Source organism: Oncorhynchus mykiss, chromosome 23 (assembly GCF_057628025.1).
Source record: "Oncorhynchus mykiss isolate SJ-2025 chromosome 23, ASM5762802v1, whole genome shotgun sequence".
NCBI lineage: Eukaryota > Metazoa > Chordata > Actinopteri > Salmoniformes > Salmonidae > Oncorhynchus > Oncorhynchus mykiss.
This window is the reverse complement of record NC_143044.1, coordinates 30,562,486-30,631,144: the sequence shown is the minus strand read 5'-3', so window position 1 is coordinate 30,631,144 and position 68,659 is coordinate 30,562,486. Positions and strand designations below refer to the sequence as shown.

Sequence of the window (68,659 nt, the reverse complement as noted above, 5' to 3'; positions counted from 1 at the left end):
TACAGATGAATGTGGTACCTTCAGGCGTTTGGAAATTGCTCCCAAGGATGAACCAGACAATTCTTGGCTGATGTCTTTTGATTTTCCCATGATGTCAAGCAAAGAGGCACTGAGTTTGAAGGTAGTAGGCCTTGAAATACATCCACAGGTACACCTCCAATTAACAAAAATTATGTCAATTAGCCTATCAGAAGCTTCTAAAGCCATGACATTTTCTGTTTAAAGGCACAGTCTGTTTCTGTTTAAAGGCACAAGCTGTTTAAAGGCACAGTCAACTTAGTGTATGTAAACTTCTGACCCACTGGAAATGTGATACAGTGAATTATAAGTGAAAAAAATCTGTCTGCAAAAATTATTGAAAAAATTACTTGTGTCATGCACAAAGTAGATGTCCTAACCGACTTGCCAAAACTATGGTATGTTAACAAGAAATTTGCGGAGTGGTTGAAAAATGAGTTTTAGCCTCCCGGGTGGTGCAGTGGTTAAGGGCGCTGTACTGCAGCGCCAGCTGTGCCACCAGAGACTCTGGGTTCGCGCCCAGGCTCTGTCGTAACCGGCCGCGACCGGGAGGTCCGTGGGGGGACGCACAATTGGCCTAGCGTCGTCCGGGTTAGAGAGGGTTTGGCCGGTAAGGAAATCCTTGTCTCATCGCGCACCAGCGACTCCTGTGGCGGGCCGGGCGCAGTGTGCGCTAACCAAGGTTGCCAGGTGCACGGTGTTTCCTCCGACACATTGGTGCGGCTGGCTTCCGGGTTGGATGGCACTGTGTTAAGAAGCAGTGCGGCTTGGTTGGGTTGTGTATCGGAGGACGCATGACTTTCAACCTTCGTCTCTCCCGAGCCCATACGGGAGTTGTAGCGATGAGACAAGATAGTAGCTACTAAACAATTGGATACCACAAAATTGGGGAGAAAAAGGGGTAAAATTCAACAACAAAAAAAAGAGAAAAAAAGAAAAACTAGTTTTAATGACTCCACCCTAAGTGTATGTAAACTTCCAACTGTATAGCCATAGTATGATTTGATCAGCAACACACATCTACAATGCACACAGGTAAAACATGCACAGGTAATCACAGACACACACACACGCACACACAGAGGATGGCACCTCTCAGTTGGTGGGGCATTTTATTTCTATAGGAGGACCCGTTTTTTTCACGGGACCTCCTGTGTACACACGCTTGCACATGCACACATTTTGTTAATGGGTATTATAATAAAGACCATAGGCAAATTTGGGGAAGCTTACAATTTATCCTACAATTTCCACCTATCTGTGTGTCTGTTATGATGAACTATTCACCCCCCAAAGCCAATACTTTGGTGGCTACCTTTTGCAGCAATTACAGCTGCAAGTCTGTCTGTGACAAATCTTGTGACACTTAGATTGCACACAGGTGGACTTTATTTAACTAATTATGTGACTTCTGAAAGTAATTGGTTGCACCAGATCTTATTTAGGGGCTTCATAGCAAAGGCGGGTGAATATATATGCACACACAACTTTTACGTTTTAAGAATTTTTTTAAACAAGTTATTTTTTCAATTTTACTTCAGCAATTTGGACTATTTTGTGTATGTCCATTACATGAAATCCGAATAAAAATGAATTTAAATTACAGGTTGTAATGCAACAAAATAGGAAAAATGCCAAGGCGGATTAATACTTTTGCAAGGCCAATGCAGTGTATGCAACTAACTAAGTAAAACACATAGACCTAAAGCCGACAAATAAAAACAGTAGAAAGTATCCTGATGAAAATGCAGGTTCTTTCAATTGCATTAATGTCTCTACTCTGCCTGTCTGCCTCCCATTTGATCTGTCTTGACTTGAGCTCTCTCTAGTGTAGTGCAACATTGTATCAATTCAGCAGGTTGGTGTGTTTGGGCGGCATGCTCCATTAAAGTTATCAGGACAGAAAAACCACACACATGATCACTGCTCACATGGAGCACTCCAAACAAAAGACAATTAAAACATTGACAAAACTCCCAAATGATGATTATGAAATAAACCAAAGTTGTTCCTCACACGTGTAGCAGGTTGTGAACTCAACGTTTTCACTCCGAGAATGACAATGGTAAAGGACTGTAATACAAGAATTAACAGAAATGAATGTAATCAAATGACGGGGATTAACGGTATATTTAGCAGGCCTACTGGTTATTTTTGATATGGGGAATTTATAAAAATGTAACAAACAGTCAAAGGGCAAACAATTCACACAATGAAACAATGAGTGTACAAGGGTTGGCAGGAGACAGCGGAGCACATTCTGGAGATTTGCCACACACCCCTCCCCTTCTTCTTGTCTCAACATTTTAAAATATACTCAAGACACATTATCTTCACACATAGATGCTTTTCACTGACAGCCGCAACTCAGTAACCATCTAGGCCTATTGCCACGCACGCTGCCCAAATAGGCATTTTTATTGTACCTTTATTTAATTAGGCAAGTCAGTTAAGAACAAATTCTTATTTACAATGATGGCCTACCCCGGCCAAACCCTAACCAGGACAAACCTGGGCCAATTTGCGCCGCCCTATGGGACTCCCAATCACGGCCGGTAGTGCCGCCTCTAGCATTGCCTTAGACTGCTGTGCCACTCGTGAACCGTAGGACTATGCACTTGTGATTTGAAACAATCCACTGCTATTTAAAAAAATATTTAAAAGCTAATGATCCTCTGTGGCTAAGTCATGCTCTCTGGTATAGTATTTTACAGTAGTAATTATATAATTTTGGCAAAACATCAATTTACTTTAGGGGAAGACAGCATCTGAACAGTGTATATAATGACGAGATGCTCATGTCTCCGCCCTAACAATGTGTGTCGTTGTCCCAAAGGTGGGAATGCAGGCATAGTATGACCATAGAAACACATTGGGCTTATTCAGGACACATTTTGGCGAGAGTGACTCATCTCGTTTCGCCTCCTCTCTGCTGGAACTAGCGAGCGAAACAGCGCCTCTCTGTCTGACTATATCTAGCCCATGCATCTGATGATGTTTGGCCAGAAAAAGTATGATGTGCCATACTCCTTTTGTACAGACAGCATCAGATACATGGTCTACTCGTAAGGAGACACAGGGGCGCTGTTGCGCTCGCTCTAAATGCTTTATCTGAGATTGATTCATCTTTCTGTTGGTGCGCGTCCCGAGACGCTCAATATTTAAATATTTTATTTAGAGGGGCATGGAGGTACGGGTAGGGTGGGCCAGACTCCCTATGCCCCGCCCATAATGCCGGCCCTGACACACGGACACAAATCCCAACCATCTGCGTGCAACTGCTTTTAGCAGGAGAAAACATTTGACCTTTCTCTCGTTTTAGACAAAGAACAGAAAAACGCAACACATTGTGTCTGGCCTTTTCTATATTTTTTCTTCCTCTTCCTCTCACCTCTCCCTTTTGGCTGTGTTGGTTGGCATGACAACCATATTTGATTCATTTGTGAGAAGTGTTTGGGGTGGATGGATGGTAAGCTAGAGAGAGGGAGGAAGAGAGAGAGGTTGTGTTCACTCCCTGGACCACATACTGCATTTTATAGTAGAAACATCTCTATCTCATTTTTGATAATGAGATACCTAATTGAAACAGGTGACCAGGACCAGGCCAGTGGTAACTGTGCTTTGTTCTTTTGACACAGTTAAAAATGTTCTGTTCAATTTCCCACCAGGGCTCTTTAGATATAGCCTGGCTTACGCGAACCACGTGACCACACAGCGAGGAAGAGCATTTTGCTCAAAATCATAATGAGGAATAGCTTTTTTCTCAAAATGTATTTTTTTTACACTTTTAGTGTGTGTACTAGAGGAGGCTGGTGGGCCGAGCTGTAGGAGGACCGGCTCATTGTAATGGCTGGAATAGAATTAAAGGAATGGTACCAATCACACCTAACAGATGGAAAAAGTGTGTGGGACTCCTTTCCATTGATTCTATTCCAGTCATTACAATGAGCCTGTCCTCCTATAGCTCCTCCCACCAGGCTCCTCTGGTGTGTACTTACCTGTATTTATACTTGGGATTCCGCTTTTCAACAGTAAAAGTAAGAAAAATTGCTGGAGGACTTCTTTAAAGGGACATTTCTGATTGAGACGACATATGCAGCACCGTGAAAGTGTTCTCCGTGAATGTGGAAGCATTGCCGTTTAAAGGTGCATAGCCAACAAAGTATGATCGGATTGAATACCGGCCTGACTCTATGGTTGTGTGTTTTTGCGTGTGTGCGCGTGGTATATACAGTATGTGTGGCTTGGGAAGGAGACAAAGTCACAGACTCTATTCTTCAGACATTATGACTGGTTCTTAGTTGAAGCGTCACTTTGTCCTTGAAAGTAAAATAATTCAGGCTTTTGATTGGCGATAGAAAATACATTTACTTTGAAAATTAGATCGAGGCCTTTCCAAGTAGGTCCTCCATACATAAGTGTGTATGTGTGTGTCTTTCTCTTTCTTTTCTCCCTCTATCTCAAACTACTCATTTTCAGAAGTTGGCACTCTAGAGATGAAACCTAGAGCCTTAGGCCTGTAGGGGCCAAGGAGAGTGCTAGTTGTTTGAGGTCAGGGGCAGTCAAGGTTGGGGTAGAGGAGGGAGGTGGTTGAGACAGGTTGAAGGCGGCCACAGAGGAACTACACTGGATATTTCAGAAATAATTTGAATGGGAAAGGAGAGAAGAAGAACAGAGAGGAGAGAGAGAAGAGGAGGAGAGAAGAGAATATGTGAAAGAAGATTGAGCAAAGGGAAAAGAAAGAGTGAATGATACAAAAAAGAGGAGGGGGGGCAGAAGACAGTACACCAATAAAAAGTGAACCCATTATAAAGGGAGTTGTTGGTGGGAATGCTACTAGGAGATAGCAAGAGAGCGATAAAAGGAAAGAAAGGAAGGAAAGAAGGGTGTTGGGCATACAGACAGAGAGAAGGAGAGAATTGTGAGTGTGTGTGTTCTGGCCTCATATCCTTGATGATGCATGTCAGTGGAGGCTCTTCAGATGAAGAAGGGGAGGACCATCCTCCTCAATGAATTTCATTAAAATGGTTATCCTTTTTAAATAAAACTATACTAAATATAGCCATATCACTAAATAACTGATTAAAACACTATATTGTAAAGAAGGTCTACAGTAACCTCAACAGCAGTCTGTAGGGTAGCACCATGGTGTAGCCAGAGGACAGCTATCTTCCATCCTCCTCTGCGTACATTGACTTCAATACAAAACCTAGGAGGCTCATTGTTTTCACCCCATTCCATAGACTTACACAGTAATTATGACAACTTCCGGAGGACATGCTCCAGCCTATCAGAGCTCTTTCAGCATGAACTGACATTTTGTCCACCCAATCAAAGGATCAGATAATCTAGTACTGAAGGCACAAGCTACAGCAAGCTAGCACTGCATTGTATAAAATGTGGTAAGTAGTTGACTCAAAGAGAGAGAAAGACAATAGTTGAATAGTTTTGAACAAATTAATTTCTTCCAAAATGAAAGAGAAGCAAGACAGAAATAGAGAGAGTTATTACGTAATGTTTTTTCACTTTCAGTTTCTCTTACTTAGCTAGCAAATGCAGCTCGCTACTTTAGCCTACTGAAACACCCTGCTCAAACAGAGGGATGCTAAGTTAGCTAGCTGGCTATGACTTTCCAACACAACACTGGAACTCTTTCAAGTCAAGATAAGCTTTTGGTATTACTAAACAGAGCAAAAGAAGAAACGTCCTCTCACTTTCAACTGCGTTTATTTTCCCCAACTTAACATGTGTAAATATTTGTAGGAACATAACAAGATTCAACAACTGAGACATAAACTGATCGAGTTCCACAGACACGTGACTAAGAGAAATGGAATAATGTGTCCCTGGACAAAGCGGGGGTCAAAATCAAAAGTAACAGTCGGTATCTGGTGGGGCCACCAGATGCATTAAGTACTGCAGTGCATCTCCTCCTCATGGACTGCACCAGTTCTTGCTGTGAGATGTTACCCCACTCTTCCACCAAAGCACCTGCAAGTTCCTGAACATTTCTGGGGGGAATGGCCCTAGCCTTCACCCTCCGATCCAACAGGTCCCAGACGTGCTCAATGGGATTGAGATCCGGGCTCTTCGCTGGCCATGGCAGAACACTGACATTCATGTCTTGCAGGAAATCACGCACAGAACAAGCAGTATGGCTGGTGGCATTGTCATGCTGGAGGGTCATGTCAGGATGAGCCTGCAGGAAGGGTACCACATGAGGGAGGAGGATGGCTTCCCTGTAACGCACAGCCCCAGACCATGACGGACCCTCCACCTTCAAATCAATCCTGCTCCAGAGTACAGGCCTCTGTGTTAATGTTAATGCCTTCTATGATAAACACAAATCCGAACATCACCCCTGGTGAGACAAAACCGTGACTCGTCAGTGAAGAGCACTTTTTGCTTGTCCTGTCTGGTCCAGCGATGGTGGGTTTGTGCCCATAGGTGACGTTGTTGCCTGTCATGTCTGGTGAGGATCTGCCTTACAACAGGCCTACAAGCCCTCAGTCCAGCCTCTCTCAGCCTATTGTGGACAGTCTGAGCACTGATGGAGGGATTGTGCATTCCTGGTGTAACTCGGGCAGTTGTTATTGCTCTCCTTTACCTGTCCCGCAGGTGTGATGTTCGAATGTACCGATCCTGTGCAGGTGTTGTTACATGTGGTCTGCCACTGTGAGAACGATCAGCTGTCCGTCCTGTCTCCCTGAAGCTCTGTCTTAGGCGTTTCACAGTACAGACATTGCAATTTATTGCCCTGGCCACATCTGTGGTCCTCATGCCTCCTTACAGCATGCCTAAGGCACGTTCACGCAGATGAGCAGGGACCCTGGGCATCTTTCTTTTTGTGTTTTTCAGTCAGTAGAAAGGCCTCTTTAGTGTCCTAAGTTTTCATAACATAATTGCCTACAGTCTGTAAGCTGTTAGTGTCTTAACGACCGTTCCACAGGTGCATGTTCATTAATTGTTAATGGTTCTTTGAACAAGCATGGGAAACAGTGTTTAAACCCTTTACAATGAAGATCTGTGAATTTGTTTGGATTTTTACGACAGGGTCCTGAAAAGGGGACGTTTCTTTTTTTGCTTAGTTTAATTTATTGCCACCGGGGCCAGCTGGTGTAACTGCTTATTGTCTGTCCACTAATGTTACTGCATGATTGTGGCAGGTTTACTAACGCGTTGGTTCTATTATCTATGCTGACTATGATGTTACTTTAGCTAATATAATGACAATGATGTAGCCTGTGTGTAGCGGTTTGGCTTGGAAAGGTGTTTTCGCCTGGTCACATACTGCTGATGTGTTATGCATTGATGTCCACAAGCGAAGGGATGAGGTGAGAGGAGAGCGCATAGATGCGAGAAGGAATACAACATGGCTGCTATGAAAGTGAACTGTGTTTAAATGTGATCAGGGGTGTATTCATTCCGATTCTATTGAAATGTTTTCTTAAATTGAAGCAAACGGAACAAAACAGGGATAAACATACCTGGATTTGTCCAATAGAAACACTTGCTAGATGCAGGCAAGAGTGTGCAAGGCGGTATTGAATGTTACTGTCTGTTCATGTGTCACTGTCTGTCACCTCAAATTTGTCTCTCGACCTGTGTGCACCTACATTGTAAACTTTCATTCATAGGCTAGGTTGTAGCAACCTCGTGATGGGTATAGGGAAATTTGAGTATCATGTAGTAGCCTAAACCTATTGCTGTTACATTGAACTGGGTACATTGAATATGAATGAGAGTCATCCAACATGCTGTAATAGAAATAAGGCCATGCTCATGAGATTTTTTTTTGTCCTCACTCATCTTAAACGGCACTGGTACATGTATGATTGTAAGTGCTGTATATAGCCAGTGTGTGTGTGTGTGTGTGTGTGTGTGTGTGTGTGTGTGTGTGTGCAGTACCTATAGTGTGACTTGGATGCCTAGCAGGTCTGAGTGGGGGATTATGATGTGTGTGTGGGTGGATGTGAAACAGGAGGTGTGTTTATGAGTCTGTATGAGTGGAGCAGCAGGCGTGTGTGTGTGTGTGTGTGTGTACGTGTGTGTGTGTGCGCACGCACGCGTCTGCATGTGTGTGTGTCTAATATGTCATCAGCTCTAAGAATATCTCAGCAACTGCTAGAGAGAGAGGGTGCTGGAGAGAGTGTGTGTAAGCAGCACCTTGAAAAATATAGAGGTCAAGTGAACGAATGAGATTGAAGAGGAGAGAGAGAGAGAGGGGAGTGAGAGAAAAAGAGAACGTACTAATTGTAGTCAGTTAGTGTGTGGCAGAGGAGGGGAGAGAGCGCTGGAGTCTGGAAAGCTGAACCTAGAGAGGATGCTTCACTTTTGTGATTCATAAACTTATGCGTGGAGGGGGGGCTGCTTGGAGGGACAGACAGAGACAGAAGAAGAGAGAGGACAGCAAAAAGAGGAGAGACGCTAAGAACATTGGGGCTCTTAGCTTCAACACCTAGTTCAACTCACACAGGCCACACAAACACACACACAGTGCTATGATGGGGACGGTTAGTGAGCTGTGTGCCTCCAGTTTCCAGACTTTTCTTTGTCCAACAGCAAGACCTGCAGCAACTCAAGGTAAGTCATCCCTCATCTCTGATGATCAAGGATAACACAGAAAAGCTGAACAACTTATTTCCTACGGGCCAAAACAAGAGGACCACAATGGAAATAAGTTGATCAACTTTCGTCTGTTATCCGCAATGATTTTAAATACATTGTTTTCAGATGTGTAGTTGAATTGTGCTTTTAAATTGTCAAATAAATTAACACATTTCAAGAGAGAGAGAGAAAGTGTGTCTGAGTGTGCGATGAGTCTTTATCTTTATTTTTGTCTCGCTTTCCCCCCCTCTCTCTCCCACTACCTCTCTCTCTTTCCCGCTCTGTCATTTCTTTCTTCAAAGCCAAACTCTGTAAATAAAGTTCTAATTCAAGCACAAAGCTGCCAAGTCCCTCTCTACTTCCATCCTGTTTATCGGTTTCTCTTCTCAAGTGCAAGTGATTTAAAACACAGACTATATAATTACATATTTACTGTGAGCAATTGCTAACAGTGAATATGTAATTACATTTTTATTACATTTACATTTTGGTCATTTAGCAGACTCTGTTATCCAGAGCGATTTACAGTCAGTATATTAAACTAAGGTAAACAAGAATATAGCAAGTAAAAAGATTGTGTTACTGTTATCGTGAATGTTGTAGTTAAGCAGGCTACTTGCAGGTATATATTTGTATTAGAAAATACCAAAAACATGTATTCTACTGTAATTAAACTGTTAGAAAATAGGCTACATGAATTGTAGTTCAGGTTAGTGAAATACAAATGACAAAATAGGTATTGAAAGTATCGAAATACCTAATGTACTGTACTGTATTGCCTGCCGTTGACACTAGCTACCTGCACTGTAAATCTGCAACAGTTTACTTACCACTGTGCATCCAGTAATGCACTGTAAATTCTAGAAATACAGCATGTTACTGTAATCAGGTGTTCCAGGAATATGCAGGCAATTTGTGTTACAGTAAAGGTCCTGTAAATCTACAGTAATTTACTGGCTTCTGTGCTGCCAGTAATTTACTTTAAATGTACAGTAACCTACTGCCTACTGTGCTGCCAGTAATTTACTGTAAAAATGAAAGGATTTTTTTTTACAGTAAATCTTTCGCTGACTAGGAGCTTACACAAGATATTTTCAGATTTTCAACCGAGTATGGCAGGTAAGCATTACTCTATATAAATATACTTAATGTGATATGTTACTGAAAACAACTGGGAACTATTTTCTCTCTTTCTTTTGTATGTACTGTATCATAGCACGGTAATGAAGGGAGAGAACACACTCGACTCTTACACTCTTGCAAATGAAAGGGTGCCTGGAACCAAAATAATGATCACATCAAAAGTGAAAAAGGCTAGCATTGTTTTAAAGTACTAGTAAAGAGATTAAAGTAATACAAATATGTATTTAACATGTTTGTTCTACATAATGGCCGCGTTCCTGCCCGATAACATTGCAGATGCTTGCCAAGCCTTACAAAGCCTGCATAGGTATTTCAAATATCATCTATAAGCTAACCATATGATATAGAAATCTGGTGCCCGACAGCACCAGACAGCATGTATTAAATGTGTAATATCAGGGTAACAGCAATGTATGCTAACAAGATACTATGTAGGCTAGCAGTGCAATGGAAGCAGTACAAAGACAGGTATGGCATAGGGCCTACATTGTGGATAATGGCATCACAGGTTTCGCAGACTAAACGTAGCACTCAATATAAACAATATAGGCAACAAGTAGCATTAGTAGTGCTGGGCTAACAGTGTTGGCACAGTATACAGTATATCAATTAACAGTTGGCTAGAGTCAAGGCTCTAAATAAACTTTTTTATTTGGTAGCACTGGTGCTTCTAACGTTGAAAAGTAAGGAGCACCAGACAAAATTTAAGAGCACAATAATTTATATATATTTTTTACTGCAAATTACTGTTCTATCATTCTTTCTTAATGTAGAATGTAACATACAAAACTGAACATTAATTGTATTCAAACGTGCAACAGCAAATATATTTATAAAGTTTAGGCGACAAAATCTTTATGCATTTAAAAGTACAGGTAACAGATAATGAAAATAATAATAAAAAACTATGTAACTAATAATGTTAATGTTGTAACAAGGCAACATGCTGACTATTAACTGACACTTGGATAATGTAATAAATGTTTAGTCTCCTCTCACAATAACTAATCAATTTCTTTGATCTAGAATTTAGCTAATACATCAACTTGCTTTTAGGGTTAGGGTTTAGGGTAGGAGTATCCCAAGGATCCCGGATGGCACTAATCCTTTTCCCAGATAGTGTCTTCAATTGTGCCAATAATGTTTGCGAAGGACACCTCATTTCCATATGTCGGGTTGATTTATAATCCATTATTTTCTGGGTGAGTAACTTGGGTCTGAATTTGGTTACAGCCTCTTTGGCAATGCAATAAACAGTGTTAAATTTAATCTCCAGCTCAGTTAGCTCCGCCTGTTGACCGACTTGGGCTGCCACCTGTTGCCTGTCAAATACGGCTACCTGGTAGTAGACATATTGATGTTGCTCCAGCCTTGGCTACTGATCATGACTCTCATTGCTATTATATTACACATAAGAGTCATTGGATGAAGGCGTCTTCTGTGTGATGGAGTTTTGTTGTTGTATATTAACACGTTAAAAGGTTACATTAATACACACCTTTTATAGGGTTAAGGTTAGTGTTACAGCACTTGTTACAGCACTTGTTTACGGGAAACAGACGGAAGTCAGAGGCAACCTTCTGTGCTAATTAGCTATCTAGCTTGCTCCGAACAATTCTGTGTAATTATAAGTGTATCGGAAGTGAAGTTTCATTGGTTGGAGGCACGCATAGCTGAATGAATCTGTGCACAACTGCTACAGCAAGTGTGTCTTTTTTATTTGAATAATTATTTATCCCTGATGAAAGTTAAGGGCCATATGTTTCGAAAGCCGTATTGCAAGCGATGACCTTTCTAAATGTTAAACCACAGTGTCGGGATTGTAGTTCACATGAGCTAGTCGTGGGCGAAACTAACCACTGAAAACTGTAGGGAAAGGCAGAATGCAACCTAGAGTTTTGGAGAGCTACTCCAGCCCCTGCCCCAATGCACTTGTCCCCGCACTTTATGTGCTTTTGACTTGTTATGTTTTTTATTGGACAATTTTTTTAGCCACACGGTGCTCCCAAAACAAAAGTACTGGTCATGGGGGCAAAAATTTGGTCACACTTTAGAGCCATTTGCTAGGGTACCGGGTGGCTAGCATAGGCGACAGTGGTGAGCTAGCACGATAGGCTAGCAGGCCGCAGGCTGTGGATAGTAGCACACAATAGACCAGTATATACAATGGGCTAGCATGCTAAGCTAGGCCATCGGCTAGCAGTAGCGGACAGTATATACAGGGGGCTAGCACGCCATAATAATTATCAATTATCAATCAATTATTGATTCACTACTTTAAGGCCACACCCTGACACCAATGTGTAATTCTAAACTAGTATAACACTTTTATCACTGCTATTTTAATTTTACATCCTGTATTTTTCTTTCTACAGATTACGTCGATATGAGAATGACTGAAGAGGAGACAGGACCACAGTTTAAAGCCTGTGCATGCCTGCTGTGCTTATATCCCGTTGACTCCAGAGTACAACCAGATGAGAATGTTGTTGCTCCAGGAACCAACGGTAGCTTGTTCGTTGCTGGGCTACTATTGGGCTGAAACATACAGTAAATGTCATATGTCCCTGCTACTTGATGTATAGAGAACTAGATTGGACTACAGTATTTTAGCTTTTTTTACTATAGATTTTAGGGTAGGTTTTGCAGTTATATATATATATATCTAAAATCTAAAATTGTTGGTCCCATGTTTCATGAGCTGAAATAAAAGATGCCTGAAAATGTCAATAAGCACAAAAAGCTTATTTGTCACGCCCTGACCATAGTTTACTTTGTATTTTCTATGTTTTGATTGGTCAGGGTGTGATCTGAGTGGGTATTCTATGTTTCATGTCTTGTTTGTCTATTTCTATGTTCAGCCTGATATGGTTCTCAGTCAGAGGCAGGTGTTCGTCATTGTCTCTGATTGGGAACCATATTTAGGTAGCCTGGGTTTCACTGTGTGTTTGTGGGTGATTGTTCCTGTCTATGTGTTTTCGCCAGATAGGGCTGTTTAGGTTTTCGTTACGTTCATCACGTTCTTTATTTTGTAGTGTTTGTACTGATTCGTGTTTTACGTTTGTTCATTAAAACATGGATCGCAATCTACACGCTGCATTTTGGTCCGACTCTCCTTCTCACGAAGAAAACCGTTACATTATTTCTAAATTTTTGTGCACAAATTTGTTTACATCCCTGTTAATGAGCATTTCTCCATTGCCAAGATAATACATTCTCCTGACAGGTGTGATATATCAATAAGATTAATAAACAGCATGATCATTGGCCTTTTATTGTGCTGGGGACAATCAAAGGTCACTCTAAAATGTGCCGTTTTGTCACAGAACACAATGCCACAGATGTCTCAAGTTTTGAGAGAGTGTGCAATTGGCATACTGACTGCAGGAATATCCACCAGAGCTGTTACCAGAGAATTTAATGTTAATTTCTCTACCATAAGCCACCTCCAATGTTGTTTTAGAGAATTTGGCAGTACATCCAACTGGTCTCACAACCGCAGACCACGTGTATGGCGTCATGTGGGCGAGTGGTTTGCTGATGTCAACATTGTGAACAAAGTGCCCCGTAGTGGCGGTGGGGTTATGGTATACAGAGTGCCCCGTAGTGGCGGTGGGGTTATGGTATGGGCAGGCATAAGCTACGGACAACGAACACAATTGTATTTTATCGATGGCAATTTGAATGCACAGAGATACCTTGATGAGATCCTGAGGGCCATTGTGGTGCCATTCACCCTCTGCAATCCCCTCATGTCTTAGCATGATAATGCACGGAGTAAGGTCTCAAGGATCTATACACAATTTCTGGAAGCTGAAAATTCTCAGTTCTTCCATGGCCTGCATTCTCACCAGACATGTCACCCATTGAGCATGTTTGGGATGGTCTGGATCAACATGTACGACTGTGTGTTCCAATTCCGAACAATATCCAGCAACTTCGCACAGCCATTGGAGAGGAGTGGGACAACGTTCCACTGGCCACAACCAACAGCCTGATCAACTCCATGCAATCAACAGCCTGATCAACTCTATGCAATCAACAGCCTGTCACGCTGCATGAGGCAAATGATGGTCACACCAGATACTGACTGGTTTTCTGATCCACGCCCCTACTTTTTTTTAAAGGTATCTGTGACCAACAGATGCATGTCTGTATTCCCAGTCATGTGAAATCCATAGATTAGGGCCTAATGAATTTATTTCAATTGACTGATTATCTCAGTAAAATCTTCAAAATCGTTGCATGTTGTGTGCATGTTGTGTTTATATTTTGGTTCAGTGTATATATAATAATACTTTCAGGTCTATATTCCTGCTTATAGGAACAGGGGCTTCTGTTTGTTCTGTACGGGGATATGTGTTTTCAACCAAACTGAACAATACAATGTCATATACACACCAAAAAATGAGGGTTCCTTAAGGGTTCTTTGGGAAAGGTGATTGTTTTATGTGAATCCATAATGACTCAAATAAAACTTTGAGCTCTTAAGTGGTTCTGTACATTCGTCAAAAGGGTTATTTTCTCTCTGAGTGATAATTAAATGTAGAGGAGGTGGCTCATTAGACTATTTTGGTGCGTGATTTGTGCACTGTTCTTTTTGTGCAACCGTAAGAGTGTCTTTCCAGGTTATCTAATGTGTTGTGTACACTGAATTCACAAAACATTAAGAATACCTGCTCTTTTCATGAAATTGACCTCCCATGTGAATCCAGGTGAAAGCTATGATCCCTTATTGATGTCACTTGTTAAATCTGCTCCAATCAATGTAGATGAAGGTGAGGAGACCGGTTAAAGAAAGATTTTTAAGCCTTGAGATAATTGAGACATGGATTGTGTATGTATGCCATTCAGAGGGTAAATGGGCAAGTCAAAGGATTTAAGTGCCTTTGAACAGGGTATGGTAGTAGGTTCCAGGTGTATCGGTTTGTGTCAAGAACTGCAAAGCTGTTGGTTTTTTCACGCTCAACGGTTTCCGTGTGTATCAAAAATGTTCCACCACCGAAAGGACATCCAGCCAATTTGACATAACTGTGGGGGCATTGGAGTCAAAACGGTGCCAACATCTTTGTGGAATGCTTTCGACACCTTGTAGAGTCCTTGCCCTGATGAATTGGGGCTGTTCTGAGGACAAAAGGGGGGGTACAACTCAATAATAGGAAGACATTCTTAATGTTTTGAACACTCAGAGTATGTGGAATCATAATGACTCAAAGGTCTTCAATGATCTTCAAAAAGATAATGGTGCCGGAGGGGTTGGCGGCCCTTTTAAGGGCTCTTAACCAATTGTGCTATTTTGTATGGTTTTTTGTATTGTTTGTAACTTATTTCGTATATAATGTAGCTGACACTGTCTCTTATGTGGCGCAGCAGTCTAAGGCACTGCATCTCAATGCAAGAGGTGTCACTACAGACTCTGGTTGTATCCAGGCTGTATCACATCCGGCTGTGATTGGGAGTCCCATAGGGCAGCGCACAATTGGCCCAGCGTCATCCGGATTTGGCCGGGGTAGGCTGTCATTGTAAATAAGAATTTGTTCTTAACTTGCCTAGTTGAATAAAGGTTAAATAAAATAAATACAAAATACAAAACAAATATGACCAAAAAGAGCTTCTGGATATCAGCGATTACTCACCACTAACTAGACAAAGATTTTTTCTTTAATGAGTCTGATGCGAAGGATATACTTTTGCAGGCCCAAATCCCCACTATTCGCATGAAGAAAAGATGGAGATACAGGGGGTGCAAATCCGAGTACCTTGTGAGAATTCGTTGGCGAATGAGTAACCCGCCTCTACCATCCGTTCTATTGGTCAATGTGCAATCACTGGAGAATAAACTGGATGACCTCCGTTCGAGACCATCCTACCAATGGGACATTTAAACACTGTAAAATCTTATGTTTCACCGAGTGGTGACTGAACGACTATTCGGATAATATACACCTGGCTGGGTTTTCAGTGCATTGGCAGGACAGAATCGCTACGTCAGGTAAGATGAGGGGTGGTGGTGTGTGTCTATTTGTCAATAACAGCTGGTGCGCGATGTCTAATATTAAGGAAGTCTTACCTAATGATAAGCTGTAGACCACACAATCTACCATCTATATTTTTCATAGCCGTCTATTTACCACCACAAACCGATGCTGGCACTAAGACCACACTCAACGAACTGCATAAAGCCATAAGCAAACAGGAAAATGCTCATCCAGAAGCGGCGCTCCTAGTGGCCGGGGATTATAATGTGTTTTACCTCATTTCTACCAGCGTGTCATCTGCAACCAGAGGAAAAAAATCTCTAGACTACCTTTACTCCACACACAGAGACACGTACAAAGCTTTACCTCCCCCTCCATTTGGCATATCTGACCGTAATTACATCCTTCTGATTCCTGCTTACAAGCAAAAGCAGGAAGTACTGGTGACTCACTCAATGCGGAAGTGGATGCTAAGCTACAGGACAGTTTTGCTAGCACTGACAGGAATATGTTCCCCGTATTCATCCAATGGCATTGAGAAGTATAACACCTCAGTCACCGCCTTCATCAATAAGTGCATCGACAACACCGTTCCCACTGTGACCGTAAGCACACATCCCAACCAGAAGCTATGGATCAAATCAAATCAAATGTATTTATATAGACCTTCTTACATCAGCTGATATCTCAAAGCGCTGTACAGAAACCCAGTCTAAAACCCCAAACAGCAAGCAATGCAGGTGTAGAAGGATTACAGCTGCTGCTTTCAAGGAGCGAGACACTAATCTGGACGCCTATAAGAAATCCCACTATATCCTTAGACAAACCATCAAACAGGCAAAGAGTCAATACAGGACTATAATTGAATCCTACTACACCGGCTCTGACGCTCGTCAAATGTGGCAGGGCTTGCAAACTATTACGGATTACCAAGGGAAACCCAGCCGCGAGCTGTCCAGTGATGCGAGCCTACCAGACGAGCTATATGCCTTTTATGCTCGCTTCGAGGCAAGCAACACTGAAGCATGCATAAGAGTGCCAGCTGTTCTGGACGACTGTGTGATCACACTTTCCGTAGCCGATGTGAGCAAGACCTTCAAACAGGTCGACATTCACAAGGCTGTTGAACAGACAAATTACCAGGACGTATACTCAGAGCATGCGCGGACCAATTGGCAAGTATCTTCACTGACATTTTCAACCTCTCCCTAAGTCTGTAATACCTACATGTTTCGAGCAGACCACCATAGTCCCTGCGCCCAAGAAAGCAACGGTAACTTGCCTAAGTGACTACCGCCGCATAGCACACACGTCGGTAGCGATGATGAGCTTTGAAATGCGGGTCATGGCTCACATCAACACCATCATCCCAGAAACCCTAGACCCACTCAAATTCACATACCGCAAGAACAGATCCACAGATGACAAAATCTCAATCGTACTCCACACTGTCCTTTCCTACCTGGACAAAAGGAAGAACTACAGTTGAAGTCAGAAGTTTACATACACTTAGGTTGGAGTCATAAAAAATATTTTTCAACCACTCCACAAATTTCTTGTTAACAAACTATTGTTTTGGCAAGTCGGTTAGGACATCTACTTTGTGCACGACACAAGTAATATTTCCAACAATTGTTTACAGACAGATTATTTCCCTTTAGAAGCTTCTGATAGGCTAATTGACATCATTTGAGTCAATTGGAGGTGTACCTGTGGATATATTTCAAAGCCTACCTTCAAACTCAGTGCCTCTTTGCTTGATATCGTGGGAAAATCAAAGGAAATCAGCCAAGAATTGTTGACCTCCACAAGTCTGGTTCATCCTTGGGAGCAATTTCCAAATGCCTGAAGGTACCACGTGCACTATTGTTTGTACAGATGAACAAGTACAAACACCATGGGGAACATGCAGCCATCATACCCCTCAGGAAGGAGACGCGTTCTGTCTCCTAGAGATGAACGTACTTTGGTGCGAAAAGTGCAAATCAATCCCAGAACAACAGCAAAGGACCTTGTGAAGATGCTGGAGGAAACAGGTACAAAAATAACTATATCCACAGTAAAACGAGTCCTATATCGACATAACCTGAAAGGCCGCTCAGCAAGGAGCTCCAAAACCGCCATAAAAAGCCAGACTACAATTTGCAACTGCACATGGGGACAAAGCTTGTACCTTTTAGAGAAATGTCCTCTGGTCTGATTAAACAAAAATAGAACTGTTTCGCCATAATGACCATCGTTATGTTTGGAGGAAAAAGGGGAGGCTTGCAAGCCGAAGAACACCACGGGGGTTTGTTGCAGGAGGGACTGGTGCACTTCACAAAAGAGATGGCACAATGAGGAAAGAAAATTGTGTGGATATATTGAAGCAGCATCTCAAGACATCAGTCAGGAAGTTAAAGCTTGGTCGCAAATGTGTCTTCCAAATGGACAATGACCCCAAGCATACTTCCAAAGTTGTGGCAAAATGGCTTAAGGACAACAAAGTCTAGGTATTGGAGTGGCCATCATCATGTCCTGACCTCAATCCTACTGAAATGTGTGGACATTACTGAAAAAGTGTGTGCAAACAGGGAGGCCTACAAACCTGATACAGTTACACCAGCTCTGTCAGGAGGAATGGGCCAAAATTCACCCAATTTATTGTGGGAAGCTTGTGGAAGGCTACCCGAAATGTTTGACCCAAGTTAAACAATTTAAAGGCATTGCTACCAAATACTAATTGAGTGTATGTAAACTTCTGACCCACTGGGAATGTGATGAAATAAAAGCTGAAATAAATAATTCTCTCTACTATTATTTTGACATTTCACATTCTTAAAATAAAGTGGTGATCCTAACTGACCTAAACAGGGCATTTTTACTTGGATTAAATGTCAGGAATTGTGAAAAACGGAGTTTAAATGTATTTGGCTAAGGTGTATGTAAACTTCCGCCTTTAACTGTATGTGAGAATACTGTTCATTGACTACAGCTCAGTGTTCAACACCATATTGCCAACAAAGTTCATCACTAATCTAAAGACCTCCCTCGGTAACTGGATCCTGGACTTCCTGACAGGCTGCCCCCAGGTGGTAAGGGTAGGCAACAACAAATCTGCCACGCTAATCCTCAACACGGGGGCCCCTCAGGGGTGCGTGCTTAGTCTCCTCCTGTACTCCTTGTTCACCCACGACTGCGTGGCCAATCACGGCTCAAACACCATCATTAAGTTTGCTGTTGACACAACGGTGGCAGGCCTGATCAACGACGACCATGAGATGTCCTATAGGGAGGAGGTCAGTGACCTGGCAGTGTGGTGCTAGGACAACAACTCTCCCTCAAAGTGAAAAGGATAAAGGAGCTGATCATGGACTACAGGAAAAGGAAGGCGAACCACACCCCCATTAACATCGACACGGCTGTTGTGGAGCTGGTCGGGAGTATCAAGTTCCTTGGTGTCCACATCACCAACAAACTATCATGATCCAAACACACCAAGAAAGTCGTGAAGAGGGCACAACAATACCAAGCTTCCTGCCATCAAGGACCTATACACTAGGCGGTGTCAGAGGAAGGCCCCAAAAATGGTCAAAAACTCCAGTCATCCAAGTCATAGACTGTTCTCTCTGCTACCAAATGGCAAGCGGTACCGGAGTGCCAAGTCTAGGTCCAAAAGGCTTTTTAACATCTTCAACCCCCAAGCCATAAGACTGCTGAACAATTAATCAAATGGTCACCCAGACTATTTGCATTGACCCCTCCCCCCTTGTTTTTACACTGTTGCTACTCGCTGTTTATTAGCTATGCCTAGTCACTTTACCACTACCTACATGTACAAATTACCTCGACTAACCTGTACCCCCGCACATTGACTCGGTACCCCGGTATATAGTCTCGTTATTATTATTTTATGGTGTTATTTTCTTTTTTATCTTCATTTATTTTCATATTTGTAGTTTTTTAAAGATTTTTATACTAAATGATATGCAGTACCAGTCAAAAGTTTGAACACACCTACTCTTTGAAGGATTTTTCTTTATTTGTACTATTTTCTACATTGTTTAATAATAGTGAAGACATCAAAACTTTGAAATAACACATATGGAATCATGTAGTAACCAAAAAGAGTTAAACAAATCTAAATGTATTTTATATTTGAGATTCTTCAAAGTAGCCTTGATGATAGCTTAGCACACTCTTGGTGTGTCCAAACTTTTGACTGGTACTGTATATATATATATTTTTTTTTTTTCTTTATTTTTTTTAGTAAATATTTTCTTAACTCTATTTTCTTAAAATGTTATAGTTGGTTAAGGACTTGTAAGTTAACATTTCACGGTATTTGTATTTGGTGCATATGACAAATACAATAGTTCACAAAAGGGTTCTTTACAGTTCACAAAAGGGTTCTTTACAGTTCACAAAAGGGTTCTTTACAGTTCACAAAAGGGTTCTTTGCTCTTTTAATGCTAATTAAATATAAGGGGAGGCGGCTCATTCAATTATTTGGGGGTGTGGTTTGTTCACAGCACTTTTTGAACACCCGTGCGTGATTGTGTCATTCCAGCTTATCTAATGTGTTGTGTTATGCTTTTACACATTATATATGATTATAGACAATTAAGCTGTCTTTTGGAAGACTCAGGTATGGCCTTGTTTCAAATGAGAATGGTTGACTAAATCAGACAGTGGTTTTCAATTCTCTTCTCAGGGACCCCCAGCTGTTCCAGAGGTAGCTCACCTGATTCAACTTGTCAATTAACATAAAAGTAACATGGATGGAATATTAACAATATAATATTGGCTGAACAGAATAAAAAACCCTGTATGGTTCTTCAAAAGGATCTACAAAGAACTTCTGACTTTTTTCTGACTTTTTTCCGTATATAGCCCCAAATTGGGTTGTGACCATAACAGAACCCTTTTTTGGTGCTATATAGAACCTTTTTTAATGGTTATTTATAGAACCTTGGGAAATTGTCCTTTATAGCACCATACAGGTTACATTTAGAATCGCATGAGCATGGTTCTTTATGTAACTTTAAAAATAGGGTTCTATATTCAGTAGCACCAAAAAGGGTTCGGATTTGGTTACAAGCCAAATAACCCCTATCTGGTACTATTTAGAACCATCAGTTTTTGGTGTGTACATCATATGCCAATTTGCTTATTCTTCCCTCTGCCTGCTCCACCCAGAGCCATATAACCTGACATTCTCCACTGTGTGCCTCATTTATGCATAGACAAATGTAGCAGTTTTAAAACAAACTCACCAAATATAACTTAACAGTGAGATTGAAGAACAGTAAGCCTATCTAGTGCCTATTCCTGTACTTAAAACCTTCCTCAATAAAAATGTCCATTGAATGTGTTTTTAGTCCTCTCTCTTTCTTAGCTCTTGCCCTCTCCTGCCACTGTGGTAAAATCACCATTCACCATGGTTTAAATAATTTTACTGATAAACTCCTTAAGGAGAAAGGTCAGATTTGCTATTGAAATATATTCCTTCCAATAATATATATAGTGCCTTACAAAAGCATTCAGACCACTTGGATTTCTTCACATTTTATTGTGTTACAAAGTGGGATTAAAATGTATTTAATTGGCCATTTTTTGTCAACAATCTACACAAAATATTCTGTAATGTCAAAGAGGAAGAAAAAATGATACATATTTTTTAAAGATTCATATAAATTATTTTGTATATTTGTATTATTCTCACTCTGTCCTTCAGGTGATTATTGATGAGTCAATACAATGTTGTTAATCCATCACCAGTTTTCTACCCTCACAGACATTGTAGCGGTTTTAAAATCACCAATGGCCTCATGGTAACATCCCTGAGCAGTTTCATTCCTGTCTTGCAGCACCGTGCAGAAGGACAACGGTATATTTGATGTGTCTGTGTGGTTTAATATATAATACACAACATAATTATTAACTTGACCATGCTTAAAGAGATAGTCAATGTCTGATTTGTTATTGTTACCCATCTACCAATCACTGCCCTTCTTTATGTGGCATTCAAAACCTCCCTGGTCTTTGTAGTTGAATCTGTGCTTGGAATTCAAATTCAATACTGTTTGATGTATGGGGGACAGAGGAAGGGTTAGTAATAAAAAAATCCATGTAATTTATTATGTGATTTGTTAAGCAAAATTTTACTCCTGAACTAATTTAGGCTTGCCTAAACAAAGGGACTGAAAACTTGTGCAACGACTATATTTTAGTTATGCATTTTTTTGTTTATCAAAAAAAAAGACAATTAAATCAATTTTAATCCCACTTTATAACACAATAAAATGTGAAGAAATTCAGTGCAAGGCACTCTAAGTAACTTTTTCTCCTTGGTTCTGCAGATATCAGTGGCATATCATGTAATGCTCCCTATGACTATATTCCTCCCCCGTTCTCTCCCTATCTCAGCATATCCTGTTTTCCTCTCTTTGTGGCCAAACTTAGTGAATGAAGCTCTGATTCAAGCACACAGCTGCTCTTTAAAACCCTCTCCCTCCATTATCCCATTTTTCTCCCTCTTCCTCTCTCTTTTTCTTCCCCTCTCTCGTCTATCATTTTCTCTGTCCTTGTATACTCTCACCTCTCTCTCTTCACATTTCTCGGTTTTAGCAAAGCATCTGATTGGCTACCCAGTAGCAAGTGTTCCTAAACCACGCCTCATTTCTACCGCATGGGACGCCCCAGTTCAGTATCAATTCACAGCTGTTACATTTGAAGATAGAACGTCTACAAAAAGTTATCATCAACAAAAATATTTATAATCTGAGCTCTTAAATAAAGTGGTGCTAAGTAAGTAGCAATCTGTAATTTGTTTTAAAATAATTCGTAGTTTACAGAAAGGCTACACGATGGTTCTGAAGTCGGAAGACGGAGTGGGTAAGTAGCGACCGACCTAATTAGCCTAACGTTGTCTAGCTGAGGCTATTTGGCCCTAGCTTTATAAACAGTTAATACTTGTCGGCTATTTCTCTTTCATCTAAATTCTGTTGGCTTCTGTTGGTTTCTGTTGGCTGTTAGTCAAATGTTTTAGCTGTACGTTTTCAAGTTGACTGGCTAAATTAATTTAATTTACCCAGTCTGCAGCGCAACAGGTCTGCAATCTGGTTTCCTTCTTATGCAAATTTCCAGACGACCTTAGAACAATAGGTTAATTTAGCAGACTGAATTGAGGCCATGTGTGCGTTGTGTAACACGGAATTCATAATGAGTCTGTCTATAAATATGATGAAAGGGTCCATTGATTCAGTTAAAAGGATATGATATAAAGAGGCTACATTTGCACACACGTTGTTGGGATGCTCTTCTGGTTGTGTGGGGTGGTAGAAGTCAATTTAATCAATCAAATGTTTATTTGTATAGGTAAACAGTTGTTTACCTTTACCCCCCCCCCCCCCCCCCCCTTAGCCCTACATCCTATGCCTGGTGTCAGAGACTCCAGCCACCCTAGTCATAGACTGTTCTCTCTGCTACCGCACGGCAAGAGGTCCAAGAGGCTTCTCAACAGCTTCTACCCCCAAGACATAAGACTCCTGAACATCTAATCAAATGGCTACCCAGACTATTTGCATTGCCCCCCCTCCTCTTTTATACTGCTGCTACTCTCTGTTGTTATTATCTATGCATAGACACTTTAATAACTCTACCTACATTTACATATTACCACAACTAACCGGTGCCCCCGCACATTGACTCTACCGGTACCCCCCTGTATATATTCTCGCTATTGTGATTTTACTGCTGCTCTTTAAGAAATAAAAGTAACAGGTAATTATTCTTATTTAAAAAATGTAACTGCATTGTTGGTTAGGGGCTCATAAGTGAGCATTTCACTGTAAGGTGAAATGCTGTTGTGTTCGGTGTAACAGTATAACTTTAGACCGTCCCCTCGCCCATACTCGGGCGCGAACCAGGGACCCTCTGCACACATCAACAACAGTCACAGTTAGGGCTCAATTTGGGATTGGGCCCGTGTCTCTCTGGGTCTCCCTCCAGTCTGACCTCTAAACCCTGACCCCGGGTCATACAGTCATAGAGAAGAGAGGGAAAGGAGAGATGATGGGTGAATCGAAGGGATGCTGATATCTCACACTCTGCACTGCTCTCGTGAGATTCTTAATTGGGCAAAAATCTGTCCTCTGCTCCTCCTTGACCCCGGAAACCGAAAAGTGGTGAAGAGTGTCATTCTATAGTAGATGAACCAAGGTGTATGATTCCCTCCAGTGTTTTTTTTCTAGATCAAAAAGGGTGATGGGTGTGGCAATGCGCATGGTTGTTGAAAGAATTTTAGAGAACATTATTATTTTTCTCCCCAATTTTGTAGTATCCAATTGGACAGGCTTATCCCATCGCTGCAACTCCCGTACGGACTCGGGAGATGCGGAGGTCGAGAGCCTTGTGTCCTCTGAAACACAACCCAGATGAGATGCACTGCTTCTTGACACAATGCCTGCTTAACCCAGAAGCACCAATGTGTCAGAGGAAACACGGTGTCAGCGTGCATTGCGCCCAGCCTGCCACAGGAGTCGCTAGAGCGCAATGGGACAAGAACATCCTTGCCAGCCAAACTCTCGTTAACCCAGACGACGCTGGGCCACTATTTTATTTATTATTTGACCTTTATATAACTATTTAAGAACAAATTCTTATTTTCAATGACGGCCTAGGAACAGTGGGTTAACTGCCTTGTTCAGGGGCAGAACGACAGATTTTTACCTTGTCAGCTCGGGGATTCGATCTTGAAACCTTTCAGTCACTAGTCCAACGCACTAACCACGAGGCTACCCACTGCCACATGGGTCTCCCAGCCATGGCCAGCTACGACAGAGCCTGGACTCAAACCAGGATCTCTAGTGGCACAGCTAGCATTGCGATGCAGTGCCTTAGACCACTGCACCACTCGGGAGGCTGAGAACATTTAAAATTATGCTGTTTTAAAGACAATTTCCTTCAATTGCCAATGCTAATGGTGTGTTATTTTGCTCGATCTTAATAACAAGACCAATACTGTTAAATTAATTGTTTTTGGTATTTTCAATTGCCTTGACTGTCTAGCTTTTATTTTGGTGATTGTTAGTTCTCAAAGATTATATTATACAAATAAATAGGTCCATTTATCTTTTCTGCATACATTTATATCTACTTTGAGTCACTTTTAAGTTTACACTGAAAGTGTTTTTTTATCCCGAAAATGTATTAACCATTTTATTTTTTTAAACGCTTAGGCGGACTGCTCAAAGATTTCTTTGGCAGAAAAATCCCTGCCTACTTCAGAGGCAGAGGATGCACAAGAGTATCCTCCCGGCAACTACCGCAGGCAGAAGTGTTTTAAATCCTCACACCCCCTTTGAATCGGCTGTTGTTTTCTCGAAGGAGAAAAGCATGCACACATTTAATAATGATACCATACTTATCCTTTTATCTATAAAATGTCTTGCATGAGTTATATACAACAAGCAAAGTGATCATACTGTTTTTACTTGACTGCTATGGAAGTGATTTGCGTGTGATCAGGGGTGTATTCATTCCACCGATTCTGTTGAAAAACGTTTCTTAAATGGAACGAAACGGGGATAAACATACCTGAATTTCTCCAATAGAAGCTCATTTGCGACTGTTGGACTAATGATTACTAGAGGTCGACCGATTTATGATTTTTCAACCCCAATACCGATTCCGATTTATTGAAGGTACAAAAAAAGCTGATAAAAAAAATGAATAATAATAATTAACATTTATTTGTAGTAATGACAATTACAACAATACTTGTTACATGATGGTTCTGTTTTTAAGTCAGAGATCATATTCAGAGCTGGAGGATATTGGTGTACAATCTGACAGTCATGAGCGGAAAGAAGAATCAGACACACATACACACATATATCTCATCTAGGCCTGGGTGTGTGTGTGTCCACAGGGTGGAGACTGTGTATAGGACTAATATTTGGAGGGAAAGAGGGAGGAGTTGAGAGGGAGGGAGGGAGGGTTTCACCCCCTGTCCTGTCAGTGATCTTTCAACAAAAGGTAAGTGATTGAGCTGAACACTCCTCTTGCTCTCTCTCCCTCTCTCTGGTGTGGTGGAGCAGCCAACCTCGTGCCTTGTTCTTTGTCATCCTCCTTTCTCTTTGTGTTGGATTAGGAGCCTGTAGTGTGCTGGTGTGACAGACAGTCGGTGAGCCTGGCAGGTTAAGAGTTAAAGACAATCTGCCCGGCTGCTGAGGAGAGAGGGGGGCCGTGTTGGTTATTTTAGTATCGCACCACAGAATTGGAGGGCGAGACGGGTGCAGGAGGGCTCAGAGTGACTGGGACAGTCGGTTATACAGCTGGTACTGGACTGGGATACAATTGGGTTATACTGGGAAAGAACTAATAATACTTGTCTGTTGTACTGGGAGAGAAGCCTGGACTATATTATTGATAGGGAGTGTTGCTACTGTGTGAATGGATTAGACAAGGACTAAGACTGGACTATATTTAAACTGGACTAGATTAGACTGGACTGGACTCAGGCATAACTCTTTTTAACTGCGAGACTCGCTAATACTGGTGAGCTTTACTGGGCTGGACTGGCACAACGCTCTGCTACCGGAACTGCACGTCTACTGGAACAGTAGACCAGGCTAGAGAGTGGGGTCTGGATACTGGTAGACAGAATAAAGGGTTACTAGGAGACAGCTGCTTCTGGACCGGTGTTATACTGGGAACAGTGGGAGGACTGGGAGAGACAAACTCACTCAGGTAGGAAAACTATAGTATAAGCTGAGGAGAAAGTGTGTGTGTGTGGCTCAGTTGGTAGAGAATGGTGCTTGCAACGTCAGGGTTGTTGGTTTCAATTCCCACTAGGGAACGGTATGGAGAGGGGGGGGGGGGAAAGAAGTATGAAATGTATGCCCTTACTACTTACTGTAAGTCACTCTGGATAAGAGCGTCTGCCAAATGTGTGTACTAGGTCTGTCCCCAACAACAACAAAAAAGTATTGGTCAACCAAGAGCTGTCTGTTCTTTCGACCAATCGATTGGTCGACATTATTTAAATGTGTACTTTTCCATATAGAGACGCATCCTATGTGCTTTAATCAAATCAATTACAGTGCCTTGCGAAAGTATTCGGCCCCCTTGAACTTTGCGACCTTTTGCCACATTTCAGGCTTCAAACATAAAGATATAAAACTGTATTTTTTTGTGAAGAATCAACAACAAGTGGGACACAATCATGAAGTGGAATGGCATTTATTGGATATTTCAAACTTTTTTAACAAATCAAACCTGGATATGTTTATTTTTGAACCATTCCATTGTAGATTTTGCTTTATGTTTTGGATCATTGTCTTGTTGGAAGACAAATCTCCGTCCCAGTCTCAGGTCTTTTGCAGACTCCATCAGGTTTTCTTCCAGAATGGTCCTGTATTTGGCTCCATCCATCTTCCCATCAATTTTAACCATCTTCCCTGTCCCTGCTGAAGAAAAGCAGGCCCAAACCATGATGCTGCCACCACCATGTTTGACAGTGGGGATGGTGTGTTCAGCTGTGTTGCTTTTACGCTAAACATAACGTTTTGCATTGTTGCCAAAAAGTTCAATTTTGGTTTCATCTGACCAGAGCACCTTCTTCCACATGTTTGGTGTGTCTCCCAGGTGGCTTGTGGCAAACTTTAAACAACACTTTTTATGGATATCTTTAAGAAATGGCTTTCTTCTTGCCACTCTTCCATAAAGGCCAGATTTGTGCAATATACGACTGATTGTTGTCCTATGGACAGAGTCTCCCACCTCAGCTGTAGATCTCTGCAGTTCATCCAGAGTGATCATGGGCCTCTTGGCTGCATCTCTGATCAGTCTTCTCCTTGTATGAGCTGAAAGTTTAGAGGGACGGCCAGGTCTTGGTAGATTTGCAGTGGTCTGATACTCCTTCCATTTCAATATTATCGCTTGCACAGTGCTCCTTGGGATGTTTAAAGCTTGGGAAATCTTTTTGTATCCAAATCCGGCTTTAAACCTCTTCACAACAGTATCTCGGACCTGCCTGGTGTGTTCCTTGTTCTTCATGATGCTCTCTGCGCTTTTAACGGACCTCTGAGACTATCACAGTGCAGGAGCATTTATACGGAGACTTGATTACACACAGGTGGATTGTATTTATCCTCATTAGTCATTTAGGTCAACATTGGATCATTCAGAGATCCTGACTCAACTTCTGGAGAGAGTTTGCTGCACTGAAAGTAAAGGGGCTGAATAATTTTTCAGTTTTTGATTTGTTAAAAAAGTTTGAAATATCCAATAAATGTCGTTCCACTTCATGATTGTGTCCCACTTGTTGTTGATTCTTCACAAAAAAATACAGTTTTATATCTTTATGTTTGAAGCCTGAAATGTGGCAAAAGGTCGCAAAGTTCAAGGGGGCCGAATACTTTCGCAAGGCACTGTATATCCACTGAGCTTGTCTGATGCTTTAAGCAAAGTTTTTGATGAAATAATTAAGACACACAATTGACTAAAGAGGAGTTTGACCGCAATTGATTTGAAGATAAACCATGGTAAAATTTCTGAAGGTGAGTATTAGTTTCAAATTTGTATTATCATTAAAACTGTGTTTGATTACCGCTGTTTGAAAAACTCACGGTAAATACTCTTCACCATCAACCAAAGTTAGCAACAGTCTGACGCAGGTGCAGCATGCAACTTAGGGTTTGTTTTGTGTGAGAACATGGCGGAAGGCAGTGACAGTGCTCTGGAGATTTTTCAGCCTCCTAAGAGGACCAAATCTGAAGTGTGGTTGTATTTAGGGTTTTACAAGAGTACTGAGGAAAACTTAATTGAAGGTGGTCACCCTGTCTGCAGAACATGCAACAAAAAATTTGCTGCAAAAGGGGGCAACACTTCAAATCTCTTGAGTCATCTTCGTGACCACCACCCACTACTTTATAGCGAATGCAAGGTCAGTTGACTTTTAGCTCAATGCATGATGTGGGGACTTCGAAATGGGGGAAAATGGCATGGTTTGTCTGTCTAACTTGAAGCTTTTAGTGTTACCTACTCTTGTAAAAACACTACATGTTGTTCTGCTGATGTATGCATTGTCTGCAGACTCTATTCTCCCATTGCACATCATAACACGTCATGTAGTTTAGTCACACAACCAACATATTTTGTTCATTTAAAATCCGGCAGTCATCGACTTGGTTGTAAAACTGTTCCAACAGGAGGAACACTATAGAGTCCTATACAAGACTCCTGTATTTATGTCAATTGTTGGGCTCATTGCATTTACTGTCACTGTCTTCTTAAGACTCATTTGTATTTATGTAAATTGTGCATGGGGTCATTGCATATACTCAAATGCAACACAGAATATAGACGTGTGTATGTTAATAATGTAACAACACCAATAATAATAATAATAATAATACATTTGCTATTCCTTTGTTTACAGAGTGGGCGTGCAGCAGGCAAGCCCAGTGGTGCTACTGGTCCCTCATCTACAGTTGTGACACAGGCACTCAAGCATTTAACAGGCAGGCTGCTTATGCACACACATCAAAAAATGCTCGACCTCACTGCAGCCCTTTCATATTACATTGCAAAGGACATGATGCCATTTCAAATTGTTGAGAGGCCTGGCTTTCTGAGGCTGATGAAGGTTGCCGTGCCTCACTACAAAGTTCCATCACAAACATTATTTTCCTCCTCCACGCTGCAGCGACCACCACAGGACATCAACAGTGTGTATCGCGCTGTCAGTGTTGCTGAAGCTGCAACATAATTACAGCCATTTCTGACTGAGAAGTTTTGTTTCCCGAAATCCCTAATTTGTTTAGGAAAAACATTCCTTCAACCCTTGCTCTCTTTACGTGACACATGTATGCATCGCAAAAGGGCCTGACCGATAGCATATAGCATATCCTAATCACACCAATAAATTGGTTAGAACAAACTCTGAACACCGTAACACGTGACAGCAAAATGGAGGCAGAGCACGTGACAAACTCGAAACGGGAATGTTTACTGGTTGCTCAGGCAGTAAAGGGGAAGTCTATGTGGAATACATTTGACTAGTTGTGGAAAAGGTAAGGAGCAAGCGCTGCATGCATATTATGTCTGCCAAACAGGTACTGTTCGTTTACAATATGTTTTCTGACCATTTGGAGCAATGTAAACAACTCTAAATAAATGATAAGGGTACCAGATAGTCTGTTGAAACCTTTTTTTGTAAAGCCTTTATTACAGCAAACACTAAAAACAGTCACATTCATTTGTGAATGCAATTTCCGAAATGTAATGGTTTCGGCCTATTTATTGTTTATGCAAATTATTCAATGGTCGCTTAGGTATTTTAAAACTAAAGTGCTTGATTGCATTTCAAATCATGAATGAATCCTATGCTGTGTGATGACATGAACAAATAAATTATTGATTGATTACGGCAGGGTAGCCTAGTGGTTAGAGCGTTGGACTAGTAACCGAAAGGTTGCAAGTTCAAATCCCTGACCTAATGAGGTACAAATCTGTCGTGCTGCCAGTGAACAGGCAGTTAACCCACTGTTCCTAGGCCGTCATTGAAAATAAGAATTTGTTCATAACTGACTTGTATTCTGACACCTTGACTTTTTCCACATTTGTGCAATCTAAAATAGATTTTTTTAAATTCCTCATCCATCTACACACAATACCACATAATGACAATGATTTTTTGCTAATAAATAAAACACGTTTACATAAGTATTCAGACCCTTTACTCAGTACTTTGTTGAAGCACCTTTGTCGGTGATTACAGCCTAGAGTCTTCTTTGGTATGACGCTACAAGCTTGGCAGACCTGTATTTGGGGAGTTTCTCCCATTCTTCTCCGCAGATCCTCAGGCTTGATGGGGAGCGTCGCTGCACAGCTATTTTCAGGTCTCCAGAGGTGTTCGATCGGTTTCAAGTCCGGGCTCTGGCTCGGCTACTCAAGGACATTGAGACTTGTCCCAAAGCCATTCATGCGTTGTATTGGCTGTGTGCTTAGGGTCGTTGTCCTGTTGGAAGGTGATCCTTCACCCCAGTCGGAGGTCCTGGTCACTCTGGAGCAGGTTTTCATCAAGGATCTCTCTGTACCTTGCTCCATTCATCCTTCCCTCGATCCCGACTAGTCTCCCAGTCCCTGCTTCTGAAAAACATCACCACAGCATGATGCTGCCATCAACATAGGGATGGTGCCAGGTTTCCTCCAGACGTGACGCTTGGCATTCAGGCCAAAGAGTTCAATTTAGATTTCATCAGATCAGATGATCGTGTTTCTCGTGGTCTGAGAGTCTTTAGGTGCCTTTTGGCAACTCCAAGCGGACTGTCGTGCTTTTGACTGAGGAGTGGCTTCCGTCTGGCCACTCTACCATAAAAGCCTGATTGATGGAGTGCTGCAGAGATGGTTGTCCTTCTGGAAGGTTCTCTCATCTCCACAGAGGAACTCTGGAGCTCTGTCAGTGACCATCGGGTTCTTGGTCACCTCCCTGACCAAGGCACTTCTCCCCCTGATTGCTCAGTTTGGCCAGGCGGCCAGCTCTAGGAAGAGTCTTGGTGGTTCCAAATGTTTTCCATTTAAGGATGATGGAGGCCACTGTGTTCTTGGGGGCCTTCAATGCTGCAGAAATTGTTTGGTACCCGTCCTTAGATCTGTGCCTCGACACAATCTTGTCTTGGCGCTCTACGGACAATTCCTTCAACCTCATTGCTTGGTGTTTGCTCTGACATGTACTGTCAACTGTGGGACCTTTTATAGACAGGTGTGTGTGTGCCTTTAAAAATCATGTCCTATCAATTTAATTTACCACAGGTGGACTCTAACCTAGTTGTAGAAACATCTCAAGGATGATCAATGGAAACAGGATGCAGCTGACGTCAATTTCGAGTCTCATAGCAAAGGGTCTGAATACTTATGTAAATAAGGTATTACATGTTTTAATGTTATACATTTGCAAAAATGTTAAACTGTTTTCGATTTGTCATTATCAAATTGTATTTGTCACATGCGCCAAAAATCACCTTACAGTGAAATGCTTACTTACAACTCCTTAATCAACAATGCAGTTTTAAGAAAGTGTTAAGTAAAAAATTTAAGTAACAAATAATTAAAGAGCAGCAGTAAAAAAAACAATAGCGAGGCTATATACAGGGGGTACCTGTACGGCGACACCGGTTAGTCGAGGTAATTGAGGTAATATGTACATGCAGGTAGAGTTAAAGTGACTATGCATAGATAATAGGCAGAGTAGTAGCAGTGTGAAAGTGGGTGGGGTGCAATGCAAATAGTCTGGGTAGCCATTTGATTAGCTGTTCTGGAGTCTTATGGTTTTGGGGGTAGAAGCTGTTAAGTCTTTTGGACCTAGACTTGGCGCTCCGGTACCGCTTGCCTTGCGGTAGCAGAGAGAACAGTCTATGACTAGGGTGGCTGGAGTCTTGACAATTTTTAGGGCCTTCCTCTGACACCGTCTGGTATAGAGGTCCTGGATGGCAGGAAGCTTGGTCCCGGTGTATGTAACAGTATAATTTTAGACCGTCCCCTCGCCCATAACCGGGCGCGAATCAGGGACCCTCTGCACACATCAACAACAGTCACCCTCGAAGCATCGTTACCCATCGCTCCACAAAAGCCTCGGCCCTTGCAGAGCAAGGGGAACCACTACTTCAAGGTCTCAGAGCAAGTAATGTCACCGATTGAAACGCTATTTAGCGCGCACCACCGCTGACTAGCTAGCCGTTTCACATCCGTTACATGTAGATTGATCTTAGAATAAGGCTGTAATGTAATAAAATTTGGAAAAAGTGAAGGGGTCTCTTCTGAATGCACTGTATACACACGTCTTAGTTCAGTACTAGGCCTACGTGTACAAAAGACACATCACAACAGTCTTCAATGGATAAAATTGAGAACTTTAGCAGGTAATTTCAATTTATTTTGTAGAAGACCTAAACTGTTGTTCAGTAGCCTAAATTACTTTGTGGATTTTTCTCGTGTGTGTGTAAGGACAGTAAACAGGCAGAAGCCAACAGTGTGTGTGTTTTGTTGTTGAAGGTGCAGCCACCACACATCCAGTGGCAGTAGAGCTATGACAGTGTGTTCTGTCACACACACTGACCTCTAAACTATACCACTGGCCGGATTACTTCATAAGCTGATATGTAAATCCATTCTGTTCTCCTCCCCTGATGAAATTTGGGGCTCATGTAGTGGGTGTGCACGCACCAGGGAGATGTTATTCTCATGTCCATGTTTCAAAATGGGAACTGATATTTTGGTCTACAGCTTCAGCTTCTCTGATTAGTTGGTCTACGGTGTGACGGGTGTCCTTTGTCCAGCTTTCTCTCTCGGATGGACACGTGGTGTTCTGTCTTTCTCTTATTTTTGTAGTGCAGATATTGTTCAGGTGTGTGTCTGGGAGGGTTAGTTTGGTCTTGTGAGTGAGTACTTGGTGTGGCGCTTGAGTGCTTAATTGGCATGGGGGGGGGGGGGGCTGGTTTGTAAGGTGTATGTGGGGGTATAGTAGTTGGCTAGAAGGGGGTTGGAGTTTGGGGTGTAATTTGATGGATGTAGGCTCTGTGTTGCCATGGTGACCCAGAGCACTATTATCCTCACTTTCTACTTCACACACTTGCTCTCTCTCTCCCTCTCTCAGTGCCTCATGATCTGAGTCCCAAGGAGAAACAGGAGTTGGAGAGCATACGCCGCAGGAAACAAGAACTACTGCAGGACATACAGGTAACACACTTCAGTAGCGGACCGCTGGAGCTGATTCTGTTATTGAATGTCAATTTTCTCTCTCTGTGGTTTTAATTGGTTAAACCTGAAAGAGCATGTCCTAAGAATTAGGACCTCCTCCTCAATGCTGGGCCTGATTTCTACTCGCACGGTATGCCCTCTTCACTGGCCAATCATGAAAGTGGTGGAGAAGGAGAGGGGAAGGGAGAAGGAAAGGGGGGTACTGAAGGAACACATTTGTCCACTAGAGCGTTACATTCTAGATCAGGGGTTCCTAACTATTTTCCCCAGAGCCCCCTTATTCACTTTTGCAGTATTGTTTATTGAGAGAGTCTATATTAAATACAACACCAGCTTTATTTCATTTGAGGGACTGATGCATTTTTTCATTTTTTTCTTAAGATCATTTTCTGCAATTCTACCTGGTTTTACAAGACTCATGATATCTTTTAGGCAGGCTATTTAATAATGGATAAGGAAAATAAAGTCTAGAACCGATTTCCCCAAATGTTATTCCATGACCAAATATATTTTATTATGATAATTTATATGAACCCTCAATTTAATAAAAAAAAAACAATCTGAATACCTACAGTGCCTTCAGGAAGTATTCATACCCCTTGACTTCCACATTTTGTGTTACAGCCTGAATTCCAAATGGATTACATCTATTTTCTCATACATTACCCCATAATGACAAAAAACACAATACCCCATAATGACAAAGTGAAAACATGTTTTTAGAAATGTTTGCTAATTTTTGAAAATTAAATACAGAAATAACACATTCACATAAGTATTCACACCCCTGAGTCAATGCATGTTAGAATCACCTTTGGCAGCGATTACAGCTGTGAGTCTTTCTGTTCTGAGTAAGTCTCTCAGAGCTTTGCACACCTGTATTGTACAGTATTTGCACATTTATTATTTTTTAAACTCTTTAAGCTCTGTCAAGTTGGTTGTTGATCATTGCTAGACAGCCATTTTCAAGTCTTGCCATAGATTTTTTCTGTCCTGATTTTAAGTCAAAACTGTGACTAGGCCACTCTGTAACATTTATATCTTCTTGGTAAGCAACTCCAGTGTACACGAAGTGTACAAAACATTAGGAACACCTGCTCTTTCCATGACATAAATCCTTCCAATTCAATTCTGGACCTTGAAGCCAGTTCCACTGCTTTTTTAAATTGTTCCCCTCTAATCACAGACTGATTTAGACGTGGGACACCAGGTGGGTGCAATTTAAATATCAGCTAGAACAGAAAACCAGCAGGTGCCAGACCTCGTAGGGTGAGCGTTGAATACCCTGACAGACTGACCAGGTGTATCCGGGTGAGAGCTATGATCCCTTATTGATGTCATCTGTTAAATCCACTTCAATCAATGTAGATGATGTGGAGGAGAGAGATTTAAATAAGGAATTTTTTATCCTTGAGACATGGATTGTGTGTGCCATTCAGAGGGTGAATGGGCAAGACAAAAGATTTAAGTGCCCTTGAACGGGGTATGGTGGTAGGTGCCTGGCACACTGGTTTCAGGGTGCCAGGCACACTGGTTTCAGGGTGCCAGGCACACTGGTTTCAGGGTGCCAGGCACACTGGTTTCAGGGTGCCAGGCACACTGGTTTCAGGGTGCTAAGAACTGCAACGCTGCTGGGTTTTTCACGCTCAACAGTTTCCCGTATCTATCAAGAATGGTCCACCACCCAAAGGACATCCATCCAACTTGACACAACTGTGGGAAGCATTGAAGTCAACATGGGCCAGCATCCCTCCCTGTGGACGCTTTCGACACCTTGTAGAGTCTATGCCCCAATGAATTGAGGTTGTTCTGAGGGCAAAAGGGGGTGCAACTCAATATAAGTAAGAGGATCCTAATGTTTTGTACACTCAGTGTATATTTGGCCTCGCATTTTAGGTTATTATCCTGCTGACAGGTGAATTTGTCTCTGTCTGTTGGAAAACAGACCTGAACCAGGTTTTCCTCTAGGACTTTGCCTGTGCTTTGCTCTATTCCTGGATCTGTACAAATCAGCTGGGCTAGACAATCTGGACCCTCTCTTTTGAAAATGATCCGTCACCATTGTTGCAACCCCTATTACCAGTCTGTTCAACCTCTTTCGTATCGTCTTTCGACTTTGTCAATCACCGTATTCTTATCGGCAGACTCAACAGCCTTGGTTTCTCAAATGACCGCCTCGCCTGGTTCACCAACTACTTCTCAGACAAAGTTCATTGTGTCAAATTGGTGGGCCTGTTGTCCGAACCTGTGGCAGTCTATGGGGTACCACAGGGTTTAATTCTCTGTCCGACTTTTTTCTCTGCATATATCAATGATGTCGCTCTTGCTGTGGGTGATTCCCTGATCCACCTCTACGCAGACTACACCACATCTGGTCCTTCTTTGGACACTGTGTTAACAAACCTCCAAACGAGCTTCAATGCCATACAACACTCCTCTGTGGCCTCCAACTGCTCTTAAACGCTAGTAAAACTAAACGCATGCTTTTCAACCGATCGCTACCCGCCCGACTAGCATCACTACTCTGGACGGTTCTGACAACTACAAATACCTAGCTGGACTGTAAACTCTCCTTCCAGACTCATATTAAACATCTCCAATTCAAAATTCAATCTAGAATCTGCTTCCTATTTCGCAACAAAGCCTCCTTCACTCACGCTGCTGAACATACCCTCGTAAAACTGACTATCCTACCAATCTTCGACTTCGGCGACGTCATTTACAAAATAGCTTCCCAGCAAACTGCATGCACTCCACCACTGCGACCTGTATGCTCTTGTCGGCTGGCCCTCACTACATATTCGTCGCCTGACCCACTGGCTCCAGGTCATCTATAAGTCTTTGCTAGGTAAAGGTCCGCCTTATCTCAGCTCACTGGTCATGCGCTCCAGCAGGTATATCTCACAGGTCATCCCCAAAGCCAACACCTCTGGCCGCTTTTCCTTCCAGTTCTCTGCTGCCAATGACTGGAACGAATTGCAAAAATCGCTGAAGTTGGAGATTTATATCTCCCTCACTAACTTTAAGCATCAGCTATCTGAGCAGCTTACCGATCGCTGCAGCTGTGCACAGCCCATCTATAAATAGCCCATCCAATCTACCTACCTCATCCCAATATTGTTTTATTTAACTTTTTTGCACACCAGTATTTCTACTTGCACATCATAATCTGCACTCCAGTGTTAATCTATCACTCCAGTGTTAATCTATCACTCCAGTGTTAATTTGCTAAATTGTAATTTACTTCGCTACTATGGACTATTTATTGCCTTACCTCCTCACGCCATTTGCACACACGGTATATAGACTTTTTCTATTGTTATTGACTGAACGTTTGTTTATTCCATGTGTTGTTGTTTGTGTTGCAGTGCTTTACTTTATCTTGGCCAGGTCGCAGTTGTAATGAGAACTTGTTCTCAACTGGTCTACTGGTCTAACTTGCAGGAAGCTGGTGGCAAGTTCCTGTGAATATTACAGTAACGTACTTTCCACTAGCCAGAGATGGGCAAAGATCCTTCAAAGTAACTTGTTACAAATACAAAATACCTTGAAGGCCAATGTATCCTTAATTTCAACACAATTCTCAGTAAAGGTTGTACTTGCTATGATGTGTTTTCTTATCAACCTTAGTATAATGCACTGACTAAGTCGCTCTGGACAAGAGCACTTGCTAAATGACCGAAATGTAAAAATTAACTTGCAAAGCACACAGCTGGGTATTATTCTGAGTTCAACCCTTAAACTACTTGTATTTTGATCAAATTAAGGCCTAGTTCAGGGGCTGATACCCAAGCATGTTCTTTGCAAGTGTTCATTTTTCCATTTTGGTAATTTAGTAGACACACTTATCCACAGCGACACTGTCAGTGCAAGAACATAGCACAGTCATGGCAAGTATAAAGGTTATGTTACCGTTACCGACAATGTTGTTATAGTTAAGCGGGCTTTTTGCAAGTTCATTTTTGTATTAGGAAATGCATGCATGCATTATTAAACTGTTACAAAATGGGCTACATGAATTGTAGTTTAGGCCAGTGAAATACAAATGACAAAATAGGTATTGAAATACCTAATGTACTGTACTGTATATCAAATACATGGAGCAGAAATACTGCCTGTCGTTGATACTAGCTCCCTGCACTGTAAATCTGCAACAGTTTACTTACCACTGTTTCCGGTAATGCACTGTAGATTCTAGAAATGCAGCATGTTGCTGTAGACAGGTGTTCCAGTAATATGCTGTGCATTGGTGTTTCAGTAGATGTGATGTGATAATGATAAATGGAACGGTAGCCAGTAGGTTACTGTAAATTACTGGCAGCACAGAAGTCGCAGGCAGCAGAGCGGTTAGAGCTTTGCGCCAGTAATCAAAAGGTTACTGGTTTGAATCCCTAAGCCGACTAGGTGAAAAATCTGCTGACGTGCCCTTGAGCAAGGCACTTAACCGTAATTGCTCCTGTAAATCGCTCTAGATAAGAGTGTCTGCTAAATGACTCATTTTTATTTTTAAAAGACAGTAAATTACTGGCAAAACAAACTACTAAAAAAAGTAATTTAGCAGGCGCTCTTATCCTGTGGGTGTGTGCAAACATTAATATTAGTATTGTGCTAAAGTTGTCTATTGGTAAAGGATGGTAGGACCCCAGGGGGGCTGATGGAGTGGTAATGGAGTGTGTAATGTCCCTGTTACCGAGACTGGCGGCGTGTCAAACTGGTAACCCAAACACAGATGAAGGATACATCAGAGTCAGCAGACTCTCTCATGCATATTGTCCTCCGATGATTATCCCTCTAATCTGTTAGAAACCGGTCTGTAACCCCATCTGGGTGCGTCCAAATGGCACCCTATTCCCTATGAAGTCCACTGGTAGTGGTCAAAAGTAATTGACTATGTAGGGAGTAGGAAGCCATTTGGACGCAACGTCTGTCTCTTCATCTCACCCTATAATAATAAATTATTATTATTTTAGGAATAAGGCCTGTTTTTCTTTTGAAGCCAGGAGGCTAGTATCAGCTACATGTATGCCCTTACTAGACTATGGGGATATTTTAAATATGAATGCTTCTGCTCAGTGTTTGAGATCAATTGACACCTTTTACCATGCAGCTTTGAGATGTATTTTAAACTGCAAAACTCTTACGCACCACTGTACTTTGTATACCAGGGTTGGCTGGCCTTCTCTTCTCTAGTCACTCGTAGGCTCAGTCACTGGTTTACAAAGCCATTTTGGGTTTACTACCATTTTTTTATTTGTGCATTTTTATTGTTCAGAAATGTGGTGGGCACTCTCTTCGTTCGCAGGACTTTATCCTGCTAACTGTTCCAAATGTCTGAACTGTATTTGGTACAAGGGCTTTTATGTACTCTGCGCCATCGTCTTGGAACACCTTACAAAATACTTTTAAACTGGAAGAACTTGTCCCGATTGGTGTTTTTAAATCATTGATGAAGGATTTTGAGTTTGATTCCCTGACCTGTCAATGTTTTTAATTTGCTGTTATATGATTTTGTTATACTCTTGTGAATTCTCTTTTTATAACTAGATTACCTATAGTTTTTCATGTTGTCTGTCTGTAATTGTGTAATGACTTGGTACGGCCTATCTTGGCCAGGATGCTCTTGAAAAAATATTTCAAATCTCAATGAGCCCTTCCTGGTTAAATAAAGGTTCAATATTTTTTTTGATTCTCAAAGCTCTATGTGTCTCATCTCACTCTCTCATTCCTTCATCCTCCCTCTCTGTTGCTCTCTCCATCTTATTTATCCCTCTCAAATTTCTCTATCCCCCTCTCTCTCTACATTCACAAAACAATGTTTTCAATATCCCCACCTCTTTCTCTTTGTTTCATCTCTCTGTTTTTGTGTCTTTGATCTCAGTGGTAGTCTCGCTATTGTAATTTTACTGCTGCTCTTTAATAACTTGTTTATTTTGTTTCTTATTCTTATCTGTATTTTTTTTAAACTGCATTGTTGGTTAGGGGCTCGTAAGTAATACAATTTGATTTGAGTCCCATTGCTTTAGGACTTGCTCTGGTGGTTTAAGCATGTCCCTGTTTAGGTCACCTAATAGGACAAATTCAGACTTGGTGTAAAGGGCCAGGAGAGAGCTTAGGGCATTTAGGGTACAGGCCGGTGCTGATGGTGGCCGATAACACCCAGTATCAGTCAACAAAGTTTAATGTGTAAAACCAGCAAATCAAATTGTTTGGGGACAGACTTGGTGGAGACAACCGAGCACTGAAGGTGATCCTTGTTAAAGATTGCCACTCCATCACCTTTGGAAGATCTGTCTTGCCAAAAAAGATTATAACGAGAAAGGTTATCATTGCTCAAAACTCTCTTTCTTAACCATGTCTCTGTAATGACCAACACATCTGGATTGGAGCTGTGAACCCACACGTTCAATTGATCCATTTTAGGTAATAAGATTCTAGTATTAACGTTTTACAAGACCAGAAATAATTGAAGCAGATATCAGAGCACCAATCAGAATTGGGGCTAGCAACAGCAAATGGCCAGGGTGTTCATGCACATTTCCAGATATAATTGGAAGTAATACAATCAGGGCAAGGCAGAGGACAGGGAGAGCTCTGCAGTGTTGATTTTATAACATTTGAATGTGCATTAGATGGCAACAAGATCATATTGTACAGCAATTTCATCAGGTAACATGAATACAACGCCGGCGAGAGGTGGTTAGAATAGGATGAGAGGCCAAGAGTCCGTGTAACCAATAGAGAGTCAGAGTCCCGAGTGTGGGAACAAACAGTCTGTCACACGGTTGGTCTAAACAAGCAAGTTCATAGTCAACTAAGCATGCAGGAGTCATGAGGCAAATAGCATAAAGCACAAGAGAAAAATATAACAACTTGGGGCTAGCCATTGTAAGTTCAGAGTCACTCGCCTCAACAGTGCATGTGTGCTGGAGACTAGCGAAAGCTCGGGGGAGGGGGGGAAGTGTGGCGGGGGTACCTATACCAGACAGGGGGAGACAGGCCGGGGGAGACGGTGAACCAATCGCCAGGTGGAATCCAAGCAGCAGTGCAGCAGGCAATCAGAGTAGGTGTCACACCCACTTGGGAGAAGCTTTTTTCGAAAGGCTAACGTAGCTGGTAAGTCTCTGACCGTCTTTTCCACGTAGAAAAGGAGGTTGTTAGCTAGCTATATCTTTTCAGTGTTGGTGAATGGTCCTTTACGACGTCAAAACAAAGTTCTCCTGTGGCTGTTGTGTTTTGGGGATTCGGAGGAGGTTATCTTCTCTGCACAGATGGAGGGGCTTCATAAGCCAATCAATGTTTAGAGCTGCACATTTATTATGTCAATCCTCTCATCCTACAATTTGACCTTTGCACTGCACCCAATTCTATAGCTGAATGCTACAGGAAATCAGTAATCTGTTCGCTAGCTCACCGACCTGTGTTGATTGACAGTTTTCTGGTCCAATCACAAGGTAGAGTGTGCGTTTTACTAGCCAATCTGTCGTAGGTTTCTTTTGCAAGAGCGACGCTGCGGCTACTGTCTCTGGCTGTGTGTAGAGTAATCCACATTGACTGTGCCACAAAATGAGTGACAGAGGGGGGGAGGGAGGGAGGGGGAGGGTTGTCTGGTTTGACCCTAGCTAGCAGCAGGTGCATCAGTTCCCAGTGGGACCATCTGTAGAAGATTCACCCACTTACCTCCTACACAACCCATAGAACTGTCTCCAATTACCTCTTACACAACCCATAGGATTGTCTCCACTTAACTCCTCCCAAACAGTATATAAAGTATGTCTCCTGTCAGAAACCTTGAAACCCCTTTTTCAAAGGCAGATATTTCAGTTGGTTTACGTCTTGTAAACATACTCCATCCATACACCAATTACATATACACAACAAACTTCTCTCACTCTTCTTTCTCCCGCCTTCATTCCTCTCTCTTCCTCCCTCCCTCTCTTTTAGTGCCATGGGTATGAGTATTAGCTGAGGCTGCATCAAAGCTGCTCTGTGGGGTTGAGGGATGGTCAGACATCACGAGACAGACAGAGTAATGTGATCTCACTGTACCATACACTTCTCTCTCTCTCTCTCTCTCTCTAGAGGCTGAAGGATGAGATAGAAGAGGTGACGAATGAAATTGACAACCTGGGCATTACCAAAGAGAGGTATGATCTGTGTGTGTTTCTATGTCTGTTATTGTGATTGTGTATCACTCTACTGAGGATTGTCCTGTGTGTGTACTGTATGTACTGCGTTCTACCCTTTGTGTGGTGATGGCTCTGCCCCTCCCTGCCTTCAGGCTATGCTCAAACCTTACACCCCAACCCTAGCACTCTGTTCTGCCACCTGTGGTCTCAAGGGCCATCCAAGCCCGCCCCCTGAAAAATAAATAATAGTTGCACTTGTCTTTTCCTACTAGCACTTTGCAGATAACTTTTTATTGAGGAAAAAGTTACTTACTACTACTGTGATATGTGTGGCTGCCTTACCTAGCTATCTTCAGATGAATGCACTAACTGTAAGTCGCTCTGGATAAGAGCGTCTGCTAAATTATTCAAATTAAAAAATTGTTGGGAGAGGGAGAAGAATCATCCTTAATGATTGGTAATGATGTCAGTGATCGGGTGTCTGTGTGTGCCTCCTTTAAGAGTGATTGGTCTGGGCCAGTTGTTGCCCCGAAGCTACAGACATCTAAATGAGTTAATGGGGCTGTTAATTGAGGGATGGTGTTAATAACATGTATGAAGTGTGTGTTTAAATGGTTTACAAAGATTTCTGTCTGTTATGAGGGTAATTGGAATTGTGTTTTGAAGGTCCTATGTAGTGTTTAGGTACGCTCTATGAATGTGTTATACAGACTTCATAACTGTGTTTTGTCTGTAGAAAAAGCATGCAGAGAAACAAGCAGGTGTCCATGGGCCGTAAGAAGTTCAACATGGACCCCAAGAAGGTGAGGGAGAAACCCAATGGCAAACCAGCCCCTAACCTCCACTCTGTGCTGTGGTTTGTGGTTGGGATTCTGTGTTTTGATTGGCTGTGTACCATCAATCAGGGGATCCGGTTTTTGATTGACAGCGGTCTGCTGAAGAACACCAGCAATGACATCGCCCAGTTTCTCTATAAAGGGGAGGGGCTTAACAAGACCGCCATCGGAGACTATCTGGGGGAGAGGTGAGAAACGGGTGGGTGGGTGAACAGTATTGAGTGACCTCTTAAGTGACCTCTTAAGTGGGTTAATGCATTCTCAACTCAGTGATATTGATTTGGCCCATCCTCCCTAGACAGACAGACACACACACACACACACATTGGCCACAGAAAGGAGGTCAGTATTAGGAGATTATAGATTATATTTGAGTTTCCATGTTTCTGGTTGCAAAGCTGTTCTCTGAGAGATCTCAAAGCAACATTTTGAAAAAAGGAGAAACAGAATGAACAGGAAATGCAAATGTTTGTTTTTAAAACGTTTAATTACAGTATTCCCTACTGAACATGATCCTGATCTATTCAGTTTTATGGCCATAGACTTGAATACTGTCTGTTGGTATGTGTTTTCTGTAGAAATGACTTCAATCTTGAGGTTCTACATGCCTTCGTGGAGCTGCATGAATTCACAGACCTCAACCTGGTCCAGGCCCTCAGGTAACACACACACATATACACACACACACACACACACACACACACACCCTTATGATTGCATGTTCTCTCACCCAGGCAGTTCCTTTGGAGTTTCCGGTTGCCAGGCGAAGCTCAGAAGATCGACAGGATGATGGAGGCTTTTGCCCAGAGATACTGTCACTGTAACCCTGGGGTCTTCCAGCACAGCGGTATAGAAAGGCCACCATTCAGTCACACATACACACACACACACACATATACACACATACACACACACACACGCACACAAACCTTCCTGTCCCTCTCTGTGCTCCAGATACGTGTTATGTGTTGTCGTTTGCTGTGATCATGCTGAACACCAGTCTCCATAACCCCAATGTGAAGGACAAACCCTCCCACCAGAGATTCAGCGCCATGAACAGAGGAATCAACGATGGAGGTGACCTGCCTGAGGACCTACTCAGGGTATTTATCTCTTTCTCCATCCCTCTGTCCTTTTATAAAGCTCTCTCTCTTCCCCTCCCATTATCTATACCTCTGTCTCTTCCGCCCTCTATCCATACAATACTAGAGGTTGAGGACCTGGTCACACATGACAACGTCTGTCTATATACAGTGTCGTAACGATGTACAAATAGTTAAAGTAGAAAAAAGAAAATGAATAAACATAAATATGGGTTGTGTTTACAATGGTGTTTGTTCTTCACTGGTTGCCCTTTTCTTGTGGCAATAGGTCACATCTTGCTGCTGTGATGACACACTGGTATTTCACCCAATACATCATATAAAATCAAATGTTATTGGTCACATATACATATTTAGCAGATGTTATTGTGGGTGTAGCGAAATGCTTCTGTTCCTAGCTCCAACAGTGCAGTAGTACAGCGCCCTCCGCTAATAATGGCACCCTTGGTAAATATATCCTTTTGGTCTTTCATTCAAAATATTCACAAAAATCTAACATTTTATTAAAGTAAAATAATTGAAAGAAAAAATATGTTTTTATCATATAACACATATTTTTCTCAAATATATGTGTGCCACAGTTATTGGCACCCTTCATTCAATACTTTGCGCAAGCTCCCTTTGCCAAGATAACAGCTCTGTCTTCTCTTATAATGTGTAATGAGTTTGGAGAACACATGGCAAGGGATCTCCTCTTCAGCACATCCTGTCGATATGGATAGGGGTGTGCTTCTTCTGCTGTCTCCTGAAGTCCATGATCAGCTCCTTCGTTTTGTTGAGGGAGAGGTTATTTTCCTGGCGGAGTGGGAGTTTATCAAAATTGGATTTGTTTTCGAATTCTTTGTGGGTCTGTGTAATCTGAGGGAAATGTGTCTCTAATAGGGTCATACATTTGGCAGGAGGTTAGGAAGTGCAGCTCAGTTTCCACCTCATTTTGTGGGAAGTCTCTCTCTCTCTCTCCTCTCTCCTCTCTCAATTCAATTTGCTTTAATGGCATGATGTAACAATTAATTTATTGCCAAAGCATACTTTGGTGATTAAGTGATACATTTTACAATATTAACATAATTAAAATAATAATAATCAACATTGTCAATGGGACAATCAGTAACAACAATAATCAAGGATAAAAATAACCATACAATGGACAATAACATAGAGGGCATGTGCAGGCTGGTTGGTCTGTAAGACACTGTCCCTCATTTTATGGCAGCTATGTAGTGCTCTGCCAACCCACAGCGCTTTGCGTCCTCCCCCATCAGGACGGGTAGCCTATTCTCATCAGAGAGGTCTTTGAAACCTTGAATAAGGAAATTACACTATTTGTTTTATATTTTGGACATTTTGTCAGGAAATGCAGCTCTGTCTCAGGTTATGCTGTGGTGTAGTGGTTGCACAGCCTTTCCTCTAAATGGAGTAGGTTTCCTGTGTCTACCCTTCTCAATGACAAGGCTGTGCTCATTGAGCATCTACTTTGTCAAGGTTTTTCTAAGGTTTTGATCAGTCACCATGGTCAAATAGTTTGCCATGGTGCCAGATAGCACTGCTTTGTGCTTGTGTATCCCGATAGGATAATTGTTTTGACAGTTGTTATTTGGTTTATTCTGATTCATTGGATGTTTGGTCCTGAGGCTTCAGTGTGTTAGTAAAACAGGTTTGTGAACCTGGACCAGCTAGATGAGGGGACAGCTATGCTCAGCTCTTGGCATTGCAGGGCATGGTAATGATGGTCACTGTATTTTAGATGTTTCCAAAACAGAATTGCTCTTTTTTTTGTTTTTATTATTAGCGGATGTTGGCCTAATTTTGCCTTGCATGTATTGTTTGTAATTTTCCTCTGGACAATCTTACAAAACTCTGCATGCAGGGTCTCAATGGGGTGTTTGTCCCATTGGGTGGAATCTTGTTTTGCAAGTGGACCCCGCACCTCGCTGCCATATAGTGCAATTGGTTCAATGACACAATCAATTCGTTTTTGCCAAATTTGAGGTATTTCGATTTAATTTTGTTTTTTAGAATGCCCTGTGTGCTTTCTCTCTGTTCATTCACCGCCTCATAAAGGTGTCCTGTAAATATTATTTTTAAACCTAAGTAATTGTAGTGTGTGCCCTACTCTATATTTTGTACCAATTATGCACTTTGGTCTAATTCCCTGAGATCTACATCTTCTCTGGAAAATGGTCCAGGCCCAGGTCTGGCAGTACTGTCTGTTAGTACTGCTCTAGCAGTCTGGCAGTACTGCTCTAGCAGGTCCAGGCTCAGCTGTAGGCCATGTGCTGTGGGTGACAGCAGGCACAGGTCATCTGCTTTTTCTAGAATACCACTGTTGATGTAAATATTGAAGAGCGTGGGGCTCAAACCTGGCGAAGGCCCCGCCTCTGGTTAAAGAATTCTTATGTTTTTTCTTACCAGTTTTCATGCTGCGCATATTGGCAGTTTTGATGCTGCGCATATTGGCAGTTTTGATGCTGCGCATATTGCCAGTTTTGATGCTGCGCATATTGGCAGTTTTGATGCTGCGCATATTGCCAGTTTTGATGCTGCGCATATTGCCAGTTTTGATGCTGCGCATATTGCCAGTTTTGATAATGTCATGTTTTACCCCCTACACCACCTTCAATAACTTTTTAGAACAGTCCTGTAGGCAAAATATAATTCAATGCATTTTGAAAGTCGATAAAGCAAGCGTAAATTTTGGTGCTATTTTGGTGGACATTTTTATCTATCAGGGTGTGTAGGGTGTAAATATGATTGGTCATGGAATATTTTGGTATAAATCGAATTTGGCTTTTTACTTGACATTGTGCTTATTAAGGAAGTTTAGAACTCTTGCATTTATAATACTACAGAAAACCTCCCTCAAATTATTGTTCACACAAATGCGTCTGTAATTGTTAGGGTAAAATATGTCTCTGTTCTTAAAGATTGGGGTTATGAGTCCTTTATTCCAGATGTCAGGGAAATAACCTACAGTCAGGATAAAATTAAACAGTTTTAATATAGCGAATTGAAATTTTGCACTAGTGAATTTGAGCATCTCATTTAGGATGCCATCAGGTCTACATGCTTTTTTTTTTTTACATTTAAGGGCCTGAAGTTTCTTATAGAGCTCCTGGTCAGTCATTGGGGAGTCCAAAAGATTTTGATTGTTCTTTATAGCTTTTTTAAATCCATTCAACCCCTCATGAATTTGGCGTTGTTCTGTGTTTGTATCAGTTTGAACGGTGTTGTAGAGTGTTTTAAAATGGGTTGTCCATAAGTCACCATTTTGTAATGCTAATCCCTCTAGTTTCCAATTTTGCCAAAAATGGTTTGTTCATGGACTACTCAATTTGTGTCAGCTGCTTGCTGTTGTACTGGGATTTTTTTGGTTCTGAGCGTATGTTTATAGAGTTTTAATGTCTCACAGTAATAAGGCTTAAAGCGTAATTCACCATTATTTGGGTCTCTGTGCTTTTGGTTTGATAGTCTTGTCATCTGTGGGGGTTTTTGGTTTGTTTTTCATAAATCCAGTTGTGCTTCTTTTGCCGTTTGCCTGACTATATTGTTGATGTTTTTCTACTGACAGATTGATGCCTTCTTTACTGTGAGTGGATGTGGTTTCCAGAAAGTTATCTAAGAGTGTTTAGATTTTTAAAAATCTTTCTCCACCTCTCTCTTTCCATACCTTTCTATTTTCTCTCTCTCTCCATCCCTCTTTCTCTCTCTCATATATATATATATATATATATATATATATATATATATATATATAATATCCCTCTTTCTCCCTCTTTCTCCATATATCTTTCTCCATATATCTCTCTCCATATATCTCTCTCCATATATCTCTCTCCATATCCCCCTCTCTCCATATCCCCCTCTCTCCATATCCCCCTCTTTCTTTCTTTCTTTCTTTCTTTCTTTCTTTCTTTCTTTCTTTCTTTCTTTCTTTCTTTCTTTCTTTCTTTCTTTCTTTCTTTCTTTCTTTCTTTCTCTATTTCTCTCTTTCTCTCTTTCTCTCTCTCGCTCTCTGTAGAACCTGTATGAGGGTATAAAGAACGAGCCCTTTAAAATTCCAGAGGATGATGGGAATGACCTCACACACACTTTCTTCAACCCTGACCGGGAGGGCTGGCTACTCAAACGAGGTGAGAGAGTCAACTTTGCTGTAAAAGTCTTATAGAACACAGGACAGCAAGCTTTATTGATACTTCCACTCCCTCGTATGGACAGATGCAGAACTACACTCTCCTGTTTGGCCTTCTCATTCATACCAAGAATATAGCCTATATAATGAGTATAAACATATATAACTGGTAAAAGTATTTATGACTCAATGTAGTTTGTCTTTGTGTTTTTTCTTCCTCATTTGTTTTGGATGATTTTGGTCTCCAGGAGGTATGTATGTAAATATGTATTTATGGATTGGAAGCCTGATGCCTTGATCACGCCAACAGCGTCATTTTGGTACACTAGAAGTACATTCATTTCCAATGGAACGCTGCATTTGCCTTGCATCGCAGTGCGTTCTGTGTGGTGCATACGTTGGATTTGTGGAACATATGCGTCAAACTGAATGCGTAGACGGCTTGACAGAAATGGTAGCAGAAGGTGAATGTTGAACATTTGTTGCACACATATCCAGATGATGCTGCTTACTATTTTGCGTAATAACGCTATCAGTGTGATCAAGGTGTTAACCTCCTCAGCCTGTATGTGCTTTGCTTCTTGGTGCTGCTTCCCATACTCTGCCATGCAACCCATGCCATGCAACACAGCCCATCTGTAAACAGTCTATCTATCTACCTACCTCATCCCCATACTGGTATTTATTTATTTATTTTGCTCCTTTGCACCCCAGTATCTCTACCTGCACATTCATCTTCTGCCGATCTACCATTCCAGTGTTTAATTGCTATATTGTAATTACTTCGCCACCATGGCCTATTTATTTCCTTAACTTATCTCATTTGCACTCACTGTATATAGACTTTTTTATTTTGTTCTACTGTATTATTGACTGTATGTTTTGTTTATTCCATGTGTAACTCTGTGTTGTTGTATGTGTCGAATTGCTACGCTTTATCTTGGCCAGGTCGCAGTTGCAAATGAGAACTTGTTCTCAACTAGCCTACCTGGTTAAATAAAGGTTAAATAAAAAAATCAAGGTTTTGTCTAATGAAAATCTACTGTTAACTATGATTTCATTATAAAGAATGAAATGGTGTTTAATTGTTGGTAAAATGTGATTTATCTGCTCTTTAATCTGAGCAAGATGTCATTGACTTCAACGCAAACAACCTTTAAACCTAACCCTACCATCCAATCAGTATCTCAACCATAGAGATATATAGAGGACTCTAGTGCTCAAAAGCCCATTGCAGCATTGTCAGCGCAATTGAGGACTTTTACCATTTTGAACAAGTCAACTGGGTGGGACTTCCTATGGGTTAGAAAATGATCACATTATTCCATCCGGGTCATCAGCTAATGAATTATACTCGTGAGCAAATATTCCATAACTGCAGGTGGCAGTAAATCGGCAACCTTTATACCTGTTCAAACAACACACTCCAGGTGGCAGTATGCACCCTTTCAGTTTGTTTAGCAACTCACAGAAGTAGTAGTAGTAGAAGAAGAAAATGTACTACTTCAAAATGGAGATGGCCTCAATGGCACTGCCTGTGCACTTATAGACGCCATAATGGGACAGATACAAAAAAAGAGTTCTCTATCATTCTGTATGATCTCAACTAATGCATTGCATTCATGGTCAACTTTGTTGCTATCATGCTGTGTCTTCTGAGAAACATGAGTGCATTAAAGACTACCTGGAATGCGTCCATAGCCTCCTGCCTGGTACTGGCTGATGTCTGGGCTGCCGTCTGCCTGGACTGTCTAGGGGCACCTTTTTAATCTGTGGATTTTGCTTGTTCTAACCCTTTAATCTAATGAATCCTGATTGAACTCTGACCTTTAACCTCTAACCCCCTCAGGAGGGCGTGTGAAGACATGGAAGAGACGATGGTTCATCCTCACAGACAACTGCCTGTACTACTTTGAGTACACTACTGTGAGTTGTTCTCTCTTTCTATTCCTCTCTCTTTTTCTGTTATGCTTTTTCTCCATTACATGCAATGTACCAGTTGTGAGCTGTAATGCTCTCGCTGTGTTTTCTCTCTCCTCCCTCCCTCCAGGATAAGGAGCCTAGGGGTATCATCCCTCTGGAGAATCTGAGTATTAGAGAGGTGGACGACTCCAAGAAACCAGTAAGTTACTTTCTTTCTCTCTCCCTCTTTTCCTGTGCTCTTTCTTCCTGTTTCCTTTTAAAAGCCTCTGAGTCACATCTATCTCTCTCCCTCGCTTTCTCTCTCTCAGAACTGTTTTGAGCTGTTCATCCCTGACCACAGGGATCAGGTGATCAAGGCATGTAAGACCGAGGCGGACGGACGTGTTGTCGAGGGCAACCACACTTTCTATCGAATCTCCGCCCCCACAGCCGAGGAAAAGGAGGAGTGGATCACCAGCATAAAGTGAATTCTTGGCGGTGTCCAAATAACCTCTCATTCTTCCTGAAGTGTATATGCATTCAAAAAACACCATTGGATTTGTGTAGGCATGCGCTAGAGGGACTTTCCATATACAGTTGAAGTCGGACGTTTACATACACCTTAGCCAAATACATTTAAACTCAGTTTTTCACAATTCCTGACATTTAATCCAAGTAAAAATTCCCTGTCTTAGGTCGGTTAGGATCACCACTTTATTTTAAGAATGTGAAATGTCAGAATAATAGTAGAGAGAAGGATTTATTTCAGCTTTTATTTATTTCATCACATTTCCAGTGGTTCAGAAGTTTACATGCACTCAATTAGTATTTGGTAGCTTTGCATTTAAATTGTTTAACTTGGGTCAAACGTTTCGAGTAGCCTTCCACAAGCTTCCCACAATACGTTTGTTGAATTTTGGCCCATTCCTCCTGACAGAGATGTTGTAACTGAGTCAGGTTTGTAGGCCTCCTTGCTCGCACACGCTTTTTCAGTTCTGCCCACAAAGTTTCTATTGGATTGAGGTCAGGGCTTTGTGATGGCCACTCCAATACCTTGATTTTGTTGTCCTTAAGCCATTTTGCCACAACTTTGGAAGTATGCTTGAGGTCATTGTCCATTTGGAAGACCCATTTGCGACCAAGCTTTAACTTCCTGACTGATGTCTTGAGATGTTGCTTCAATATATCCACATCATTTTCATGATGCCATCTATTTTGTGAAGTGCACCAGTCCCTCCTGCAGCAAAGCACCCCCACAACATGATGCTGCCACCCCGGTGCTTCACGGTTGGGATGGTGTTCTTCGGCTTGCAAGACTCCCCCTTTTTCCTCCAAACATGACGATGGTCATTATGGCCAAACAGTTCTATTTTTGTTTCATCAGACCAGAGGACATTTCTCCAAAAAGTATGATCTTTGTCCCCATGTGCAGTTGCAAACCGTAGTCTGGCATTTTTATGGCGGTTTTGGAGCAGTGGCTTCTTCCTTGCTGAGTGGCCTTTCAGGTTATGTCGATATAGGACTCGTTTTACTGTGGATATAGATATTTTTGTACCTGTTTCCTCCAGCATCTTCACAAGGCCCTTTGCTGTTGTTCTGGGATTGATTTCCACTTTTCGCACCAAATTACGTTCATCTCAGGAGACAGAACGCGTGCCCTTCCTGAGCGGTATGACGGCTGCGTGGTCCCATGGTGTTTATACTTGCACAGTATTGTTTGTACAGATGAACGTGGTACCTTCAGGTGTTTGGAAATTGCTCCCAAGGATGAACCAGACTTGTGGAGGTCTACATTTTTTTCTGAGGTCTTGGCTGATTTCCTTTGATATTCCCATGATGTTAACTTCTTATGGCTGCAGGGGCAGTATTGAGTAGCTTGGATGAAAGGTGCCCAGAGTAAACGGCCTGCTCCTCAGTCCCAGATATGTGTACCTAACGTGCTAACAAAAGTAGGTACTTGGACATAAATAATGGACATTATCGAACAAATCAAGCATTTATTGTTTTCTGAGCTCCGTCTCAGATTATTGCATGATTTGCTTTTTCCGTAAAGTGTTTTTGAAATCTGACATAGCGGTTGCATTAAGGAGAGGTATATCTATAATTCCATGTGTATAACTTGTATTATCATCTACATTTATGATGAACCATCGATGTGGCTATGCAAAATCACTGGATGTTTTTGGAACTAGTGAATGTAACGCGCCAATGTAAACTCAGATTTTTTTGATATAAATATGAACTCTATCAAACAAAACATACATGTATTGTGTAACATAAAGTCCTATGAGTGTCATCTGATGAAGATCATCAAAGGTTAGTGATTAATTTTATCTCTATTTGTGCTTTTTGTGACTCCTCTCTTTGGCTGGAAAAATGGCTGTGTTTTTCTGTGGCTTGGTGGTGACCTAACATAATCGTTTGTGGTGCTTTCGCGGTAAAGCCTATTTTAAATCGGACACTGTAGTGGGATTAACAACAAGATTACCTTTAAAACGGTATAAGATACATGTATGTTTGAGGAATTTTCATTGTGAGATATCTGTTGTTTTGAATTTGGCGCCCTGCACTTTCACTGGCTGTTGTCATATCAATCCGTTAACGGGATTGCAAAAGTTAAAGTTAAGCAAAGAGGCACAGAGTTTGAAGGTAGGCCTTGAAATACATCCATATGTACACCTCCAATTGACTCAAATTATGTCAATTAGCCTATCAGAAGCTTCTAAAGCCATGACATCATTTTCTGGAATTTTCCAAGCTGTTTAAAGCCACAGTCAACTTTAGTGTATGTAAACTTGATACAGTGAATTATAAGTTAAATAATCTGTCTTTAAACAATTTTTGGAAAAATGACTTGTGTCATGCACAAAGTAGATATCCTAACCGACTTGCCAAAACTATAATTTGTTAACAAGGAATTTGTGGAGTGGTTGAAAAATGAGTTTTAATGACTCCAACCTAAGTGTATGTACACTTCTGACTTCAACTGTACCAGTCATTTACTTTCAAATCCATTCCGGGAAGTGAACAAGTGCACATTTTGGGAGAAAGGCGAGAGTTTTGGTTCTTATTTCTTCCAAGTCATGTCCTATCCTTCATCTGTATGATCCTGCTCTAGTCTCATGCCAAAAAGTTAAATTCATATTGTTCTCCCCTCTCTTAATGTAGAAATGCCATCAGCAGGGACCCCTTCTACGAGATGCTGGCAGCCCGGAAGAAGAAGGTGTCTGCCCTGACAAGTCTGTAGAAAAGACCCAGGCTCCAGCACTTCAGCAGGAGGAGCAGGCCTCACTCTATTCTACAGCCCAGTGTTTGTGCCCATGGACCTGAACTAAAGGACCTATGGAACTGTATACACAAGAAAGCAGAAGATCCCCCAAGCCTGTTGGAAGTCTAGGTGGACGCTGTCATCATATTGATCTTGTTTTCATCAGATTCATAAACACTGGAGGGGAAGGATTATGAAGGGGCACAGGGTTGGGACAGGAATGCAGAGAGGATTAATGTCCCTTTTCAGCGCCCTCTACAGGAAGTTAAATAATGCAATATTATGCTTTGATAAAAATTAACAGAGAAAAGCAACATGAACCTATTTTTACACAAACCTCTTTTTCTGAGGGTTCTTGTCATAGTGCTGTTGTAACTACATACAATTTCTTTCTGAATGGTTCTCATAACAAACCACCACTGTTTTTCCTCTCTCTCCGTCTCTCTGTATGTGTTTCTCTCGCTGTCTCTCTCTCTCTGTCTCTGTTTCTCTCTTTCTTTGGTTCCATGTTTGTTTAAATGTGTCCAGGTAATTGATAGGAATTGCCAGGGACTGACCTCACGATGCAATATCACGCTACTTAGGTGCCGATGCGATTCTCACGATTCTGTATGTATTGAGATTCGATACTGTGATTTTGCAATTCGATATTCCAAACATATTTCTCAGGATATGTCTGCTGCAGAGGGACAAGAGAGCCATGAGATAATGAGTTTTGATCAGTCATGGAAATGAAAGTGCTGAAAACAAATTGGCTCCCCATTTCAAAATAAGGATGGAGAACAAGCTATAAAGGAGTTTTGGTGCAGGTTAAGCCAACTAGCGCAACAGTAATATTGCCATATTGTCAAAACGATATGATACATCATCAAAAATAATATCCCGATATGTAACCGTACCGATTTTATTGCCGCATCACTAGTAATTGGGCTGTCAGTGAGTCAGGGTTTGAGAAATGGGAGCTGAGTTGGGAAGTTGCAAAAAACTGTCTCTGCCCAAAGCCTTTCTCTGCCATCCCTCTGTTACTGCAACTGCACAGTCACGTGGAAGGAGGAGGAAGAAATGAGGGTGAGAGGTAGACAAAGGATCAAAACATATCACTTTGTTTCGGGTTGAACTATTCAGTCTTTTATTCTGATATTGTGACAATTAAAAGTACTTTGTAGAAGCAGCAATATGTTTGCAGAGAAAGGATTTGTTTAATAAATAAAAGACCTAAGGTCTAAGACCTTATTACAGTGTTATACAGTTGTGTGCTGTCTGTTACAAATGTGTTATAAGAGATGCATTTCTGTCATATCAATGTGCTCTTTGGAGGGCTGTGATTTCAGTTTTTATAATGGCAAATAAATTAATCGACAAGGGTTTTGTTCTCAATGTACTGATTATGAAATGCAAGTCAAGCTTGAATTATAGGTTTATTTACCTATAATGCACATCATTTATTGTTTGTTTTGTATCATAAAGGTTTGTGCTGTATGCCATCATGTGTTTGTTCATTTGATTTCAGATTACCAAAAATAAATCTCCAATGCTCATTTTTCCTTTCTTTGTTTAAGATTTGACTTGGCAAGTGAGGTTAAACTCAGTAAAAACTTTATTTTGACATTGGATATAACCACACTAGACACAAAGACACGGTGATATATGGTCCACGTTTCATAGCACCAGCCTTTTGAGCTGATTGACAAGCAGAACAAAAACTTTTGGAATGGGTGAATTTTTAGGACAACGTTTTGTCAGCTGAAGTTTTGATGTCAAGCTAGCTAGTAAGATTGATGTCCACCAAAAATGCGGGAATAGCTAGCAAGCAAACAGCTGACAGTGGCTGTCAGAAAACTAGGATGACATGGAAGGTTGAGAGGGTTGAGTTTTTACAGAATGTCACATTAAAAGGCACTAAAATTGAAGCCGGACAAATGGCAGAAATGTACTGCAGGGGAGACCTTACAGAAATTAAATATGTATACAGTACAATCGGAAATTATTCAGACCCCTTCACTTTTTCCACATTTTGTTACGTTACAGCCTTATTCTAAAATTGATTAAATCGTTTTTTCCCTCATCAATCTACACCCCATAATGACAAAGCAATTTTTTTTTTGCCATTTTTACAAATTACAAATAAAAAATGGTAATATCACATTTACATAAGTATTTAGACCCTTTACTCAGTACTTTATTGAAGCACCTTTGGCAGTGATTACAGCCTTGTGTCTTGTTGGGTATGACGCTACAAGCTTGGCACATGTATTTGGGGAGTTTGTCCCATTCTCTGCAGATCCTCTCAAGCTCTGTCAGGTTGGATGGGGAGGGTCGCTGCACAGACATTTTCAGTTCTCTCCAGAGATGTTCGATCGGGTTCAAGTTCTGGCTCTCGCTGGGCCACTCAGGGACATTGAGGCTTGTCCCGAAGCAACTCCTGCATGGTCTTAGCTGTGTGCTTAGAGTTGTTGTCCTGTTGGAAGGTGAACTATTGCCCCAGTCTGAGGTCCTGAGCGCTCTAGACCAGGTTTTCATCAAGGATCTCTGTACTTTGCTCCGTTAATCTTTCCCTTGATCCTGACTAGTCTCCCAGTCCCTGCCACTGAAAAACATCCTCACAGCATGATGCTGCCACCACCATGCTTTACAGTAGTGATGGTGCCAGGTTTCCTCCAGACCTGACACTTGGCATTCAGGCCAAAGAGTTCAATTTTGGTTTCATCAGACCAGAGAATCTTGTTTCTCATGGTCTTAGAGTCCTTTAGGCCAACTCCAAGCGGGATTTCATGTGCCTTTTACTGAGGAGTAGCTTCCGTCTGGCCTCTCTACCATAAAGGATACTGCAGATATGGTTGTCCTTCTGAAAGGTTCTCCCGTCTCCACAAAGGAACACTGGAGCTCTATCAGAGTGACCATCGGGTTCTTGCCCTGACCAAGGCCCTTCTCCCCTGGTTGCTCAGTTTGGTCGGCCAGCTCTTGGAAGAGCCTTACTGGCTCCAAACTTCTTCCATTTAAGAATGATGTTCTTGGGGACCTGCAATGCTGCAGAAATGTTGTGGTACCCTTCCCCAGATCTGTGCCTCCACACAATCCGGTCTCGGAGCTCTACGGACAATTCGTTCTCTCTGAGCTCTATGGACAATTCCTTCGACCTCATGGTTTTCGCTCTGACATGCAATGTCAATTGTGGGACATTACTCTATAAAAACAGTAACGTAACATAACAAAGTGTAGAAAAAGTGAAGGGGTCTGAATACTTTCCAAATGTACTGTATATATTTACATTTTGTTAAATGTATTGTGTAATATATTAGAGTAACAATATGCTAAAATATATTGTACATATATAAATACAATATATTTGAGATATATTTTTGGTAATGTAGACAGTGTTGAGACCATATTATACATGTATTATTCACAATATATTTGAAAATGTATTGATATAGGAATATTTTTTATATCATTGGAACTGTCACCATTCATATAACATTTTGAAACTGAACAAAAATATAAACGCAACATGTAAAGTGTTGGTCCCATGTTTCATGAGCTGAAAAAGAAAATCCCAGAAATGTTTCATATGCACAAAAAGCTTATTTCTCTCAAATTGTGTGCACAAATTTTTCCTTTACCAAGATAATCCATCAACCTGACAGGTGTGTCATATCAAGAAGCTGATTAAACAGCATGATCATTACACAGGTGCACCTTGTGCTTGGGACAATAAAAGGCTACTTTAACATGTGCAGTTTGTCACACAACACAATGCAACAGATGTCTCAAGTTTTGAGGGCGTGTGCAATTGGCATGCTGGCTACAGGAATGTCCAACTGAACTGTTGCCAGATAATTTGATGTTAATTTCTCTATCATAAACTGACTCCAACGTCGTTTTAGAGTATTTAGCAGTACGTCCAACCGGCCTTACAACCGCAGACCTCGTGTAATGCCAGCCCAGGACCTCCACATCTGGCTTCTTCACCCACAGGATCATCTGAGGTGGTGCTGAAGGGTATTTTTGTCTGTAATAAAGCCCTTTTGTGGTGAAAAACTCATTCTGATTGGCTGGGCCTGGCTCCCCAGTGGGTGGGCCTAAGCCCTCCAAGGCCCACCTATGGCTGCACCCCTCCCCAGTCATGTGAAATCCACAGATTAGGGTCTAATCTATTTTTTCCAATTGACTGATTTCCTTCTATGAATTGTAGCTCAGTAAAATCGTTGAAATTGTTGTATGTTCCATTTATATTTTTGTTCATTATACTAGATAATATTACTGAGACAATGCATATATAATACAACCTACACAATACAACTATATAATTGTAGTGAATTCAGGGGGTATCCCCGACTGGGAGTTGAAAGCAGGTGCAGTGACTGTCAAGCCAACAGCTGAGCGCCAAGAGGCCTGAACCTCTTGACAAGGTTGCTAGGTGTTGGGTTAAGGTCGCTACTTTAGCCCCTTCCTCCTCTGATGACCACCATCCCAGTTTTGACACCGATGTAGCAAATTCAGGGGGCAGCCCTGACTGGGAGTCGAACCCAGGTCCAGTAACTGTCAAGCCAACAGCTTAACGCCAAGAGGCCTGAACCTCTTGTCAAGGTTGCTAGGTGTTTGGTTAAGGTCGCTACATTAACCCCTTCCTCCTCCGATGACCACCATCCCAGTTCTGACACCAGAGTAGCAAATTCAGGGGGTTGCCCCGACCGGGACTCAAACTCTGGTCTAGCAATTGTCAAACTAACACTAACCATTATGCCAAGAGGTCTGAACCTCCTGACGAGGTCGCTAGGTGTTGGGTTAAGGTCACTACAATTTTCAGATAATGCTTCATTATTGATTGCTGTACACTGAGAATTCACAAAAAAAAACACTTTAAAAAAGGCAGCAGATACACGTTAATATGTTTCATTTTAATAGGCAGTAGATATAGGTTAATATGTTAAAATGAATATGTCCGGACCTTGACAAACTATGCAGTGAATGAGTGATGACCATGAAAACGACTGCTGGCTATAGCTATGCTCAACAAGTAAAGCATTCTTCTGGCTTTATCTAGCTCTATTTGTGATATTTTAATTGGCATCGCTGGCTTGCTACTTGGTAAAAAAAAAGTATAATAGAGGCACGTGAGGTCAGTTGTGCACATGTAAACCCGTATATTCCCGTGTTAAATGTAGAGTGAACATGTTAACACCATCTTTTCACATGTGAAGAGAATACGATGTTTTAACCTCACATGTGAATTGCAGGAATTGCAAGTTCACATGTGGGGGTGAAATAATGTTATTCTCCTCACATTGGAAAAGGTGGCGTTAACATGTTCACTCTACATTTAATACGGGAATATACGGTGTCTGTATGCGGGGCGCTGTCCTCAGATAATCGCATGGTCTGCTTTCGCCGTAAAGCCTATTTGATATCTGACACTGCGGCTGGATTAACAAGTAGTTAAGCTTTATTTTGATGTATTACACTTATATTTTCGTGAATCTTGAATATTGATATTTCTGTAGTTTGAATTTGGCACTCTGCAATTTCACTGGATGTTGTCAAATCAATCCCGCTAACAGGATTGGCGCGCGAAGGGATCACTAACAGGTTTAATGCCAAAATAACATGCAAAACAGGCACTAGAAAAATGACGGGTCTCCACTGACATGGACCCATAGAGATGTATAGAGAGCCCACTTGTCACTAGATGGGAAAGCCTTCTATGGGCTTTGCTATCACAGAAGCGATCAATGGCAAAGATCAGAGCTCAATACATTTCCATGGACAGCAGCTGTCATGACATTTCTCCAAACAGCTTTTCTAAATTTGCACGATAACTAAATTAGGAAACAAGCCAAGATTGGATCATGGAAACACATGCCTGGTAGAGATATGATTCTGAAAGTAGCACACGTGTTGTTTGACAAAGTCGTTTGAGGAGAGCAGCTTGTCTACTCCCATGTTCTTCATTCTCTCCCCTGGAGTCAACCCCCCTCAAAGACATGGAAGGCCAGTATATATATATATATATATATATATATATATATATATATACACACACACACACACACACACACACACACACACACACACACACACACACACTATAGCACTTTGAACCCTGTCTGTCGTGGCGGAGGCTGCTCTAGACATGGCGGCCACACTCTTAGAAAAAAGGGTTCTTTGCAGCAGGATAGGATTCTACCACAAACCGTTTTTGATCAGAAGATCCAAAGGGTTCTACCAAGAACCTTTAACATCAGAACCATTTTTGGAAGAAAGGGTACTTTGATGATTCTTTTAGAGGCAAGAAGGGTATATAATATTTCCCAGCATGCTTTACTGCAGGGAGATTTTCAGAATTGTTTGTTTTACTGTAATATGTGTTTTTGCATTTACATGTATTGGTTAATACATTTGATGCTAGACAAAGATAAATAATATACAGTTTTCTAAACTAATCCAATCTGTTGGATTTATTGCACCCGTTACTGAGATGGTTGTTCAAGTTTAGATGATTGAGGTAGTCTCATTTTTCAATGTTTCCTACCCTGCCAATCATTCTGAATGTAGGTGATTAACAATTCCACTTGTTGGATATTCTAACTCCGGCTGGAATCCAATAGGAATTACACATCAATTTGCAAGCCAGCATAATGTGAATTGCAGGCCTGATGTGGCCTGTAAACCAGGATATTCCTAGAGTATAAATAGGCCCTCACAGAAAGGCTTTGTGATATATGTAATGTATTGTCATGCATAATACAATTTTAAAGGCTAATAAGGCTGGTGAAACCATTCATAGGGGGTTTTAGGAAGAACCCTCCAGAGATAAGGGTTCTTGGTAAAACCCTTCAGAGACAATTCTAGGAAAAACCTTCAGATTATGAAATGTTTCTTGGTAGAACCCTTCATAGAAGGCTCTAGATGGAACCCTCTGCAAAGGGTTCTACCCAGCACCAAAAAGGGTTCTCCTATGGGGACAAACCGAAGAAGTTCTACTTGGCACCTTTTTTTCTAAGAGTGTAGAGAAGGACACTGGGTTATACTGCAGGTACACTGTCTGTATGGGAACCATTTACTTTCTACTGACAGGCTGGAGTTTGAACAGCCAGCAAGTTACTTTCTGCATATCAAATTACACCCTATTCCACTTTATAGGGAATAGGGGTGCCATTTGGGATGCAACCATTGTCATGGAATATTTTGTGGCAACATGAAGGATATTTTTGCCTAATGCTTTATCTGGCTCTGGTTGTTATTAAACTACAATTGCAACCTCATATAGAGTAATTATATACTAACTATACAGTAGATACATATAGACTATTTGCCAGGTATTAAATAATAAACCCTCTATTTTGTAGAACATCCACCTGGTGGCCAAGTGGCTGGGCAGCCTGGATAAACTAGTGGAGCGCTACAGCATGGGTAGCCATGACAACTATCGTGTGCAGAGGGGATGGCTGCCGTTTTACAGGCTCCTAACCAACTATGCTATTTGTTTTTTCGCAATGTTTGTAACTTATTTTTGTACTTATTTTGAACAAAATGTTGCTGCTACCGTCTCTTATAACTTCTGGACATCAGAACAGAGATTACTCTCCTCAAACTGGACAAAAAATGTTTATTTAACTAGTCCTATGCAACGGATATACGGCTTTGTTGGGAACGGGCCCAAATCCCCGTCATTTGCGAGAAGAAATGACGGAGAAAAAGGGGGCGGAGGTCGGGCTGCCTTCTGAGAATTCGTTGGCGAGTGAGTAAACCTCCACTACCATCTGTTCTATTGGCCAACGTGCAATCATTGGAAAACAAAATGGATGATTTATGAACAAGACTATCCTACCAATGGGACATTGAACACTGTAATATCTTATGTTTCACTGAGTCATGGCTGAACGACGACACGGATAATATAGAGATGGTGGGACTTTCCATGCATTGGCAGGACAGAGAAGCTACGCCTGGTAAGACGAGGGGCGGGGGTGTGTGTCTATTTGTCAAGAACATCTGGTGCGCGATGTCTAATATTAAAGAAGCCTTGAGGTATTGCTTGCCTGAGGTAGAGTACCTTATGATAAGCTGTAGACCACACTATCTACCAAGAGAATTCTCATCTATATTATTAGTAGTCCTCTATTTACCACCAAACTGATGCTAAGACCGGACTCAACCAGCTGTATAAGGCCAGAAGCAAATAAGAAAATGATCATCCAGAAGCGGCGCTCCTAGTGGACTTTAATGCAGGCAAACTTAAATATGTTTTACCTAATTTCTACCTGCATGTCACATGTGCAACCAAAGCAGTCTGCTTCCTGCTCAGTGTGCAATAGAGAGGAGAGAGAGAGAAACACAAAAACAGACTTAAGTACTTTCATCTGAAATACTTTAAATAACAAAAACATCAATGTTGCTAAAAAAACAAACAATATAAAATATTTATGTCATACATGTCTATTGGAGGGATGTGATGCTGATTACAGTTATCAGTGAGGTAAGAGGATGTGTAGGGGGGGAGAAAGATGTGTGTTGAGCTTGGAAAGCATGAAAAAACTCCACTATCACAGTGCATCTTTGTCACTGTTCCTATAATCTCCACTAGAGGGCAACCTGTACCAGCATGGCTAGTACACACAGAGGCACTGTACAATACACACAATACACACACTTCTTATCTTCAGGAGTTCTATCTTTAACGCCTTAGCTATTGTTAGAGCTAGTGTTGTTTTCCTCTGCCAGATCACCAGATTGCAGCTAAGTACTTCAACTACAACCATAGCCTTATAAATAAAAGAGAAACTTGGTTTATATATCTTTTTTTTTATCTGGGATCCTGAAAGGACTGATCTCCATAATATATAAATAACTTTTGGAAAGCTCTAATTCTGAGCTAGCAATTTAAAAAAAGTATGGTCCACAGATCTAAGTGGATCTGAACAACCCTTTAACTGGAACGGAATATGGAAAAATATGACCTTGGCATCCCGAACCATCAACATACATTTTACATTTGTTCACAGACTGTACTTAACACCAAGGAAAAGTTTTACCATTAAATTTGCCCCAACTCCCAACTGTTCATTGTGTCCCTTAAATAAGGCAGGCACATTCCTTAATATGATGTGGGACTACCCTGCAGTTAAATTCTTCTAGGACATAGTTAATTTTGAAGTGCATGAATGTAAATATTCAATGCGTTGCATCTGCTATGTTACTTAACGATGATAACTCATTGAATCTCTCAATTAATCAGAGGCAATTACTACTGGCAGGCAGCACTGCTGAAAAAAAATGTTGGCTCTTAGATGGCAATCACCTCACTCTCTCCCAATCCGCCAGTGGATACAGTTACTATTAGAAGTTATAACATTATCATTATCGACAGCGAGAATGAATAGTGCTTGTCAAGGGACAATTGAGGCCTGGACAAATATGCTTGACTCTATAAAGAAAGATCTCAGCTAAAGCCCAACACATAAAAATAAACAAACAATCTTTAAAGCTCAACACATATACTGAGTGTAAAAAAAAACCATGAGGAACACCTTCCTAATATTAAGTTGCTACCCCCTTTGCCCTCAGAACAGCCTCAATTCATCAGGGCATGGTCTCTACAAAGTGTTTAAAGTGTTCAACAGGGATGCTGGCCAGTGTTGCCTCCAATGCTTCCCACAGTTGTCAAGTTAGATGGATATCCTTTTGGTGGTGGACCATTCTTCATACACAGGGAAACTGTTGAGGATGAAAAACTCAGCAGCGTTGCAGTTCTTGACACACTCAAACAGGTGCGTCTGGCACCTACTACCATACCCCGTTCAAAGGCACTTAAATATTTGGTCTTGCCCATTCACCCTCTGAATGGCACACAGACACAATCAATGTCTCAATTGTCTCAAGGAATAAAACTCCTTCTTTAACCTGTCTTCTCCCCTTTATCTACACTGACTGAAGAAATGGAGTTAAGAAAATACAGAAGTGAAAAAAAAAGCGGTACCGGGTCAATGTGCGGTTAGTCGAGGTCATTTGTAAAGTGACTATGCATAGATAATAAACAGCGAGTAGCAGCAGTGTAAAAAGAAAGTAAATAGTCCAGGTGGCCATTTGATTCATATTTGAGCAGTCTTATGGCTTGGGGGTGAAGCTGTTAAGGAGTCTTTTGGTCCTAGAGGTTGCAGAGAAAACAGTCTATGACTTGGGTGACTGGTGTCTGACAATTTTTTGGGCCTTCCTCTGACACAGCCTAGTATATAGGCCCTGGATGTCAGGAAGCTAGTCATGTACTTGGCCGTACGCACTACCCTCTGTCGCGCCTTATGGTCAGATGCTAAGCGGTTGCCACACCAGGCGGTGATACAAACGATCAGGATGCTCTCGATGGTGCAGCTGTAGAACGTTTTTGAGAATCTGGGGACCCATACCAAATCTTTTCATGGAAGGAGCAGGTGTCCTTAAATGTTTTGTACACTCAGTGTATATACAGTGCTGTGAAAAAGTATTTTCCCCCTTCCTGATATCTTCTTTTTTTGCACGTCACACTTAAATGTTTCAGATGAAACAAATTTAAATATTACACAAAGATAACCCAAGTAAACACAAAATGCAGATAAGTGATGATTTTATTTATTAAGGGGGAAAAAGCCATATGAACCTTCTTGGCCCTATGTGAAAAAGTAATTACCCACTAAACCGAATAACTGGTTGTGCCACCCTCAGCAGCAACAACTGCAATCAAGCGTTTGCGATAACTGGCAATGAGTCTTTCACATCCCTGTGGAGGAATTTTGACCCACTATTCTTTGCAGAATTGTTTTAATTCAGCCACATTGGAGGGTTTGAGCATGAACCGCCTTTTTAATGTCACGCCACAGCAACTCAATAGGATTAAAGTTCGGACTTTGACTAGGCCACTCCAAAACCGTAATTTTTTTTTTTAAGCCATTCAGAGGTGGACTTGCTGGTGTGTTTTGGATCATTGTCCTGCTGCAGAACCCAAGTGCGCTTCAGCTTGAGGTCACAAACTGATGGCCGGACATTCTCCTTCAGGATTTTTTGGAAGAGCAGAATTCATGGTTCCATCAATCACAGCAAGTCGTTCAGTTTCTGAAGCTGCAAAGCAGCCCCAGACCATCACACTACCACCACCATATTTGACTGTTGGTATGATGTTCTTTTTCTGAAATGCTGTGTTACTTTTATGCCAGATGTAACGTACACCTTCCAAACAGTTCAATTTTTGTCTCGTCAGTCCACAGAATATTTTCCCAAAGGTCTTGGGGATCATCAAGATGTTTTTTGCCAAAAGTGAGACGAGCCTAGATGTTATTTTTGGTCAGCAGTGGTTTTCGCCTTGGAACTCTGCCATGGATAACATTTTTGCCCAGTCTCTTTCTTATGGTTGAGTCATGAACACTGACCGTAACTGAGGCAAGTGAAGCCTGCAGTTCTTTAGATGTTGTTGTGGGTTCTTTTGTGACCTCTTGGATGAGTCGTTGCTGCGCTCTTGGGGTAATTTTGGTAGGCCGGCCACTCCTGGGAAGGTTCACCACTGTTCCACATTTTCTCCATTTGTGGATAATGGCTCTCACCGTGGTTCGCTGGAGTCCCAAAGCTTTAGAAATGGCATTGTAATCCTTTCCAGACTGATAGATGTCAATTACTTTGTTTCTCGTCTGTTCCTGAATTTCTTTGGATCGCGGCATGATGTCTTGCTTTTTGAGATCTTTTGGTCTACTTCGCTTTGTCAGACAGGTTATTTTTTCTCCCCAATTTCGTGGTATCCAATTATTAGTAGCTACTATCTTGTCTCATCGCTACAACTCCCGTACGGGCTCGGGAGAGATGAAGGTTGAAAGTCATGCGTCCTCCGATACACAACCCAACCAAACCGCACTGCTTCTTAACACAGCGCACATCCAACCCGGAAGCCAGCCGCACCAACGTGTCGGAGGAAACACAGCGCACAGCGCACTGCCCACCACAGGAGTCGCTTGTGCGCGATGAGACAAATAAAATGATCACTTAAAAACTGCACTTTGTGTTTACTTGGGTTATCTTTGTGTAATATTAACATTTGTTTGATGACCTGAAACATTTAAGTGAGAGAAATGTGCAAAAAAATAAGAAATCAGGGAAGGGGCAAATACTTTTTCACAGCACTGTATAATATATACAATATATACAAACTCTGCAAAAAAAAGAAATTCCCCTTTTTGAGGACCCTGTCTTTCAAAGATAATTCGTAAAAATCCAAATAACTTCACAGATCCTCATTGTAAAGGGTTTAAACACTGTTTCCCATGCTTGTTCAATGAACCATAAAAAATGTATGAACATGAACCTGTGGAATGGTTGTTAAGACACTAACAGCTTGCAGATAGACGGTAGGCAATTAAGGTCACAGTTATGAAAACTTAGGACACTAAAGAGGCCTTTCTACTGACTCTGAAACACACCAAAAGAAAAACCCCATGGTCCCTGTTCATCTGAGTGAATGTGCCTTAGGCATGCTGCAAGGAGGTATGAGGACTGCAGATGTGGCCAGGGCAATGAATTGCAATGTCTGTACTGTGAGACGCCTAAGACAGTGCTACAGGGAGACAGGACGGACATCTGATCATCCTCGCAGTGACAGACCATGTGAAACGACACCTGCACAGGATCGGTACATCCGAACATTACACCTGCGGGACAGGTACAGAATGGCAAAAACAACTGCCCGAGTTACACCAGGAACGCACAATCCCTCCATCAGTGCTCAGACTGTCAGCAATAGGCTGAGAGAGGCTGGACTGAGGGCGTGTAGGCCTGTTGTAAGGCAGGTCCTCACCAGACATCACCGGCAACAACGTTGCCTATGTTACAGGGAAGCCATCCTCCTCCCTTATGTGGTACCCTTCCTGCAGGCTCATCCTGACATGACCCTCCAGCATGACAATGCCACTAGCCATGCTGCTCGTTCTGTGCGTGATTTCCTGCAAGACAGGAATGTCAGTGTTCAGCCATGGCCAGCGACGAGCCCGGATCTCAATCCCATTTAGCACGTCTGGGACCTGTTGGATCGGAGGGTGAGGGCTATGGCCATTCCCCCCAGAAATGTCCGGGAACTTGCAGGTGCCGTGGTGGGAGAGTGGGGTAACATCTCACAGCAAGAACTGGCAAATCTGGTGCAGTCCATGAGGAGGAGATGCACTGCAGTACTTAATGCAGCTGGTGGCAACACCAGATACTGACTGTTACTTTTGATTTTGAGCTCCCCTTTGTTCAGGGACACATTATTCCATTTATGTTAGTCACGTCTGTGGAACTTGTTCAGTTTACGTCTCAGTTGTTGAAACTTATGTTCACACAAATATTTACACGTTAAGTTTGCTGAAAATAAACAGTTGACAGTGAGATGACGTTTCTGTTCTTGCTGAGTTTACTCACACACACACACACACAAATATAGTGTTGTTTCATGAGCTGAAATAAAAGATCCCAGAAAGCTTATTTCTCTCAAATTTTGTGCACAAATTTTATTACATCCCTGTTCGTGAGCATTTCTCTGCCAAGATAATCCCCCTGACAGGTGTGACATATCAAGAAGCTGATTCCACAGAATTATGATTACACAGCTGCACCTTGTGCTGTGGACAATAAAAGGCCACTTTAAAATGTGCAGTTTTGTCACACAACATAATACCACAGATGTCTCAAGTTTTGAGGGAGTGTGCAATTGGCATGCTGACTGCAAGAATGTCCGCCAGAGCTGTGGACAGAGAATTTAATGTTAATTTCTCTGCAATAAGCGACCTCAATTGAATTTTAGAGTTTCGCAGTAGGTCCAATCGGCCTCACAACTGCGGACCACGCTTATGGCATCGTGTGGGCGAGCCGTTTGCAAGGTCAACATTGTGAACAAAGTTCACCAAAGTGCATTCGAAGGCAATCTGAATGCACAGAAATACTTTGACGAGATCCTGAGGCCAATTGTCGTGTCCTTCATCCACCGCCATCGCCTCATGTTTCAGCATGATAATGCACGCCCCATGTCGCAAGGATCTATACACAATTTCTGGAAGCTGAAAATGTCCCAGTTCTTCCATGGCTTGCATACTCACCAGACATGACACCCATTGAGCATGTTTAGGATGCTTTGGACCAAAGTGTACGACAGCATGTTCAAGTTCCCGGCAATATCCAGAAACTTCGCACATCCATTGAAGAGGAGTGGCACAACATTCCACAATCAACAGCCTGTGTCACGCTGCATGAGGCAAATGGTGGTCACACCAGAAATTGACTGGTTGTCTGATCCACGCCCCTTACCATTTTTAAAGGTATCTGTGACCAACAGATGCATCTGTATTCCCAGTCATCTGAAATCCATAGATTAGGGTATAACAAATGTATTTCAATTGACTGATTTTCTTAAATGAACTGTAACTCAGTAAAATCTTTTAAAATTGTTGCGTGTTGCATTTATATTTTTTATATACAGTGATATACAGTGAATTTGGAAAAGTATTCAGATCCCTTGACTTTCTCCAGATTTTGTTACCTTACAGCCTTATTCTAAAATTAATTACATCGTTTCCCCCAATCAATCTACACACAGTACCCCAGAATGATAAAGCAAAAACAAATTTTTAGACATTTGTGCATATGTCTGGAGGAAACCTGACACCATACCTACGGTGAAACATGGTGGTGGCAGTATCATGCTGTGGGGATATTTTTTCAGTGGCAGGGACTGGGAGACTGGTCAGGCTTGAGGGAAAGATGAACGGAGCAAAGTACAGAGAAATCTGGAGCAGGTTTTCATTGATTTCTCTGTACTTTGCTCCGTTAATCTTTCCCTCGATCCTGACTAGTCTCCCAGTCCCTGCCGTTAAAAAACACCCCACAGCATGATGCTGCCACCACCATGCTTCACTGTAGGGATGGTACGAGGTTTCCTCCAGAGATTACGCTTGGCATTTAGGCCAAAGAGATCCATCTTGGTTTCATCAGACCAGATAATCTTGTTTCTCATGGTCAGAGTCCTTTAGGTGCCTTTTGACAAACTCCAAGCAGGCGGTCATATGCCTTTTATTTAAAAGTGGCTTTCGTCTGGCCACTCTACATAAAAGGTCAGATATTTGGAGGGTTGCAGAGATGGTTGTCCTTTGGGAAGCGTCCCCCATCTCAAAAGAGAAACTCTGGAGCTCTGTCAGAGTGACCATCGGGCTCTTGGTCACCTCCCTGACCAAGGCCCTTCTCCCCTGATTGCTCAGTTTGGCTGGGTGGCCAGTTCTAGGAAGAATCTTGGTAGTTCCAAACTTAATTTAAGAATGATGAAGGCCACTTTGTTCTTGGGGACCTTCAATGCTGAAGACATGTTTTGGTACCCTTCTCCACATCTGTGCCTTGACACAATCCTGTCTCGGAGCTCTACGGACACTTCCATTGACCTCATGGCTTGGTGTTTGCTCTGACATGCACTGTCAACTGTGGGACCTTAAATAGACAGGTGTGTGCCTTTCCAAATCATGTCCAATTAATTGAATTTACCACAGGTGGACTACAATCAATTTGTAGAAATATCTCAAGGATGATCAATGAAAACAGGATGCACCTGAGCTCAATTTTGAGTCTCATAGCGAAGGGTATGACTTATGTAAATAAGGTATTTCTGTTATTATTTTTAATACATTTGCAAACATTTCTAAAAACCTGCTTTCGTTTTGTCATTATGGGGTAGTATGTGGAGATCGATGAGGGGAAAAAACTATTTAAACAATTATAGAATAAGGTTGTAAAGTAACAAAATGTGAAAAGTCAAGGGGTCTGAATACTTTCCAA

General features: G+C 41.6%; 1 protein-coding gene across 4 annotated transcripts; it reads left to right on the top strand.

Moving 5' to 3' along the window:
* Positions 1-8,279: 8,279 nt before the first annotated feature.
* Positions 8,280-54,393, top strand: LOC110502744 (cytohesin-1). 4 transcript variants are annotated; one of them, XM_090217270.1, is made up of 13 exons: positions 8,280-8,601; positions 33,388-33,470; positions 41,571-41,635; positions 42,354-42,420; positions 42,523-42,641; positions 43,032-43,112; positions 43,188-43,300; positions 43,408-43,556; positions 47,575-47,686; positions 49,535-49,611; positions 49,736-49,807; positions 49,917-50,071; positions 52,756-54,393. In XM_090217270.1, exons 1-13 carry the CDS (start codon positions 8,520-8,522, stop codon positions 52,832-52,834), a joined length of 1,254 nt encoding a protein of 417 aa, XP_090073396.1. In that variant the 5' UTR covers positions 8,280-8,519; the 3' UTR covers positions 52,835-54,393. The 4 variants fall into 4 exon arrangements, with proteins under 4 accessions (XP_090073396.1, XP_090073397.1, XP_090073398.1 ...); XM_090217271.1 differs by lacking the exon at positions 8,280-8,601 and adding an exon at positions 22,393-22,622; XM_090217272.1 differs by lacking the exon at positions 8,280-8,601 and adding an exon at positions 25,766-26,480.
* The last annotated feature ends 14,266 nt before the right edge of the window (positions 54,394-68,659 follow it).

Bases quoted from the DNA above. Each gene is read 5' to 3' on its own strand.
- LOC110502744 (XM_090217270.1), top strand. From the start codon at position 8,520: ATGATGGGGACGGTTAGTGAGCTGTGTGCCTCCAGTTTCCAGACTTTT. The intron at 41,636-42,353 runs GTATGATCTGTG...TTTTGTCTGTAG, and splicing joins CTGGGCATTACCAAAGAGAG to AAAAAGCATGCAGAGAAACA. The intron at 43,557-47,574 runs GTATTTATCTCT...CGCTCTCTGTAG, and splicing joins TGCCTGAGGACCTACTCAGG to AACCTGTATGAGGGTATAAA.